General features: G+C 42.0%; 3 protein-coding genes across 6 annotated transcripts in view; 1 reads left to right on the forward strand and 2 right to left on the reverse strand.

The window, feature by feature from the left end:
• RBM47 (RNA binding motif protein 47) overlaps positions 1 to 16299 on the forward strand; it is a 58372-nt gene extending 42073 nt beyond the window's left edge. For 3 of the 4 annotated variants that reach the window (XM_070948644.1, XM_070948648.1, XM_070948645.1), the window contains exons 3-5: positions 10219 to 10425; positions 14615 to 14817; positions 15663 to 16299. In XM_070948644.1, coding sequence (XP_070804745.1) covers positions 10219 to 10425; positions 14615 to 14817; positions 15663 to 15911 — 659 coding nt within the window. In that variant the 3' untranslated portion in view covers positions 15912 to 16299. The remainder of the gene's footprint in view (positions 1 to 10218; positions 10426 to 14614; positions 14818 to 15662) is intronic. The other variant, XM_070948649.1, reaches the window with a different exon arrangement.
• A 20384-nt stretch (positions 16300 to 36683) lies between these two features.
• CHRNA9 (cholinergic receptor nicotinic alpha 9 subunit) lies at positions 36684 to 47694 on the reverse strand. Its single transcript, XM_070948931.1, has 7 exons — positions 47433 to 47694; positions 44501 to 45311; positions 42413 to 42462; positions 40934 to 41079; positions 39017 to 39171; positions 37716 to 38248; positions 36684 to 37243 (listed from the first exon to the last, which is right to left on the reverse strand). The coding sequence occupies exons 1-7, from the start codon at positions 47692 to 47694 to the stop codon at positions 36684 to 36686; spliced, it is 2517 nt and encodes an 838-aa protein (XP_070805032.1).
• Positions 47695 to 57546: 9852 nt separating this feature from the next.
• RHOH (ras homolog family member H) lies at positions 57547 to 58425 on the reverse strand. The gene has a single exon (XM_070948651.1). It carries the CDS (start codon positions 58423 to 58425, stop codon positions 57850 to 57852), a length of 576 nt encoding a protein of 191 aa, XP_070804752.1. The 3' UTR covers positions 57547 to 57849.
• Between the last annotated feature and the right edge of the window lie 13664 nt (positions 58426 to 72089).

A 72089-nucleotide genomic window follows, 5' to 3' on the forward strand; every position in this document is an offset into this window, starting at 1 on the left:
GACAAGCCAAGTCAAGGGGGGGAAGACAGATTCACTTAACAACCGGGTTACCAACTTAACAACTTCAGGGATTCACTGACCAACTGTGGCATGAAAGATCTTACCAATGGGACAAAACTCACTTAACAACCGTCTCACTTAACAGCAGAAATTTGGGGCTCAGTTGTGGTCAATGTCAAGGACTACTCCATTCCATTGGTCTTCCTCTAAGTTTCCAGTGGCCCAAAGATCATGCTTCATTTTTCTTGGTTTTGTGTTTGCGTTTCTGTTTTGCATTTGCAGAATGAGAAGGCAGGCAAAAGAGGAATCACATTGTGGGGCAGGCTTAATTAAAAATATATATATATATATTGAAAAAACCCACATTCCTGCCACGCTTCCATCGAAGCCCCCCCCAAATTCAGCGCAACTTTATCTTGCAAATTAAATTTCTCAAGCTTTCTCTTTTCCAACGGTGATGAGGTCAAAGTGGTTGGGATTTTTAAATTTTTGAAGAAGTTGGGTGGTGGGAGGGAAACTGTGATTGCAACACAGCTTGGCCCAGGAATGCAGATTTTTTTAAAATATATATATATTATTTTTTAAAGTTGTGCGGTTCTTCCTCCTTGCACGGCACTTTGGGTAAATGTGCATGTCAGATGTAAATGCCTTATTCTCTAATGTGTAAATAATGTATATATGGAACATCAGGGGTTAACTTATTCTTTGGACTTTAATGTATTCATAATTTACCACTCCCATTCCTGGCTCCACCCCTTGTATATATAAGGAGCCATCCTCCCCATTTTCCTTGCTTCTATCTTGAATATTCAGCGAATATAGAATGCCTATTATGATTAAAGAGAAATATATTTAAATCTCTAACTTCTATTATCTTTATTGAGTCTGATCCTGAAAATATTGCAACAAGCTGGTAGCAGAGGATGGTTAATTGACTCAATAAGTAATTAAAAATGTCCAAGAAAGATAGGCCCAACACCAGGGCCTACAGCAAAGAAATAGAAACTGATCAAGAGACAATCAACGAATCCACTAATGCGATTTCGAGAGAATCCGAAGAATACACCACTGAAGAAGAAGAACTGATGAGTGAAAATAACGACCAGGAAGAAATCGAGATAGAAAATAACGAACTCAGGTCAGAGATATTAAAGATACTAAAAAGCCAAAAGAATGATGAAAGCCTCATCGCGGACCTCCAGGAGATGCTGAGAAACAGCGGAGCAGCGAGAGAGAAAAACGTCATTAAAGAAAAACCCAAAGATCAAAAAACTGTGAGTGAAATGACTACTGAGAAAATAGTTGTAAAAAAGAAAAGATGTGACATCGCGCGAAATTTTGAATGGCAGCCATCTTGGTTTCAACGAACTTCAAAAGAGAGTGAAGCAGAGCCAATCAAAACGCTCAGTTCAAAATTTCTGGCGCGAAAAACGCTATCAGACGAAGAAAGTGAAAAAGAAGTCTCAAACTCTTCAGATGAACCAAAATCAGAAAGTGAAGACGATTTAACAAAGTCTCAAGTAAAGTCAGCAATGAAAACGCTTTTTGCTGCTTTTGGGCCAAGATTGAAAATTTCCAAGACATCAACAAAGAAGCAAGAAATCAAACCGACAACTCAAGACCTGCACGCTCCCATCCTGACTTCGAAAACGACGACACCCGAGCCCAGAGAGCCATGCCGATTCCGTCCTACACCGCAGACAGAATCGAGTGCCAGCGCACACAAGAGAAAGAGAAGAACCGTCGCCATCACCAAAGCCCCAAAAACCGAGCCAGAGACCGACTCATCTGAAGAGGAGCGGATCGAGAGAGCTGAAATGGAGAGAACCTTCCACAACGGCGCCAAAGAAGAAATGAGCAACGCGCATGTGCAAAACTACGTAGACGGCCCCGAAAGACTTGAACTGGCCAGAGAACCGCGCAGACTCGTTACAAGCATCCCAATGCCGTTCTGTAATTTCCTGCACTTGAGAGACCACGGACTGCCTCAGGTTGTAAGTAATGGACAAAATAATGTGGGGAATTTACCCAGTGACTTCCCAAAACTTAGAGTTGATGGCATTAATTTACAAGAGTGGTACCAACAGCTTCAGGTTATTTTTATGAAAGAAAATTTACTATTCTTTATAACTAGTCCTCCAAGAAGACCTTGGACTTTAAAAATAGATTGTTTACATCATAGAGCATTTTTCATAATAATTTCTAGCGTGTCTCCTGCAATGTATCATAGCATCAAACCAAACCTAACTGTATCAGAAATAATTCAATGCATGTTTAATCTATTTCACAGCGATAGCGTAGCCACAACCACAAGAATGTCTAAGGATTTCTTTTCTTCTAGAGTGAAACCAGGGGTTTCTATAAGTGAGCATTTGATAAATCTAAACAAAATAAGAGCTGAGCTGCAATTGAGGGGGGAAGTGATTTCAGATCAAACAATGAAAAGTGTTATTATCAATTCACTTGATCCATCATGGGATAGCTTTATGTCACACTTAGATACCATTAATTTGGGATATTTATCAATAGAAAGTCTATCTAACAAATTGATAGCAGAAGACAATTCAAGAAAAAATCGTTTCAGTAACCAAACAGAACACAAATCTTTTAGGAAAGTAGTCTTTCAAGATAAATATAATGAGGCCTTTAGATGCCACAATTGTGGATCCAGGGAACACAGTAGAAGAGATTGTCACAAAGTCCCAAGGGAGAGACATAGGCCAGAATATAGGAGCAAATACAATTACAGACAATCTTCCACAGATAGACACAAATATAGAAGTCCACCAAATTACAGAGAAAGTAGAGGGGGTAGAGAAAATTCAAAAGAGAGAAAATCTGGGTCACTAAATGGGCTAAATAAACAAGACAGCACCAGAACACAACAAGATGAGAACAATAATTGGCTTATTGATTCTGGTGCAACAAATCACACCACTAACAACAAAAGTATATTATCTTCATTTACAGAAGATAAGTTTGTGATAAAGGTAGCTAATCAAGAAAAGGTCCAAGTATTAGGCAGAGGAAATGTGACCTTGCCTGGTTTAGGGAAAATAGAGGGGGTATTATTAATCCCAGAAATACCTCACAACATACTGAGTGCTATAAAACTAAGCAGAGAATCTGACATCAATATAGTTTTCTCAAAGGGGAAAGCAACTATAGAAAAGAACAAAACAAATGTAGGCACTGTGATGATAAAAGGGGGTCTACCCTATCTGATAACCAAAGAAAGATGGTTACATAACATTGATTCAAATATGGAAGATTGTATTGAAGCAGATGATGAAAATGTCAGTAACAGTGACAATGATGAATGTAAAATAACTCATGATAACAAAAATACACACAATGAGAAGAAACCAAAAATAGGTAAACCAATTCATGATGAGTGTGCTCACATCTTACATAGGAAGTTAGGACATGCAAGCTTTCCTGTAGTACAAAAAATGACTGAACACGCAGAAGGTGTCAAAATAAAAAATTGTGAAAATTATTTGGAATGCTCAGTATGTAAATCCACCAAACTAAAAACCAGTCCCAGACCAAAAAAATCTAACAGATCAACCAACAATATTTTTGATTTGGTACATATGGACTTAGTTGGTCCATTAACTCCATCAATTACCTATAGAAAACGTTACTTCCTAACAATAGTGGATGATTACAGTCGCTATGGTTTTGTTTACACATTAAAGCACAAGGATGAAACCTTTCAGAAATTTAAGGAATTCTACAAACGCATAGAAACACAACATAATATTAGAATAAAACAAATTATGACTGATAGGGGATGTGAATTCATGTCTAAAGAATTCTCCCAATGGTTAAAGGATAGAGGGATGCTACATTTCACGTCCAATCCATTTTCTGCATTTCAAAATGGGATTGCAGAGAGAAAGAATTCCACACTACAAACCATGATTAGATGCACATTAGAGGATGCTGGTTTAGGCAAACAATTTTGGTCAGAAGCCTTACATTATTCAAATTACACTCAAAATAGGACATGGTCCAGTATTGTGAATAAGACACCATATGAGGTGATGTACAATAGAAAACCCAAATTAGCACACATGCACATATTTGGAGTTACTGCAGACGTACACATACCTAAACAATTGAGGAGAAAGGGAGAAAACGTATCCAGGAGATTAAGATTCATGGGATACGAAACTGGAACCAAAGGGTACAGATTCATTGATAATAATAACAAATTTATAGTATCCAGAACAGCTGTGTTCCATGAGCAGGCCAATTGGTCTAAATTGCACCTTAATGAAATATTTCCTAATAAAAGCAAAGATAATATATCTTGCGAGGAAGGAACAACAGAAAATCAAAGTATTAACAAAAGTAAGAACAAAACCAAAACTTGGACAAATAGTCAGCATAAAATAAAGACAGACACATTAACAAAAAAGGAAGCTAGATATTTGCATGACAACCATAGCAAACCTGAAAGAAATATTAGAAACAATAGAAACCAAATACCAAATAAATACAAAGATTACATAATGCATATGGATAGAGAACAAATAACACCTAATACATATGAGGAAGTATTGAAACTTCCCCGTGAAGAAAGAGAAAAATGGGAACTAGCTATGGAAAAAGAGATGGAAAGTTTACAAGGATTAAATGTATTCACACCTGCGATCGCACCTAAGGATAAAACAATTATAGGTACCAGGTGGATTTATAAAATTAAGAATTTAGAAGGAGGTAATACCTTATACAAGGCCAGACTAGTTGCACAAGGTTATGCACAAAAATATCCAGAAGACTATACTGACACATATTCACCAACAGTGAGAACAGAGAGTGTCAAAACAGCTCTTGTAGTAGCATCTGCACTCAATCTGGACGTGTTTCAATATGACATACAGACTGCATACTTACACGCAAAATTAGATAAGGAAATATATGTAAGAGCACCACACAGTCAATACACTAATAAGAACGAAATTTGGTTATTAAATAAGAGTCTGTACGGATTGAAGCAATCTGGCAAAAGATGGTACGATTGTTTGGTAAAAGTACTTAAAACCATGGATTTCAACGCCACCACTGCTGATAACTGTTTCTTTGTAAAAAAGAGTAATGATCATATTGAATTTGTATTAATTTATGTGGATGATATTTTATATATTGGAAAGCATAAAGAGAGCAGGGAAATCTTTGTAAATAAGTTAAACGAACACTTCTCATTGAAATCACTAGGTAGAGTGAACAAATACCTTGGTGTACAAATTAACAAAACAAAAAGGGGATTCAAACTTACTCAGAAAGATAAAATCATTGAACTCCTAAACAAATGTAACTTAAATAATGCCAAAACATGTGACACACCTATGCAAACTGATTTTCTCAGAAACATTGATGAATCTTCCCCTGAGTTTAAAGACAACACATTTTACAGATCAGTTATAGGTTCACTCCTTTATATATCTAATTGGACTAGGCCAGATATTGCATTACCTCTCAATTTATTGTCAAGATATGTTAGCAGACCAACCTTGTATCATTGGGAAGCTGTCAAAAGAATTTTAAGATATCTGAAAAGTACATTAGATTTTTGTTTAATATTGGAACCCAATAATGACAAAGAACCAAAAATTACTTGTTATGCTGATGCAGATTGGGCTGGTGATACATCATGCAGAAAGAGTACCTCTGGTTATGTTTTTCTATTGAACGATTGTCCAGTTTACTGGTATACTGGTAAACAAGAACTGGTAGCCACTTCTACCACAGAAGCGGAATATGTTTGCTTGTCTAAAGCTGCAAATAACCTTGTATGGTTCAATGATTTGATCACAGATATTTGGAAGAAACCTACTTTACCATTTATTATGCATGAAGACAATAAAGCGGCCATTGAAATATCTAGATCCGATGCAATTGGACAAAGGTCCAGGCATATTGATATAAAATTTAAGCACGTGAGACAACTATCTCAAGACGGATTCATCAAAGCAATACATTGTGATACTTCTGAACAATTAGCTGACATATTAACAAAACCCTTACCTTCTAAACAACACAAATATTTAACTTCTAAATTATATGTATTATATTGTCCTGAATCTGAATGTAACTGGTGTTGTATAACGAACCGGCATTTAGAGGGGGATTTGTCAGATGTAAATGCCTTATTCTCTAATGTGTAAATAATGTATATATGGAACATCAGGGGTTAACTTATTCTTTGGACTTTAATGTATTCATAATTTACCACTCCCATTCCTGGCTCCACCCCTTGTATATATAAGGAGCCATCCTCCCCATTTTCCTTGCTTCTATCTTGAATATTCAGCGAATATAGAATGCCTATTATGATTAAAGAGAAATATATTTAAATCTCTAACTTCTATTATCTTTATTGAGTCTGATCCTGAAAATATTGCAACAGTGCATTTAGGAAAACCGCAAGATGACATTTAGAGAAAGAGAAAGAAGAAGGGAAGGGAAGAGAAGAGAAAAAGAAAGCAGGCGTCTATGAATTTCCTGTTTGCAAATGTTTTTTCCCCTTTCCTGAGGTCAGAAAAGACGTCGGGAGGCGAACAAAAACAGGTTGTGCACCTTTTCGATTGCGGCTGTTGCTAGGTGAGGACGCACAACTCGATAGCACCGGGAAGTTACATTTGCTGTCTCGTAGCAATAAAAAGAACCTGAGCTGAGAAATAACGTACAAAATAGGATGTAAGTCTCAAATCCCTTGCAGGGTGAAAGGAGCAGAGATTCCATTCTCCTCCCTGCCCTTTTATTCATAATATTAAGATGCACTCGTAATTTTGTTCAGGTTTTTTTCTTTTGCTGAAAAGAGGGTGGGGAGAAAACACCTTAATTTTTGATTGATGAGTTTTGAGAATCGGGAAGAGTAGACTATAGAAAGGCAGCTAAGATGGAACCCGTAAGAGAGAATAAAATATAAGTGTGACGACTGTCAACAAGATTGGAAATCACTTCTCTATATCGTTTTTGTTTTTGTTTTTGTTTTTTTTTGTTCTTTTTCTTCTTGGTCTCTTTTTTTTTCTTTCCCCTGTCCTTTCTTTTCTGTCTTTTCTGTCTGATCTTTTTTATTACTCTGTTTTCAGTTTTCCTTCCATCTGGATTTTCCTTGCCTTGCAAAACACTTCTTTGGTAAAAAAAAAAATAATGAAGAGAGAGGGAGGGAGGGAGAGAGAGGGAGAGGGTGGAAGAGAGAGAGAGAGGGAAAGGGAGAGAGAGGGAGGGGGAGAGGGAGAGAGAGGGTGGAAGAGAGGGAGGGAGAGAGAGGGAAAGGAAGAGGGAGGGAGGGGGGAGGGAGGGGGAGAGAGGGTGGAAGAGAAGGGGAGGGAGATGGTGGAAGAGAGGAAGAGAGGGGAGGGGGAGACAGAGGATGAAAGGGGAGAGGGAGGGAGAAGTGGAGAGAGAGGGGGAGGAGGAGAGAGGGAGTGAGGGAGAGAGAGAGGGTGGAAGAGAGAGGGAAAGGGAGAGAGGGAAAGGGAGAGAGGGAGGGGGACAGGGAAAGAGGGTGGGAAAGGAAGAGGGGGAGAGGGAGGGAGAAGTGGAGAGGGGGAGAGAGGGAGAGAGGGTGGAAGAGAGGAGGAGAGAGGGAGAAGTGTAGAGGGGGAAAGGAGAGAGAGGGTGGAAGAGAGGGGGAGAGAGTAAGGGAGGGAGGGAGACGGGAGAGGGAGGGAGAGGGAGAGAGGGAAGGGGAGAGGGGGACAGAGGATGGAAGAGAGGGGGAGAGGGAGGGAGAAGTAGAGGGGGAGAGAGAGGGAGTGAGTTAGAGAGAGAGGGTGGAAGAGAGGGGGAGAGGGAGGGAGAGAGAGGGAGGGGAAAGGGAGGGAGAGAGAGAGACGGAGAGAGGGAAGGGGAGAGGGGGAGAGAGAGAGTGGAAGAGGGGGAGAGGGAGGGAGAAGTGGAGAGAGAAGTGGAGGGGGAGAGAGAGGGAGTGAAGGAGAGAGAGAAACTGTTTTCTGTTTGATAACAGCAAAAAGAAAGCACCAAATATTATGTTTTTCCCCCCATGCCAATGACCTTACTAACATAATTTTTTTAAAAAAAAAACAATTGAGTTTTGCTGCTGTTTGTAAATTGGATGTTTCAATAGGTCTGCAAGCTTTTGTGTAAGTCTAGCATTGCTTTCATTTCTGTATCTTTAAAACAAAAACAAAAACAAGCTAGATTGTAAGAGAGGGACTAAAGGAAAAACGGAACTAAGATTGATGGCATAATGCCATACAAGTATCTCCAAGCAGTGGAAGGTGAATGGGGGGCCTGGGGAGATAAGACCACCTAAGAAACGATCCGGGGGGGGTGGTAGAGGACAGGAAGGCCTGGAGGAACGTTGTCCATGGGGTCGCGATGGGTCGGACATGACTTTGCGACTAACAACAACAGCAACAAAGGAACGATCAAATAAAAGACTTTATAATCTGTAACTGGAGCAAGAAATGCAGAAGAGACCCTCTCTAGTTTCTTAGGAGGTAAAGGAGGGGGAGAGAATTATATAGGTAGTCCTCAACGTACGACTACAATCGAATCCAAAATTTCTGTTGTTAAGTGAGACATTGGTTCAGTGAGTTTTGCCCTGTTTTTACAACCTTTCTTGCCTACGTTTGTTTAAGGGAATCACTGCAGTTGATAAGTTAAGTAACCCGGTTGTTAAGTGAATCTTGCTTTCCCCCATTGCTGCTCAGAAGGTCGCAGAAAGAGATCCCAAGACCTTGGGACACACGGTCACCGTCGTACATCTGAGCCGGTTGCCATGCATCTGAATTTTGATCACGTCACGAAGGTGCTGCAAATGCTCGTAACGATGAAGTCCTTTTCTTTCGTTGCCGATGTAACTTTGAACCGTCACTAAATGAACTATTGTAAGAGGAGGACCACCTGTACTTGCAGATTTGCAAGATAGATGTCACCTTACAACAGGAAGACCAGGCAACAACGAGGATGGCCAGATGGGCTAATTCTACTTTATCGTAAAAGCTGTGGTGATATAATCTTGCAAATCTGAAAATACAATTCTCCCGCCGTCGCCCTTTGCAGCCTGAGCAGTTAGGGGAAGGTCCCTTTTGAGCTTTGGCGGTGGACTATGCCTTCCCTTATCTGGCTGTTTCTAGGCGTTTCTTCTCTTGACTCCGTCTCTCGAGGTCTTTCCCACATCCCTTTATATGAGAGGGCTCAAAACACCCGCCTGTATAGATCAGACTTCTTTTGAACATAGCATGTTTTCCAGTGGTGGGATTCAAATAATATAACAACCCTAATCTCTGCGCTAATGACCGGCTGGGTGGGCGTTGCCAAGGTGGGTGTGGCCATGGGGTGTGACAGGCAGCACTCGGCCTCCTGCACCCCCCCTTTGCAAGCAAAAATAGGCCACGGGGGGAAACTCTGCCAGGGGCAGAGCCAGCCAGCAATTTACCTACCGGCTCACCCAAACCAGCCCGAACTGGCTGATAATCTCCCTTCCGCTCCCAAGTTTGTCTTCTTTCTGAACTTTCTAGATCAGTGTTTCTAGACCTCAGCAACATTCGGATGTGTGGACTCCAACTCCCCAACAAAGTTGCCGAGGTTGGACCTGTGCCTTCCTGAACATCTCCCAGTTGAGTCGTCAGCTTTACTCAAATCAAGTTCCAGAGGTTTCTTTAAACGGGGCAACTTTCAAACTTTGCGGACTTCAACTCCCAGAATATTGGAATAACTAGACAAGGCTTTAAGATCCAGATCTTCCCTGTTTTCCCCAAAATAAGACATCCCCTGATAATAAGCCCAATCGGGCTTTTGAGCGCATGGCAATAAGGCCAAGCGCTTATTTCAGGCTTCAAAAAAATATAAGACAGGGTCTTATTTTCGGGGAAACATGGTATATAAGTAACATTATATCACAGGGAGTGCCCAATCATGCTGGTTGGGGAATTCTGAGAGTTGAAGTCCACAAGTCTTAAAAGTTGCCAAGTTTGGAGAGCCCTGTTCTAGAGCAAGGGAACTAGAAAAAAACGGTTCATAAATCACATGAGGTTGTGGCCGAGTGTGACGATGCTACAAGCAAACAAGGCCAAATCTGGAAGTTGTGCTTTGTAATTAAGAGCTTGCAACGTCTTTTCTTTTTTTCCCTTTCTAGTCTTACATTTTAGTAGCCTTTGGGTGAACACTGTGGCTGGTTCCGAGTGTAACTTACCTGTTTGGCATTTTTATTTTTTATTTTTTTTAACTTACAAGCAGGCAGCGTTAGAGGCAGAGGACGGGGTGCAGCAGGTAACCGAGTGCCTGGCCCGAGAGGATCCTACCTGGGGGGTTATTCTGCAGGCCGCGGCATCTATAGCAGATACCACGAAGGGAAAGGAAAACAGCAAGAAAAAGGCTACGAGATGGTCCCCAATCTGGAATTGTCGGCCGTCAATCCCGTAGCAATTAAACCTGGAACAGGTGAGTTGATAGGTAACCTTTATTGTCACTTTTTACTGTGGGATATATACCATGTTTCCCCGAAAATAAGACCTCCCCGGATAATAAGCCCTCCGGTGATGGGTTTCAAAATTTTTTATTACCGGTTCTGTGGGTGTGGCTTGGTGGGTGTGGCTTGGTGGGCATAGCAGGGAAAGATACGGTAAAATCTCCATTCCCACCCCACTCCAGGGGAAGGATACTGCAAAATCTCCATTCCCTCTCCAATCCAGGGGACGGTTCCTGCAAAATCCCCATTTCCTCCCAATCAGCTGGGACTTGGGAGGCAGAGAAGAGATGGGGGCAGGGCCAGTCAAAATGTTTACTACCGGTTCTCCGAACTACTCAGAATTGCCACTACCGGTTCTCCAGAACTGGTCAGAACCTGCTGAAACCCACCTCTGGTGTATATATATATATATCGCATACATATAAATACATATATATATGTTAACCAATGTCCATCTTGAATACATATTGGAAAGAGGAAACTTGAGTGTTCACAAGTTTGATGCTATATGCAACAAAACTGTGGCATAATTTGGATGTTCTGCTTCAGATACCACCTCCCAGAAATGAACAAGGAAAATAGGTCATGAAAGGGACGTGTAGCGTCCAAAACAACCCTACGGTCTTTGCTCAAGCATCGCTTATATGCCATGTCCTGAATAGAAGGGAGTGAACTGCCAATAATCTTTTCTGCCGTCCTCACCACTCTCTGCACCTTCCTGTCTGAAGCAGTAAGGCTTCCAATCCCGACTGTAATGCAATATAATAGGATGCTCTCTGTAGAAAGTGGTGAGGACAGGAGAAGGAACAGTGGTGGCTTGTCCCTGGTTTGGACCGGTTCGCAAGAACCGGTAGTAAAACCGGCGGGAGGCCCCACCGACCGCCCCAGATGTCATCATCAGCGATCTGCACGTGATCCCGTTGCGAACTGGTAGAAAAGGTAAGTAGAACCCATCCCTGGGAAGGAAGATGTACTTTTCTCATGCGAGGCAGAAGATGCAGGCGTTGCTGTGCCCGCTTCACCAGTGTCTCGCTGTGGAGCGACCAAGTCAACCTACTCGTTAGCGGCACACCCAGAAACTTTATGCTGCTTGATGAAGTATGAAATATGATTCTTATGGTGAGAAGAAGATGATGGGAAAGGATTTGAAGAAAGTTGGTGGTCCTTCTTCTGGTTGGAGGGGTACATGCCTGTCAAGCACGAACAACCAGACCCCACATGCACAGTTTAAGCTAAATACTTTATTATGTTCTGCCTGTAATACAGGAATCTTCCCAGTCTGACAGCTACTCATGGGAATAATTAGATAAGGCTCCAAGATCCAGTAACTATTTAATACAGGGGTGTCCAACCATGCTGGCTGGGGAAGCCTGGGAGTTGAAGTTGCTAATGTCAGCGTCTCAGCGCTGACATAGAAAAGGGAGGATGAAGCCTGAACTTTTGCCTGCTAAATCCCTTTGAAGATTCGGTCTCCTTGGAGATGAGGAGTGGGGGAACATTCCTGTGAACTGACGGGAAAAGGAATCAGGAGAGTGACTTGGAAGATAGCCAATGAGAAGCAGAGAATTGGGGATCGGAAAGGGAGGGATTGGGGGGGGCAAAGGTCAGTATTGACCGTGAAGAGCCAGGATCCGGTTGCTGTACTCGAATAAAGAGAAAATTTCCTTAAAGATTGGCGGTTTGGAAGTTCATTTATTTTGAGATAGCATCGAAGGCTGACAGCTAAGTTTGGACCTGCATAGTTTAATATTTTGAAGGTCGGTCACATCTTATTTCTGAAATCCATTTTGAGTCGTTTCAAAAATCGGACAAGTCATCATGGCTTCCTTCGACTTTCTAATTAGCTGTCTCCCCTCAAGTGCCAGATGCCTATCATATTTTCTGTGCGATGGTAAATTTTGCTGAGCTCCTTTCCTCTTTCTGGCTGGCAACCACGGAGGAGTGGAGAGATTTCCTTGTGGTTTGGACTCCCAATATTGCAGAAGTGAGGCCCTAAGGGCTGCACAATATCCTTCTATGAAAAAAAGTTTAACATGCTGTCATGCAGAGGTGAAGTCTACTTACCTTCCTTACTGGTTCGAAAGCAATTTTAGACCCTTTGCACATGCGCAAAACCAGGAAGGAACGACGTCCGGGTGGGTGGGCGGAGCTTCGTACTACCGCCGCTACCTATTCACCCGTGACATGATAGCAGTCGTCCAATATTTGAAAGGCTGCCCCAAAGAAGAGGGGGTCCACAGCACCAGAAGGCAGGACAAAAAGCAATGGATGGAAACTAAGCAAGGAGAGAAGCAACCCAGAACTAAGGAGAAATTTCCTGACAGTTGGAACAATTAACCAGTGGAACAACTTCCAAACAATGGAAGGAGTTTTGGAGGAGATTATGCTGGAAATCAGCCAAACAAAATATGCTGGAAATCAGCCAAACAATGGAAGGAGTTTTGGAGGAGATTATGCTAGAAACTAGTCAAATACAATATGCTGGAAATCAGCCAATAATGTTGGGAGATCGGGAGGAGATAATATTGGGAATAATCTCAAAAGAGTTGATAATTTGGAGAAGAATAAGCAATATGTTTTTGTGATAAAACTGTGTAATATGTGGGATATTAAATTGGAAAGTTTTAAGATATTTTGATTTGATAAAAAGGGTCAAATAATTAAGATGTTGATAAAATTGGGTTTTATAAATTTTAACAAAATGGAGTTGTATTGAAATTGAACTTGATAATTTTGGTGATAAAATTGTAAGGTATATAATTAGAATAAGAGACTAGAATATTGTTAATAACTATTTGGATATTGACGAGATATAGATACAGAGATAATGAGCTAAAATTTAATTCGAAGTTAAAACTGTATTGATATATTAGATTTGTTTAGATGAAAGTGTTAGAATTCTATGTTTAAATTTTTTTTTCTCTGTTTTAAATTTTTAAAAGATGTAATGGAAAAGTGGAACAGAGCGTGTTAAAGAATGTAAGCATGTTAACCATCTATGACCGGATTGAAACTCTGTTCTTGAAAGTTATATTTTATGTTTATGTTTGGGAAAAAATAAAAAATATTTACAAAAAAACAACAACAACAGTGGAACAACTTCCCTCCAGAAGTTGTGGGTGCTCTAACATGGAGAAGAAATTAGACAGCCATTTATCTAATGTGGTATTGGGCAGGTGTCCCCAATCCCAGGTCTGTGGACTGGCCACAGGCCACGGCGTGCCAGAAACCAGACCATGCAAACAAGGATAACCCCATCCACAGGATACAATCAGCGCACAAACTCATGCCCCCCTCCGCTCCATGGAAAAAACCTCTCTCCATGGAACCGGTCAAAAAGTTGGGGGGCTGCTGGTGTTGGGTCTCGAACAGTGCTCGAATCAAGGTCCCTTCCAACTCTGTTGTTCTCTTCTGCTCTTTTCCGAGTGCACCTAGTCAGAGGTGGCTTCGAAAATTTAAGCAACGGGTTCACTCCCCGGTTGCTGGGTGGGCGTGGCCAGGGTGGGCGTGGCCTAGTCAGCCTCCTGCACCATGTGGGGGAAGGTGTTTTCGCCTTTTCCAGACTCTGGAGGCTTTCCTCAAGCGTCTGAGGGGGGCAAAAACTGCCTCCCCTGAGCTCTGGAGGCGCTCTGGAGGCCCTCTGGAGGCTGGAAACGGGCCTGTTTTCGGACTTCTAGAATTTCAGGGAGACCCATTTTTCCCCTTCCCCGAGCCTCCGCACACGCCCTGCACTTACCTCACGTCCAAAATGGGCCACATGGAGACTCTTGGGAGGGGCGGGGTGGGGTGGGAGGGGCTAGCCAGGGTTTCTCCAAACCGGCCATAACGTTAGCTACGGGTTGTCCCGAACCCGGGCGAACCCGTAGCAGCCCCCCTCTGCACCTAGTAGATTATTTCTTACTTTCACCAAAGAGAGGACCCAGAATGATTGTCGCATTGCATCGACTGCAAAAGGACCTTGATTTGGTCGCTAAAGCTTGATTACAATGCATTGTGAGATGCCCTGAGTCTTCAGAGAGGGGCGGCATACAAATTGAATAAATAAATAAATAAATAAATAAATAAATAAATAAATAAATAAATAAATAAACCTTCCAAGCTATCGATTAAAAGCTGAAATGTTAACGCCAGGCCTAACTTGGCTTCTTCGATCTGTTGCAGTGGCAATTCCAACGCTTGGAACCCAATATTCCATGTTCCAAGCCACACCGGCCACCAAGGTGATTGACGATGGGAAGATCCATGCAATGGAACATATCATCAGTCCTATCAGCGTCCAGCAGGACCCAGCAAGCGCGGCGGCGGCCGCCGCAGTGGCAGCAGGCGCTGTCCTACCTGCAGTTTCCACCCCGCCTCCTTTCCAGGTATGATTTTTTTTCCCAAGACTTTCAAGCAGGTGTAGAAACATCAACCTTTTCTATTCCTGCGAGTAAGATAACACCGGCTCGTATTAAGAGAAGAGCACCTCTTGGCTTGCAAGTACAGGTAGTCCTCGACTTACAACCGCCGTGGAGCCCAACCTTTATGTCGCTAAGTGAGAAATGTGTGAGTTTTGCCTCATTTTGCGACTTTTCCTGCCACCTTTGTGAAGTGAATCGCTGCCGTTATTAAATTAGTCACACGGTGGTGAAGGGAATCTGGCTTCCCCGTTGATTTTGCTGGTCAGAAGGTCGGTAAAAAGGGGATCACGCGACCCGGGGACACTACGACTGTCGTAAGTACAAGCCCGTTTGCCAAACGGCCGAATTTTGATCACGTGACCATGCGGATGCTGCAACGGTGTTCAAGTGTGAAAACCGGCCACGAGTCACTTTTTTCAGTACCGTTGTAACTTCGGATGGTCACTAAATGAATCATTGTAAGACCAGGTCTACCGGTAGTAGGCAGATATTTGAATCTAGAAACTACCATTGGCGCCTTCACCGTTTTGTTATGGCGGCCATCTTGGTTTTCTGACATCATTTTCTTTTAACAACACCATAATCCCTTGCGGGGTGGAGTCTGGGCAACTGAATGGAGCTGAGTGTTTACTGGCCAGATGCCCTTCCTGTCACCGATGCGGAGTTTTGTTCAGCAGATATATTCTCATTGTCCCCAGAGAGAGAAATATCTGCTTCTACCTAGGATCGAACTTTGGTTTTCTGACAGGGGAAATCTAGTTCCTTTACAGATGGTGACAGGATTAACTCTTGAACGCTCTCTCCGGCAGGGCCGTCCGATAACTCCGGTGTACGCCATGGCGCCTAGTATGCAGAGAATTCCAGCCGCGGGAATCTACGGCGCGAGCTACGTTCCATTCGCGGCTCCTGCGACTGCCACCACAATTGCCACACTACAGAAGAACGCCGCCGCCGCCGCAGCCGCCGCAGCTTATGGGGGATACGCGGGGTACATCCCCCAAGCATTTCCAGCTGCCGCTTTTCAAATCCCCATCCATGATGTCTATCAAACCTACTGAGACTTGCTGGCTGGGAGGGTGGGGTGGGCACAGCAGGTGGAAGGAGCTGAAGGAACATTTTACTATTTATGAAGAAAACCTGAAACCTACTGTAGAATTCTATGCTTGGATGTCAGTAAACTGAGGATAAAAACCTGGAAGTGAAGTTGTTCACCGACACAGCATCATGCTTGAAATCTTTTTATACGGATGAAGTTTTTACTAACTTTGTAGGCCTTTTGTGCTTTGTTTTGTTTTTAAGAAAGGAAGAGAAAAAAAAACCCGTAATGCTGTGCTTCCCTACAGGTTTATATTCCGTTGTAGATTTTTTTTTTCTTTCTTTCTTTCTTTCTTTCCTTCTTCTTTTTTTTTTTTAAGCCGTTTTATTTTCGCTGCGTTTGTGTTATGAAGGTTATTTTTTAGTTAAGTCTTGCACTCCAGAATGGCCTATTTTGTAAGGCCTTGAATAATATATCAAGTAAATATTAAAAAAACAAACAAAAAAAAACAGGTAGGGGGAAAATTTTTAAAACAATATATTTTGAAGACTATATTCGATATTTAAACCGTAATGCAAAAGATTTTTTTTAAAAGAGATATATAGGTAGATAGATAGATAGATAGATATACTTACAAATGTGTGTTTTATTTAAGAAGTGAAACTGGAAAGTGCAATTTGAAAATGATTGAGACCTCTGCATTATCAGATTTCTGTGTAATCTAGAACCACAAGTGTCCTTGTAGAGACCTCGCATTAAATACCAGATCCTGCTAAAACGATACTTAACGTTAAGGATAATTTTTATTTTGCATTCTCTAGAGAGTCATGTTCATTTTTTATTTTATTTTATTTTTTTCATTTTCACCCTCAGTGCATAAATCATTGGTGTCTTAGGAAAAAAATATATCATTTTTCCTTCATTTATTTCAAAGGTCGAAAAAAAAAAACCCACAATATGTGAACTTCGATCGTTGCAATCAAAGCAAACTAGCTGTAGGTTTCATTTTTGTTTTTCAACATGGTTACTTAACAATGGAAATAATAGACATTTGGTCCTGTCCTATCCTGAAGCTCAGGGATTATTCAAGCCTAGAATCATGGCTTATTTAGCCATTCCCTTTCGTGAGGATCTTGGTTGAATTAAAAAACAAAAAAAGTCCTGGAACTTTTCATCCATGTGAAAACAGCAATCGTTTTATCCAGCTTCTGTAGCTTAGTGAAACTTGGCAATTTTAAGATAAGTGGACTTCAACTCCCAGAATGCCCCGGCCAGCATTCTCTAGCTCTTCTGACTCTTCATTTCCTTCCTAGCTTAAAAACCGATGTACGAATGAAAGGGCTCGCCGAAAAAAATAGAATAGAACCGTCAGTTCCTAAATGTGTATTTAAGTCCGCATTTCCAGGTCAAATAGGCCTTAAAGGAGACGCATCAACAGTAGCTTCTATTGGCCATCCCAAAGGTGCTTTTTCAAAAGGCAACTGGACTTTTCTTCGTTTTCCTTGAAGACATTTTGCTTCTCATCCAAGAAGCTTCTTCCGTTCAGAATGGAAGAAGCTTCTTGGATGAGGAGCCAACATCTTCATGAAAACAAAAAAAAAACAACCATCTTTGACCTGGATGACTGAGAATCCCCACAGACATTCTAAACTATAGTTTTGAGCAAGCTAGGGTCAGCCTTAATAAAGTAATGGTAGTTTGTTTAACTCGGCTTTGATTGATTCTGCTTCCACCATTTTCCAAATATCCTGAAGCTGCAGAGGCCATTTTTCCATAGGTATTTTGGAGCGTCTCTGTATGCTTTTCAGGGACATTCGGGGTTAGGTTAAAAAAAAAAAATCTAGATCAGGATAAACAAAGCCATTGGTGAGATTCAGCCGGTTCGGGCAAATTCAGACTGAAATTGCTGGTTGACTCCACCCTGCCCGGCTCCTTCCAGGAATCCCCACGTGCCCCATTTTGGCTCCCAGGTAAGTGCAGTGAGGCCTCCTAGGCCCAAAATGGGGCACACGGGGAGGGCAGCACCCCCCTCCCCGTGGCCCATTTTTGCTCCCGGGGGTGTGCAGGAGGCCGAGTGCTGCCTGTCACACCCCCTGTCCACACCCACCATGGCCGCACCCACCATGGCCACGCCCACCCAGCTGCTCATTACGGCAGAGAACCGGCTGTTAAATTGTTTGAATCCCACCACTGAAAGCTCTCATTTTTACACTACCTTGTAATGTGGTTTAATCCCCTTCGTGTTCCCTAAAGCCGTGATGGCGAACCTATGGCACGCGTGCCACAGGTGGCACATGGACCCATATCGGTGGGCACGTGAGCTCAGCTCTGACGCACATGTGCGGGCTGGGCAGCTGATTTTCGGGCCTTGTGGACCCACCAGAAGTAGGGAAACGGGCCATTTCCAGCCTCTGAAGGCCTCCGGGAGGATGGGAAAGGCTGTTTTTGCCCTCCCCAGGCTCCTAGGGAGGCTCTGGAGCCTGGGGAGAGCAAAAAACGGGCCTAACAGGCACACCGTGCCATCGCATGCCCAAAACAGGGGGAGCACCGAGCGGGTACATATAATTATGGGTGTGGGCACACACACGTGACCCCCCCCATACTCCCCCTGCTTTTGGCACGCGATGGCAAAAAAGTTAGCCATCACTGCCCTAAAGCCTTTTCTTTGTAATGGGTGTATGTGTGTACACAATCGTGTCCCAATGGTTGGGGAATTTAAAAGGGCCGTGGGAGGAGATTCCACTGGACTTTAAGCAGAAGGCGCTTCCCAAGAAGTGTGCCCCCCACCCCCCAAAACCTTGTTGCACCCGGGAGGGCTTGGGTTGAAAGCCGAGTATGTAAATGCCATTCATTGTGTGACCGGCTGTTTTTAAGTGGAACCTTCTAGAATCCCAACTCAGGCGTGTGGACTGTGTGTTACAGGTAGACCTTGAGTTATGACCATAACAGAACCTGCCCATTACGGGATGGTCCTATGGCAAGTCAGTCACACGATGGACCTCGTTTTTGCAACCTTTTTTGTGCACTGTTGTTAAGCAAACTCTGCAATTGTTAAGCGAACCCACGGTTCCACGTTTTTGCCGGGAACTGGAAGCAAAAAGCTGGGTTTGGGGGAAACTGACATAGAACGTAGTCATGTGACTGTGGGATGCCCCAAATGGCTGAAAAACGGTGCATTCAGGTGACCTCTGGGGGCGTGGCCATTGGAACTTCGCACCTGGGTTGTAAATAACACACACACCCCGGGCCAGATAGGTTCGTAGGACCTACCCGTCATAATTCAAGGACTACCTGCAATTCCTGTGGCGAAGTTTGGATACGATTTGTGACTGCTATTTCGGTGGACAAATTCCGGCGCCTTTAAAGATAATCCTTCACAAACCCAGAATATTAACATTTGCCAGGAGGGCCTTCCCGCAATCAATTTTTTTTAAAAAAAAACAAAACCTGCAAAATATATTATGAAAGTGACCAACAGTTTTCCTTTACTATTTTTTAAAAAAAGAAAAGAAAACCTTGAAAATATCTCCTGTGCCTTGAACGATTGCTTTTACCTCAAAGGACTACTTGCTCGTATTGGATTTTTGTATTTCCCGAAAGAGTTAATGTGCCTTGTAAATCTCTCGGCTCAAATATTTCCTTATTTCTGCATATCACCAGCTGCCTACCTTCACACAGAGCACCGCCAGTGGTGGAAATTTCAAATAATTTTCACCCGAAATAGTTTGAGGCGAATTAAAAAAATAAGGTGACAGCTTTTCTTTCTGCCATTAAAAGCTTGGGAGGGTAGTGTATATCAAAATAAATCTTTTGATATATATAAAAAAAACATAGGTGGGCCCTGATTTAATTGAGGAATGGAGTAATGCTAACCAATGCCCAAACATATGAAAGATAAAGCTGTGATTTCCAGTGTTTATCCTGGTTTTATTTTTGATCTCTGGCTTGCAAAAAAGAAAGAGAGATGGTGGCAGATTATTATTATTATTATTATTTTAAGTAACGCCAAGGAAAAATGGGTGTGCCAATTACCCAAATACCCTTAAAACAACCAGCCAAAATGCAGCTTTTAGTGTATTTTATGTCGATATCCATCTTTTCTGCAACAAACACTGGATCTCAAGCAAACACAGGGCAGTTTTTTTTAAAAAAAAAATGCACTTCCCCATAGGGACTCAGAACTGCGGCTGAGATGCCAGCCAAAAGACAGGGGGGGTCGATCAAACATTGATTAGCCCCCAATCTGAGACCGAATTTTACAACAATTTCTGAACCATTTCATTGATACACTACTGAAATAGGTTATGACTTGAAATGTGAAGTTTTCTTTTTCTTAGGTTAAGAACAAATGAGAGAATATATATATATATATATATTCATCTTATTTTCTAATGTGGAATTAGAGTATTTTACTGTATTTCTGTTCTTTTGTATGTGTCGTTGAGCTTTCTTTTAAAAAAATACTTTCTTAGGCTGTAGTTAAAATAAAAACATTCCTTTAAAAAAAAAAGAGAGAGATTTTTGTCTTCCCTTCTAGATATTCGTTTTACCACTGTTCAAGTAAATTAAAATGGTTTCAGCAGGGTTTATTTATTTATTTATTTGCTTTTCATTCCCACCTTTATAACGTTCGTAAGTAACTCAAGGCAGCAAAAAAAATAGACGGTACTCCATTCTTCTCCGATTTTCCCTATAGCAACAACTCTGTGAGGTGGATTGGACTGAGAGAGAGACTGGTTGGCTCAGACTCATTCAGTTGGCTTTCATGTCTAAGGCGGGACTAGAACTCCCCATCTCCTGGTGACTGGCCCAAAGTCACCTTGTTGGCTTTCATGCCTGAGGCAGTACTAGAACCCACCCTCTCCTGGTGATTGGCCCAAAGTCACCCAGTCGGTTTTCATGTCTAAGGCGGGACTAGAATTCACCATCCCTGGTGCTTGGCCCAAAGTCACCTAGTCAGCTTTCATGCCTGAGGTGGGACTAGAACTCACTCTCTCCTGGTGATTGGCCCAAAGTCACCCAGTCGACTTTCATGTCTAAGGCGGGACTAGAATTCATTGTCTCCTGGTGATTGGCCCAAACTCACCCTGTCGACTTTCATGTCTGAGGCGGGACTAGAACTCACCCTCTCCTGGTGATTGGCCCAAAGTCACACAGCTGGCTTTCATGCCTAAAACAGGACTAGAATTCACCACCTCCTGGTGATTGGCCCAAAGTCACCCAGTCGGCTTTCATGCCTGAGCTGGGACTAGAACTCCCAATCTCCTGGTGACTGGCCCAAAGTCACCTAGTCAGCTTTCATGCCTGAGGTGGGACTAGAACTCACCCTCTCCTGGTGCTTGGCCCAAAGTCACCTTCTCGGATTTTATGTCTAAGGCAGGACTAGAACTCACCCTCTCCTGGTGCTTGGCCCAAAGTCACCCAGTCCTATGATTGTATTTCTATTGTTTGAGGGGGGGAAAAATAAATCCCCTGGGATGAAACCAGATTCATGGTTGAACCAATCCTGGTTTGTGCTTTTGACATGACAGATCGCTGTGAGACTGTTGGCTTATTTTCTCTAAGGTTAAAAGACCAACGCAAGCCACAGCCTGGGACATTAAAAAAGTTCTTCAGAAGTTTCAGCCTTGAAACTTCTACTTCTTGGTCTGTTTTGAGCCTGCTCGCTCTTCCTTTTACAGCTGAGATTGCAAAAAAAAGGAATCTGAGCTTATTTCACTGGAATCAGTGTTTGTTTTTTTGTTTTTACTTAAATTCGCCTCCCAAGAAAAGCAAACTTCCTTGTTCCTCAGCCATGTCCTCGTAGCTAGTACACAATGCCCAGAGAAATAAGGAAATTTACAGTCTTTGGCACCGGGTCCATCTTAAACTAGTTTTTCAACATTTTGCAATAAGGGCTGGCCATGTGATAAGCGAGAAAGGAAGATTTAACAATCACCCTTGGCCAGCAAAGCGAGGAAGGTGTGTTTAAGAAGATCGTTGGGGCTTTAAAAAAAGAAGAAAGAAAAGAAAAAATTATAAAATATGGTAATCTGATTACAAAAGCAGAGAGAGCTGTTATTCCACCGGAAATGGCTGCAGGCAGGGAGAAGGACAAACGAAGTCAAGATGGCGTCTGCAGGATCAAACTTCCACTTCGTGTTATGTGCGCCGCTGATTTCAAGAAAAGAGCAGGGTGACAAACCCAAATTTCAGACAAATAGAACTGGAAACAAAAAGGACAGTAGGAATTGGGTATTGTCTAGTAGTCAGAGCTGGGTTTCACGTTCTGTCACGACTGATAGGCCCAGCACCGGAAATGTGCGTGCATACATGCGACATCAAACAACACGGGAATTCGCTTGCGCGTGACATCCACACATGCTTGCGGCATCAAAAACCACAGCGATATAGGATGGGATTGCACCCGTGCGGGTGTGTGGGGTTGGGCAGCTGGCTGGAGAATTCTGGGAGTTGAAGTCCACAAGTCTTAAAGATGGCAAGGTTGAAGACCTCTGCCCTATGCCATTCCAGACAAAAGGTCATCCAATCTCTTCTAAAACCTCCAGGGATGGAGCACTCATCAATTTCTGGAGATATGTCGTTCCGCTGATTAATTGTTTTCACTGCCAGGAAATTTCTTCTTAGCTCTAGGTTGCTTCTCTCCTTGATAAGTTTCCATTTGTTGCTTCTTGACCTGTCTTCAGGAGCTTTGGAGAGTAGATTGACCTTCCCACTCTCCCTTCTGGCACCCCCTTAGATATTGGAACACTGTTATATTATCCAGTGTTGCTAAGTTAACGCCGGCTTTGAGATTCGCTTAACAATTGTGGCGAGAGAGGTCGTAAAACGGGGCAAACCCTCCGTATAACAAAGATCTCGCTTAGCCACAAAAATACGAGGCTCAATTGTGGTCGTAAGGCGAGGAACTGACTATCTAGCTGAGCTGAAGTGTGAATTTCAGGCAATCTTTTCGGTAAGGCCTTTTGCATAATAGTGGCCTTCAGGCCGGCTTCATGGAAGCTTAAGATGAAAAGAGGAATAGCAGGAGGATGAGATTCATGTAGCTTAACAATGGAGCGTATTGTTGGTCTCGGTTTCCTGGCGGGAGGACATTTGTACACAGTGTAGCTTCTCGATAACACAAGAACATCCCACTCAGCGAAATATTTTGGAAGTGCCAGAAGAGCAATGCAATAACCGAGCATGGAAGGCTTCGGTAAGGAGTTTGTTGATGCAAAATGGGCACAGCCAGCTGACGAGGAAACAGCCTTGTGTACGGATACTCTTGAAGGAAAGGAATTAGCAAGAGAATTTATTTTTTTATTTTTGTGGAGTAGTGGAGACAGGGGTGAAATCCAGCAGGTTCTGACAGGTTCTGGAGAACCGGTAGCGGAAATTTTGAGTTAGTTCGGAGAACCGGCAAATGCCACCTCTGGCTGGCCCCGGAGTGGGGTGGGAATGGAGATTTTGCAATATCTTTCTTCCAGGAGTGGGAAGGAATGGGGATTTTGCAGTCTCCTTCAGGGGTGGGTTCTACTTACTTTTACTACCGGTTCACATCTCGTGCGCGTGCTCTTCTGCACACATGCAGATCACCTATGATGACGTCCAGGTCAATGGGAGCAGCTTCCCGCCGGTTTTATTACAAGATGGACAGAACAAGGGCTAAGATGTCCCCATAGGGTGCCCATGGATCTGTTGTGGTTCCGTTACCTGAGCCTGTGTCATCGGCAGGAAAGGACACCGAGAGTGAAGGAGAGGAGTTGGCAAGGCCTCCCTCTCCAGGACCCTCCTCTCTGGCAATGCCTTCGGTGTCCGCCGAAGGGCAAGCATGTCCACGCAGCCACAGATGGACAGTGATGAGGGTAATGAGTCTTGGCTGGATCCACGCCAGCGTCGCAGAGATAAGCGCGTGCGCAACAGAAGAAAAGGCGTGCCCGAGATTAGGCTGAGTCACTTGACCACACCCCACAGGATATAAAAGGGAGCGTGGTGGCCAGTCAAACCTTGTGACGAACAAAGCTGAAAGCTTCCACGCCATTCTGCATTGCCGGACTTTTGCTATAGACTTTGCTGGATTATCTCTGGACTTGATTGACTCCGTAATTATTGAGCTGTTTCTTTTGATGTACCAGAAGTGGGGAGAAGTTATCTCTTCCCTTTGTAAATAATAAACTCTTGGCAGGCAGCCACTAGGTTGTTGCCAAGTTCCGCTAACATAAGGAAAAGGATTTTGCCGGCTGGTTTGGTCTTTAACTCTTGAACGTCTGTTGGTGTGTGTGCGTGTGGTTGGGGACAGAACAGGATCTTCAAAAGCAATGGAGATTTAATACCTTCCCAAGGCCTGGTTTACCATGTGCCAAAGGTCGATCACAAAGTAGAACTTTAACCGAAGGAAACCAGAATAAGTTATCTTGAGGAGGACAAAGTCTAAAGCCTCGTCAACCTTGCTTGCTGGAGGACTTTAACATTTGAGGGTGTAACCCAATATAAAGACAGAGAGAAAAAGACAGGGGGGAAGTGGTTATTTAAAATGGTCAACTTATGTTCCAAAGCGCCATAAGGCAGGACAGGAAGCCATGGATGGAAACTAACCGAGGAGAGAAGCAACCTGGAACTAAGGAGAATGGTGAGAACAATCCACCAAAGGTACAGCTTGCCTTCAGAAGTTGCTCCATCACTGGAGGTTTTTAAGGAGAGACTGGACAGTCACCTGTCTGAAATTGTATGGGGTCTCCTGCTTGAGCAGAGGGTTCGACTAGAAGACCTCCAAGGTCCCTTCCAGCTCTATTCTGATTGATTGATTGAAATAAGAGGGAAGATTTAAGACCAACGCACGACTGGTGCGGTGGCCTAGACAATCAGGAGGCTGTGAGTTCGATCCTCGGTAGAGGCAAATATTTCTCTCTCTGGGCACAATGAGAATATATCTGCTGCGAACTCCGCATTGGTGACAGGAAGGGCATCCGGCCAGTAAACACTCAGCTCCATTCAGTTGCCCAGATCCTACCCCGCAAGGGATTATGAGGTCATTAAACAACGAAAAAATAATAATTAAGTCCAACACACATAACAGGGGCTACAATCTTTGACCTATCCTGGTCACTGAAGTCGAAGTATGGCTGACCTTAGTCGCCTTCACAGTTTCAGGAAAAACCAAGGATGGGAGAATAGAATAGAATAGAATAGAATAGAATAGAATAGAATAGAATAGAATAGAATAGAATAGAATAGAATAGAATAGAATAGAATAGAATAGAATAGAATGAAGAATTAGAGTGGAATGGAATGGAATGGAATGGAATGGAATGGAATGGAACGGAACGGAACGGAACGGAACGGAACGGAGTGGAATGGAATGGAATGGAATAGAATAAAATAAAATAGTAGAATGTAGAGAATAGAATAGAAGAGTAGAGTAGAGTAGAGTAGAGTAGAGTAGAGTAGAGTAGAGTGGAGTAGAGTGGAGTGGAGTGGAGTGGAATGGAATGGAATGGAATGGAAAGGAGTGGAGTGGAGTGGAGTGGAGTGGAGTGGAGTGGAGTGGAATGGAATGGAATGGAATGGAATAGAATAGAATAGAATAGAATAGAATAGAATAGAATAGAATAGAATAGAATAGAATTCTTTATTGGCCAAATGTGATTGGACGCACAAGGAATTTGTCTTGGTGCACATGCTCTCAGTATACATAAAAGAAAAGATACGTTCGTCAAGAATCATAAGGTACAACACTTAATGATAGTCATAGGGAACGTCAATATAAATTGTAAGGATACCAGCAACAAGGTTACAGTCATACAGTCATAAGTGGGAGGAGATGGGTAATAGGAACGATAAGAAGATTAATAGTAATAGTAATGCAGACTTAGTGAATAGTTTGACAGTGTTGAGGGAATTAGTTGTTTAGCAGAGTGATGGCATTTGGGAAAAACTGTTCTTGTGTCTAGTTGTTCTGGTGTGCAGTGCTCTATAACGTCGTTTTGAGGGTAGGAGTTGAAACAGTTTACGTCCAGGATGCGAGGGGTCTGTAGATATTTTCCCAGCCCCCTTTTTGACTCGTGCAGTATACAGGTCCTCAATGGAAGGCAGGTTGGTAATAATAGTTTTTTCTGCCGTTCTAATTATCCCCTGAAGTCTGTCTCTGGTGTTCTCAACCTTGTGTTCTCAAAGAACTCTAGCACGAATGTTAAGTGGAATTCTCCAGATTCAGTGCTCCCCCATAAAACAGCCGCTACCAGGAGAAAATCAGAATAGCTTTGTCGGTCCAGAACAAAAGCGGACAGAACCCAAAATAGGATAACACTTTTATTAGACACACGTCCCCGTCCCGCAAAAAAAGAGCACGTGCTTTTAAGAAGGTTGACATAAAAAAAAAAAAATAAGGCAGGTAAAAGAGAAGCAAAGGGGAAAGCATCAGAAAGGTTTTAAATCAGGCTTCCGAAAAGTGCCAGCTGAAGGGAATGAGGCCACATGGACGGATGGTGCCACCTTCTGCCGTTGCAAAGGTTTGCATTTTGTAGAATGATTCGGGAGGAAGGCTGATGTTTGGTGTCCCGTCAACGTGGGCACCTTAGACCAGTGTTTCTCAACCTTGCCAACTTCAAGATGTGTGGACTTCAACTCCCAGAATTCCCCAGAGAGAACAGAACAGAATGTTAGCTATGCTGGTTAGAAATTTTGGGAGCTATCTGGATGGTGCAAGCATGGACAAGTTGCAATGCACATTTTTTTTCTATACTGATCAATAGGATAGGATAGGATAGGATAGGATAGGATAGGATAGGACAGGACAGGACAGGACAGGACAGGACAGGACAGGATAGGATAGGATAGGATAGGATAAGATAGGATAGGATAGGATAGGATAATAGTAGAGTAATAATAATAATAATAATAATAATAATAATAATAATAATAATAATAATAATAATATTTGGATTTGAGTACAGCAAAAACCACTGGGAACATCAGGTTGAGAAAGTTTTAGAGAATGAGAAACTCAAGATCTTGTGGGACTTTAGGATTCAGACTGACAGGCACTTGGTCCACAACACACCTGACATAACAATAGTTGAAAAGAAAAAAGTATGGTTCATTGACATTGCAATACCTGGTGATGCACGGATTGAAGATAAGCAGCAAGAAAAAATCACAAAGTACCGGGACTTGCAAATTGAAGTTGAGCGACTGTGGAAAAAGAAATCGTTTGTTGTCCCGATTGTAATTGGAGCCCTTGGAGCAATACCCAAAGGGCTACCCCGCTGTTTAGAAATTCTAAATTTGCCGGACTTGAACATTTTGACTCTACAAAAAACCACCTTACTCGGAACAGCTTACATCCTCCGACGATACCTTAACAGTTCCTAGGTCCTTGGTTAGGACTCGAGCTGCTGAGCTATTAACCAGCCTCAAAGGCTGTGAATCTCACTAAAGATTAACCAATAATAATAATAATAATTTTATTTATATACCACCCATTCTCCCGAAGGACTCAGGGCGGTGTACAGCCAGAATTAAAATACAAATATACAGATATACAATATCATAGTTAAAATTAATTAAAATCATTAAATAGTTTTGGCCGAATTTTAAAACCCAAAATTAAAACCCAATTTAAAATCATTCAATTTGACAGCCCCGCCTGTCGGAACAGTAGAGTCTTGAGGGCACAGCGAGAGTAGAGTAGAGTAGAGTAGAGTAGAGTAGAGAAGAGAAGAGAAGAGAGGATAATAGGATAGGATAGGATAGGATAGGATAGGATAGGATAGGATAGGATAGGATAGGATAGGATAGGATAGGATAGGATAGGATCTGGAAGGGACCTTGGAGGTCTTCTAGTCCAACCCCCTGCTTAGGCAGGAAACTCTACACCACTTCAGACAAATGGTTATCTAATCTCTTCTTAAACACTTCCAGTGTTGGAGCATTCACAACTTCTGGAGGCAAGTAGTTCCGCTGATTAATTGTTCTCACTGTCTTCATTCTTGCCAATGCCATGGCGATGAACAGATCATTAAGAAGGTATTGGGCTGTGCAGAAATGGACAGACTTACATTGAAGATCAGACAGAAAGAAGATACAGAATACTATCAAAACACGGAATTTATTTGATCTTCTTTCTTTTCTTTTCTGTTTGGTTTTTCTTTCTTCTTCTACATGTTCTACTTTTTTCTTTTTGGTCTGCATTAGTTTTTATCTTTTTAATTATATTTTTAATAAAATGCTTGACTAATCAATCAGCCCAGTTTTAATAATGGAGGAATACTAATTACATCTTCCATGTAGATATGATTAGCAAAGTTCTGATATGCAGGTTTTAAATAATAATTAAGATGAAAAGGGGAATCAGGAAGCTACATTTCTCAGTGGAAGAGAGGTGGGGGGGAAGGGGGGGGAAGGGGGTAAAAATAAGGAATACCATTTGTATTGTTAAGCAAACAAAATAACCCAGACAACACGATGTAAATAAATGTAATCGTAGAAAATTAATAAAACTTTATTTCTTTATTTTTTTAAAAAAAACAGTTTTTCTGAACATGGTCAATCATGCCACCATCTGGGAGCAGTGGTGTTATCAAAATGCAAAAGGTTTAATTAATAAGTAACTGCAACGTAACCCATATTTTTAGCGCCGTAAACTCCATTGCCTTAGTAAGAATGAAGAATATTTTGCTGTTTTTCTGCTCTTTTTGAGATAAAGAGCGCTGGCCTAGCAGCTGAACCATTTTCCCTTATATCAACAGGTATATAAGATTATATTATAAAAGATATAATTTCAATCCGTTTACCTAATCTATCATGCTTGGTAGTCAACGCAGGAAAGATTCTGAAAGAAACCGGCTCCTATTTTATTTGTTCCTATTTCTATACCGTCCTTCTCCAAATAGGACTCAGTAATTACTGAGCCAGTAATGCTGGTAGAATCATGGTTTTTATAGGGAAGACAACCAACTTAGTGTAGCATAAGGTGCTGTCCTAGAACCCAGGCGACAGTAAGTTCTAGTTCCACCTTAGGCACAAAAGGCAGCTCGGTGACTTTGAGCCAATCAGCAGGAGACGGTGAGCTCTAGTCCCTCCTTATTCATGAAATCCAACTGGGTGATTTTGAGCCAATCACTAGGAGATCCCGAGTTCTAGTTCCATGTTAGGAATGAAAACTGGTTGAGTAACTTTAAGCCAATCACCAGGAGTCTGTGAGTTCTAGTCCTGTCTTAGGCACAAAAGCTGGCTGGGTGACTTTGGGCCAGTCAGCAGGAGATGGTGAGTTCTAGTCCCGCCTTAGGCATGAAAGCCGATTGGGGTGACTTTGGGCCAATCACCAGGAGACTTTGAGTTCTAGTCCTGTTTTAGGCATGAAAGCCAGCTGGGTGACTTTGGGCCAATCACCAGGAGACTGTGAGTTCTAGTTCCACCTCAGGCATGAAAGCTGACTGGGTGACTTTGGGCCAATCACCAGGAGACTGTGAGTTCTAGTTCCACCTCAGGCATGAAAGCTGACTGGGTGACTTTGGACCAATCACCAGGAGGTGGTGAATTCTAGTCCTGTTTTAGGCATGAAAACCAGCTGGGTGACTTTGGGCCAATCACTAGGAGACTGTGAGTTCTAGTCCTGCTTTTAAGAAAGTTATAAATGGATTAGGAGATCATTGGAATTTGGAAAATTTGTACTGCTGATGTAGGATTTGGGGGAAAAAAACCAAGCATATAATTAAATAACATACCATGGGAAACAACTGAAAAAGAACTAAATCCATAATGTATGATGAACTGAGGTTCTCTGAATGTTGAGAATGAACACTAGAGGGGACTAAAGGATTACTAGGCAGAATTTAAAAAAAATATGGTAAGTGAATCTTTCAACTAAGGTTTTAAAATGATCAACGGTGGTACAATTTTTGAGCTGCTTCAAAAGCGGTTTGAAAAGTGGACACCAAGATTAACCCTAGACTAGACCAACTAAGCTATTGCTTAGCGCATTGTAAGCCGCCCTGAGTCTCCGGAGAAGGGCGGCATATAAATCAAAAATAAAAAAAAAAAATCAAGCTGTAAACAACTCCCTTATCAAGGAATTATCAACTCAGGCAAACAAATAATAAACAGCAGTCTAATCAAGGAAGCACTAAGGACTTCGTAGAAGTGCAGATTGTTTTGCAGGAAAGCAAATTCAATATTTTAGAAGACATTTGTTGAGATAAAGTGCAGGTAGTCCTCAACTTATGACCACAATTGAACCCAACGTTTATGTTGCTAAGTGTGAGTTAGGGTTTTAGAGTTAAGAGTCAGAGTTTTGATTAAGTGAGTTTTGCCCCATTGTGTGACTTCTTTTCTTGCCACTTTTTTTTTTTAAATTTGATTTATATGCCGCCCTTCTCCGGAGACTCAGGACGGCTTACAATGCGCTAAGCAATAGCCTTCATCCTTTTGTATATTTATACAAAGTCAGCTTATTGCCCCCACAAACCGGGTCCTCAATTTACCTACCTTAAAAAGGATGGAAGGCTGAGTCAACCTTGAGCCTGGCGAGATTCGAACCTGCAGTAATTGCAGGCAGCTGGTCTTAATAACAGGGTGCTTTAGACCACTGTACTACCAAGGCTCTTGTTAACCGAATCACTGCAGCTGTTAAATTAGTAACACGGTTGTTAAGTGAATCTTGGTTCCACCCCATTGATTTCGCTTGTCAGAAGGTCGCAGAAGGGGATTGCGTGACCCAGGGATGCTACGGCCATCATAAATGTCAATGAGTCAGTATTAAAAATCCAAATGTAAATCATGTGACTAGTGGGGGTTTCAAATTTTTTTACTACCGGTGGGCGTGGCTTGGTGGACGTGGCTTGGTGGGCGTGGCACGGGAAGAATAAGAATAAGAATAAGAATAATTTTATTTCTATACCGCCCTTCTCCCGAAGGACTCAGGGCGGTGTACAGCCTATTAAAAGCACAAAACAAACATCAATTAAAATAATTTAAAATTATTAAATAATTCGGCTCAATTTAAAATCCCCAATTTAAAATTATTATGTTGATAGCCCGGCCTGGCGGAACAACAGGGTCTTGAGTGCACAGCGAAATACCCGGAGGTCAGAGATCTTAGGTCAGAGGTCAGAGATCTTACGCACTTCCGGGGGCAGTTCATTCCACAGGGCTCCCACAGAGAAGGCCCTCCCCCTGGGTAGGGGGATACCATAAAATCTCCATTCCCTCCCCACTCCAGGGGAAGGTTACTGGTTCTGTGGGCGTGGCTTGGTGGGTGTGGCTTGGTGGGTGTGGCAGGGGAAGGATACTGTAAAATCTCCATTCCCACCTCACTCCAGGGGAAGGTTACTGCAAAATCCCCACTTCCTCCCGATCAGCTGGGACTCGGGAGGCAGAGAATAGATGGGGGTGGAGGCCAGTTAGAATTTTTATTACCGGTTCTCCGAACTACTCCAAATTTCCGCTACCGGTTCTCCAGAACTGGTCAGAACCTGCTGAAACCCACCTCTGTACGTGGCCCTGGGGATGCTGCCACAGTCATAACTGTGAAAAATGGTCATAAGTTCCATTTTTCAAACGGTCCCTATAAAGCCTTAGTAAGACCACACCTAGAGTACTGCATCCAGTGTTGGTCACCACATTACAAAAAAGATGTTGAGAAGAGCAACTAAGATGATTAAAGGCCTGGAGACTAAAACATATGAAGAACGGTTGCAGGATTTGGGTTTGGCCAGTCTAGAGAAAAGAAGGACCAAGGGGGATGTCAGCACTTCAAGCTGCATTTTCTCTAGTGCTGACATAAGAAGGAGAAGTGGAGGCGTCTGGAAAGGGACATTTGACTTTTCACCTACTTATTTTCCCTGGAGATAATATCCCCTAGGAGATGGGATGGGAGGGGGGAAATTCCTTTGAGCTGGAGCAGTAGATTAGGGGTAGAGTGACTTGGAAGATGGCCAATGAGTGCAGAGGAATGGGGAATGGAAAGGGAGGGTTTTGGGTCTGGAAGTCAGAGTTGGCTGCGATGGAGTCGGAGTTATAATGTCGTGCTTAATAAATGGGAGTTTTTCTTCAAAGACTTTGTTTGAAATGCAATTTATTTGAGACGACCTCAAAACCTAACAGGGGACATAATAGCAGTACTCCAGTGTTTGAGGGGCTGCCACAAAGAGGAGGGGGTTAATTAATTTTCCAAAGCACCTGAAGGCAGGACAAAGAACAATGGATGGTAACTAATCCAGGAGAGAAATTTCCTGACAGTGAGGACAATTAATCAGTGGAACGACTTGCCTCCAGAAGTTGTAGATGCTCCAATTTGAAGCCTTAAAAGCTGGTCTCAAATGGTATTGGGCTTCCTGCCTGAGCAGGGGGTTGGACTAGAAGACCTCCAAGGACCCTTCAAACTCTGTTATTCTGATTTTTTTCCCCCAAAATGATTTTAAACTGCCGGGAAATACGATATGTAAGGGTTTTAACTTAGTCAAATATTTCCCGACAGCACAAAAATTACTTTCCGATCATGGAAACGGTTACAAATCTTTGGACTTCCTCCTCAGTCTTTTTTAGATCCATGGACTGAAATATTTGTTTGCTAAATATTTCCTTTCTTGTGAGGCAGGTCTTGGACAGCTCGTGTCGGTGGGGTGGGGTGTGTGGAGAAGATGATGCGGTGAATCACGACACCCTAGTTTGAATGTCTTCTCGGCCAAGGATTTAGCCGAATGCTTCGTTCGTCTTTTCTTTTAAAGTACAGAATAACTGAGTTAGAAAGGACTTTGGAAGTCTACTCCAGCCCCTTCTTTTAGCAGGAGACAGAATACAATTATTCTGGACAAATGGCTGTCCAATCTCTTCTTTTAAACCACCAGTGATGGAGCACCCACGACTTCTGAAAGGAAGTTATTCCACTGATTTGTTTTCACTGCCAGGAAATTTGTTCTTAGTTCTAGGTTAGATGTCTCCTTGATAAGTTCCCATCGCTTAGTTATTCTCCTGCCTTCTGGTGCTTTGGAGAATAGGTTGACCCCTGGCAGCTTCAGCTGGTTCGGACGGGTTCGGATGCTAATTTTATATCTGGAGCTAAGTTTACATCTGATGCTAATTTAATATCTGGTTCGCCGAACCGGTAGTTGCTAATTTTATATCTGGTTCGCCGAACCGGTAGTTGCTAATTTTATATCTGGTTCGCCGAACTGGTAGTTGCTAATTTTATATCTGGTTCGCCGAACCGGACTGCCTGGCCCCTCCCACCCTGCCTCTCCCCTCCCAGGAGTCTCAACGCAGCCCATTTTGGATGCTGGGTAAGTGCAGGGCCCGTACTGAGGCTCTGGGAGGGTGAAAAACAGGCCTCTTCCAGGAAGTTCTGGAAGTCCGAAAACGGGCCCGTTTCCGGCCTCTGGAGGGCCTCCGGAGGGCCTCCGGAGCCCAGAGGAGGCCGTTTTCGCCCTCCTGGAGGCTCGATATAAGCCTCTGGAGCCTGGGGAGGGCGAAAATGCCCCATTGCTACGGTGCAGGAGGCCGAGTAGGCCACGCTCACTATTGCCAGCAACCAGGCAGAGAAGCGGTTGCTAAAATTTTTGAATCCCACCCCTGGGGAGCCCTCAAATATTGGTACACTGCTATCATGTCCCCGTCCTCCCCCCCCCAGTTCTTATTTTCTTTAAACTAGATCAGGAGTAAGCAACCTGCAGCTCTGGAGCCGCAATGTAGCTCTTTCACCCCTCTGCTGTGGCTCCCTGTCACTCAAAATATGTGTCACAACCACCAATGTGCGACACCCACCAGCACGCGATTTATTGAGCTTTTCAGATGCAAGAAAAGAAAAGTTTCAGAAGAAAACAGAACGTTTAATTCAACTACATATGCTTAGTTTTGTGGCCGCTCAAGAAATAGTCAGGCACGGGAAGAGTTTTGTGGCTCCCGGTGTTTTCTTTTCTGTGGGAAACGGGTCCAAATGGCTCTGTGAGTGTTTAAGGTTGCAGACTCCTAAACTAGACATACTCAATTCCTGCAGCCCTTTTTCATATGTTTCAGCCTTCAGTTCCCTAATCATCTTTGTTGCTCTTCTCTGCACTCTTTCCAGAGTCCCCGCATCTTTTTTGTATCGTGGTGACTCAGCTATTGCTGAGCACATTGTAAGCCGCCCTGAGTCTTCGGAGAAGGGCGGCATATAAATCAAATTAAAAAAAAAAATCCCTTGTGGGATGGAGTCTGGACAATTGAATGGAGCTGAGTGTTTACTGGCCGGATGCCCTTCCTTGTCGCCAATGAGGAGTTTTGTTCGGCATATATATCCTCATTATGCCCAGAGAGAGAAATATCCGCCTCTACCTAGGTTCGAACTCACAGCCTCCTGATTGTGAAGCGAGAGCTCCACCTCTAGGCCACTGCATTACACATCTAGGTAAAAGAAATATATATTTTTTCCATTTTGGCCCTGTAATCTTGATGCACTCGGTATGGAATTGAATCTGTTTCAGTGCTATATAGAAATAGATGGGACCAATTTATCCCCAAGTGACTTGAAGGATGTGATCTCATGCATGCGATCCTGCGTGACACTGGCAATCTTTCTGCTTTTTTTCTTTTTCTTTCTTTCTTCAAACCCTTTCACTACGAATCGGTCAGATCTTTGTGATTTGATTGATGTGGCTGCACGCGCTTGTGTAACCGATGAGTTTGCCCTCTGCCTGACCCTTTCCTGCATGTTCTTGTACCTTTAGCAAACCTCCAAGTGGCCTCAATGAGGCCGCTAAAAGAACGCAAATGACCAGCTGTTTGCAAGGAGTGTAAATCCTTCCATTCCCCGCCATTCAGTCAGAGCTGAAGAAGCTTCTTGGATGAGAAGCGAAACTTCTTCAAAAGAAAAAACAAGAAAGTCCAGTTGCCTTTTAAAAAAGCACCTCTGGGAGTCCTCACAGTTATTGTTCTTGTGCCAGGAAGTTCAAAGCCAGAGAGGGCATAAAACCCGGGGACTCACTGCATCTTGCCCCCTTTTCTGTTCAGGAACTCAAACCATGTGATCCTGTCCACCATTAAACCATCTTTCCAAGCAGTCTCCATGTTTCCAGTGTATTTTTCCCCACTTGGAGCTGAACCCAGAAGGATATTTCTTCCTACACATGAAACAGATGTGAAACAAACATCTTTAAAGACAAAAAAAAAAAATACCCCAAGGAACTCCAGTTGCCCCTTGAAAGAACATCCTTGGGAATCACCCATCTTAAAATTGCTTTGATTGAGAAACATGGATGTATTGTAAACGATCATGCAAACAAATCTCTGGAATTTTAACGGCAGGTCCTTTGTGTAGAATAATTTCAAGACGCGAGCGGACCAGGGCGCTCATACATAATAGAAGGATACAGCTAAAGGTACAAGAACATGCAGGAAAGGGTCAGGCAGAGGGCAAACTCATCGGTTACACAAGCGCGTGCAGCCACATCAATCAAATCACAAAGATCTGACCGATTCGTAGTGAAAGGGTTTGAAGAAAGTGTCTTCTTTGTCCTTAATCTTTAGTGTTAAGCTATCCATTACCGGACAATCTAATATTTTTTTAATTATATTTTCATCTGTAGGAGTTTCCTCATTTTTCCAGTGTTATGCAAATACAATTCACGCTGTTGCTGTCAAAACATGTAATATTAAATATACATTCCCTTTATCATATTTTTCTGGCAATATACCTAATCAAAAGATTTCTGGCTTTAAAATCTATGTGTTGCTTTATCATTTTCTCTAACCATGTATGTATTTTCGTCCAATTTTTGTTTTGCCTTTGGACATGTCTACCACATATGATAATACGAGATCGGTATCTGTTTACTAAATACTTATACCCTGTTTCCCCCCAAAATAAGACCTCTCCTGATAATAAGCCCAATCAGGCTTTTGAGTGCATGGCAATAAGGCCAAGTGCTTATTTCAGGATTCAAAAAAATATAAGACAGGCTCTTATTTTTGGGGAAACACGGTCGATACAGATGATAGATAAATAGTAAGATGGATAGATAGATAGATAGATAGATAGATAGATAGATAGATAGATAGAAAGACGGATAGATAGATGATAGATAGATAGACAGACAGATAGATACAGATAGAGATAAATAGATAGAGATAGATTAGATATAGATAAATAGTAAGACGGATAGATAGATGATAGATAGATAGATAGATAGATAGATAGATAGATAGATAGATAGACGGATAAATAGATAGATAGATAAACAGATAGATACAGATAGAGATAAATAGAGAGAGATAGATTAGATATAGATAAATAGTAAGACGGATAGATAGATGATAGATAAATAGTAAGACAGATAGATAGATAGATAGATAGATAGATAGATAGATAGATAGATAGATAGATAGTAAGACGGATAGATAGATAGATAGATAGATAGATAGATAGATAGATAGATAAACAGATAGATACAGATAGAGATAAATAGAGAGAGATAGATTAGATATAGATAAATAGTAAGACGGATAGATAGATGATAGATAAATAGTAAGACAGATAGATAGATAGATAGATAGATAGATAGATAGATAGATAGATAGATAGATAGATATAGAGATAAATAGATAGAGATAGATACCCTGTTTCTCCCATGGCAATAAGGCCAAGCTCTTACTTCAGGGTTCAAAAAAAATATAAGACAGGGTCTTATTTTCAGGGAAACACGGTAACATTTTTTTTCAAATGAATCATTTTAGTAATTCAAATTGGTAAGGCGAATTATTTTTTTAAAAAAGAAAAATTAAAAACCATGATCTCCGGAAACACGTATCAAAATTGCAGCCCTGTTGCTGTCTTTCTTTTCCCTTAAAAAGCTTTCCCGATAACCAAAACACTCATGAAGAAGACCATCACGAAAAAGATCCACATGAAAAAACGGTCCATCACTTTTGCGACTTTTTTCCATTCCATGCCTTTGGCGTGGTTGGCTTTGTGGCGCCTCACGCAATTGGCGATATATTCAATATTTTTGACCAACGCCCAGTAACATGAGCAGCAGGCAACCGCGTCCCGTATCCCGAGTCCATTTGCCTCGTTCTCTCCATCCATTGGCTTCTTGAGGGGGTCCTGGTCCCTGATGCCCCCCTTAGGAAGGGCCTTCCTTCTCTCTTCACATCCATCTTGCTCTGTTGGACTTGTGCATGCTGGTTGTGACGCCGAGTCCTGCTCTCCCTCACACTGCAAGCTGGTGCAGTTTTCACCCACATCGTACACAAAAAATATCTTGGACATATAATCCAGAATGATCACTCTTGCCCACTGTGGGACGGGCTTGGCTCCCGAGCCACAATAATGAATATTCATTATAATGATGGTCAACGCCGTCGATGCAGTGATCATTGTCATGGTGGCAATGTAATATTTCCCTAGGATATAAAAATTAGAGCCACAAAAAAAGAACAAGTGAAATATGGGTCGTCCCCCACATAGGACCACAATTGAGCCCCAAATTTCTGTCACTACGTGAGATATTCGTTAAGCGAGGTTTGCCCCGTCTTACGACTTTTCTCGCCATCTTTGTTAAGCGAATTGCCGCCGTTGTTCAATTAGGAACACGGTTGTTAAGCAAATCTGGTTTTCCCCGTTGAGTCTGTTTGCTTGCCAGAAGGTCGCATGCACAGTGGTTAAAAAACACATTACTTCCTGGTTAAAACCAGGAAGTAATGATACCCGGGCAGGTGGGTGGAGCATCACTCCGCCATCACTACCGGTTCTCCAAACCACCAGCCACGATCGTTACCGTATCGCCCGATCTGGTCCCAATTGGGAGCATTTCACCCCCGAGACAGGGTCTTATTTTCGGGGAAACATAGTATATAAATAGATGCAAATACCTACCTATCAAAGGTACGTTGTCCGAAGGTGGCATGCTTTCCGCAACCATGAGCTGGAAGACAGTTAGAGAAAGCAGCACCGTAACTCCGAGGGATACTTTCTCTCCAGAGTCCGCAGGAAGGTAGAATCCCAGTGGAGCCAGGAATGATATCAGGAGACAAGGAAGCAGCAGGTTAAAAATATAGAAAGAGGACTTCCTTTTCAAGATGAGAGTGAAGGTAACATCTGGATAAGGCTCAGAGCAACAACCATAAGTAATCACGTTCTTAACCGCTGGCATGCCGTGGATCTCCCACTCCACGTCTTCTATGAGGTCCGAGAGGTCACCTGAGTCTAACATGGTGAAGATGTCCACTTGATTCCCGTTGTAAGTCCAAGAGCCGAAGGTCAGATTGCACTGCTGGCTATCGAAGGGAAAGTAGGATACGTCCACCACGCAGGAGCTTTTCGTGATGGCTGGCGAGTCCCAAGTGATCTTCCCGTCGTATCTCAAGACAATATTGGTGTTCACCGGTTCAGAAAAGTCATCATCAGCCCTAAAACAAAAAGGCAGAAGGACACACAGCAACAAATGCTGATGTTATCAAGAGTGGAATTATCTTGGCTATGAGGGTTGCCTCTCAAGGGGTCTAGCACAACTCGCCGCGGGACAATTCAACGTTGTATTAAGCATTTCATTCACTTACTTTTTATTATTGGGGACCACATTTTGGTCGAAATTATTGTTAACTCATGTGTTTCTGGATTGAGGAGTGGTGCGGTAGCCTAGAGGTGGAGCTCTCGCCTCACAATCAGGAGGCTGTGAGTTCGATCCTAGGTAGAGGCAGATATTTCTTTCTCTGGGCACAATGAGAATACAGTATATCTGCTGAACAAAACTCCGCATTGGCAACAGGTACGGCATCCGGCCATTAAAACATTCTCCTAGTTACATTCAGTTGCCCAGACTCCACCCCGCAAGGGATTATGGGATCGTTAAAAGAAGATGATGATGATAATGATGATTTTTGGATTGATTTTATTTTATTTTTATTGGCCACCGTTCCATTCATATTAATTCAAATTGAATGAGCAAGGGAGAATCCAGTCAAAAATACTTCAACTGTCTTCGATCGTTTGCAGGGACTGGCTTTTTGCAAATTCTTTTCGCTTCTCAGGAGGGTCTCTGAGCTTCTTGCACCAAAATTAATTACCGAGTTCTTGTGGGGGGGGGTAAGCTTTGAAAAGATAACTCTCACACGAGGTGGGGAATCGCTCCTTTCATTTCTGCAAACTGCTGAGCAAATAATCCAGACAAGACTTACTTGTTGTAGAGTACAATGTCTGGTCTCCATACCAGATTGCTGGGGATCCGGATGGAGTCTAATCCATCGTATCTGTCTTTGTCCCACTTCAGATAGGCATCGTGCCATGTCTGGCGGATCCAGAGGTAGACTGTCAAAATTTGGTTTCTCTCATCCTAGAAGATAATGACAGCCTTAACTTGGGAACATTGGAAGGTGTCTTTCTGACCTGCCAGTACTTAAGATAAAGATAAAGGTTCTCCTCGCACATATGTGCTAGTCGTTCCCAACTCTAGGGGGCAGTGCTCCTCTCCGTTTCAAAGCCAAAGAGCCAGCGCTGTCCAAAGACTTCTCCGTGGTCATGTGGCCGGCATGACTCAACACCAAAGGCACACGGAACGCTGTTCCCTTCCCACCAAAGGTGGTCCCTATTTTTCTACTTGCATTTTTTACCTGCTTTCAAACTGCTAGGTTGGCAGAAGCTGGGACAAGTCACGGGAGCTCACCCCGTTACGCGGCAGTAGGGATTCGAACCGCTGAACTGCCGACCTTTCGATCGACAAGCTCAGCATCTTAGCCACTCAGCTACCGCATCTCTAAATAAAAACAATCCATGTCTCCCTTGGCTTATTAATAGGTATAATTTATTAGACATCAAATGTATTGCAGACCAAACAATGTCTGATACCAGTTTAGACTGCTGGTTCATCTATTTTAAGTATTATCTATGGTCAATCCATCATTCCAGATTTCCTGATGATTTCTATCCCTTCAAATTCTCTCTTATAGAGTGGTCAATGCCTGGAATGCACTACCGGACTCTGTGGTCTCATCCCCAAACCCCCAAAACTTTAACCTTAGACTGTCTACTGTTGACCTCACCCCATTCCTAAGAGGTCTGTAAGGGGCGTGTATAAGCGCACCAGCGTGCCTTCCGTCCCTGTCTTAATGTTCCCTTTATAGTATTCATTTTATATATTCAATTCATGTTTATAACTATATATATTATTTAATACGTACTTGAAAAATAAATAAATAAAATAAATATGAAGAACGGTTGCAGGAACTGGGAATGTCTAGTTTAATGAAAAGAAGGACTAGGGGAGACATGATAGCAGTGTTCCAGCATCTCAGGGGCTGCCACAAAGAAGAAGGAGTCAAGCTATTCTCCAAAGCACCTGAAGGCAGGACAAGAAGCAACGGATGGAAACTCATCAAGGAGAGAAGCAACTAAGGAGAAATTTCCTGACAGTGAAAACAATTAATCAGTGGAACAACTTGCCTCCAGAAGTTGTGAGTGGAAGGTTTTAAGAGATTGGACAACCATTGGTCTGAAATGGTATATAGCCGTGATGGCAAAACTATGGCACGCGTGCCACAGGTGGCACATGGAGCCATATCAGTGGGCACGCGAGTTCAGCTCCAGCATGCATGCGCGTGCCAGCCAGCTGATTTTCGGGCCTTCTGGGTCCACCGGAAGTCGGGAAGCACGCTGTTTCCGGCCTTCGGAGGGCCTCTGAGGGGGTGGGGAAGGCCTCTAGGAGCCTGGGGAGGGTGAAAACAGCCTTCCCCAACCTCCCAGAGGCCCTCCGGTGGCCAAAAATGGCCCATTTGCCGACTTTCCGTGGGACCGGAAGGCCCGTTTTTTGCTCTTCAGAGCCTTCCTAGGAGCCTGGGGAGGGCGAAAAATGGGCCTACTCGGCCCACCATCGCATGCCAAAAGCGGGGGTCACATATGGGTGTGGGCACGTGCACGAACCCCCTACTACCCCCGCTTTTGGCACATGATGGCAAAAAGGTTAGCCATCACTGGTATATAGGTTTTCTGCCTGAGCAGAGGGTTGGACTAAAAGACCTCCAAAGTCCCTTCCAACTCTGTTATTCTGTATATAAACTGTCCAACGTTTATTATTCTGCCTACATTATTTCGATGCTTACCATATCTTTAATTTGGGAAAGCGTGATCTGAAGGGTAACATTCAGCACCATATCTGTATCTTCAACAGGCCGGAGAGCATTGGAGTAGCCTTCAAACAGCTCATTAAACAGCATCTGAGCATATTTTCCTTGGGCTGCGTCAATGTCTGGGGGGGAACCAAATTTAAAATTGTTCAGAATAGACGTTTGAAAAAAAGACATGTGCAAACAGTTGTTGCGTTCGGGGGGAATCGACCGGCAACAAGAGGGAAAGATTCAGGTAATCCTCAATTTACGACCGTACTTCCCGCATCTCCGTGCTCACGGGATCCAAATTCAGACGTTCAGCAATTGGCTCGTATTTATGACCGTTGCAGCATGGGGTCATGTGATCTGCTTTTGTGACCTTCTTACAAAGAAAGTCAATGGGGGAAGTTTAACAGCTGCTCCAATTCACTTAACAATGGGTGGCAATGAAATGCATTTAACTTAACAACTGCACCAATTTTTCTTAACGGCAAGAAAGCTCGTGAAATTGGAGCAGAACTCACTTAAGAAGTGTTTCACTTAGCAACATAAAATGTTGGGCTCCAATTGGGGTCGTAACTGTACGATCCCAATTGGTGACTACCTGTTCCTTCTGGAAGCTGCGATTCCCACTGAGCTATAAAAGCAGGGGTGAAATCCAGCAGGTTCTGACAGGTTCGGGAGAACTGGTAGCGGAAATTTTGAGTAGTTCGGAGAACCGGCAAATACCACCTCTGGCTGGCCCCAGAGTGGGGTGGGAATGGGGATTTTGCAATATCCTTCCCCCAGGAGTGGAGAGGGAATGGAGATTTTGCAATATCCTTTCCCCCAGGAGTGGGGAGGGAAGGAGTATTTTGCAATATCCTTCCCCCAGGAGTGGGGAGGGTAATGGGGATTTTGCAATATCCTTCCCCCAGGAGTGGGGAGGGAATGGGGATTTTGCAATATCTTTCCTCCAGGAGTGGGGAGGGAATGGGGATTTTGCAATATCCTTCCCCCAGGAGTGGGGAGGATAATGGGGATTTTGCAATATCCTTCCCCCAGGAGTGGGGAGGGAATGGGGATTTTGCAATATCCTTCCCCCAGGAGTGGGGAGGGAATGGGGATTTTGCAATATCCTTCCCCCAGGAGTGGGGAGGGAATGGGGATTTTGCAATATCTTTCCTCCAGGAGTGGGGAGGGAATGGGGATTTTGCAATATCCTTCCCCCAGGAGTGGGGAGGATAATGGGGATTTTGCAATATCCTTCCCCCAGGAGTGGGGAGGGAATGGGGATTTTGCAATATCCTTCCCCCAGGAGTGGGGAGGGAATGGGGATTTTGCAATATCCTTCCCCTGCCATGCCCACCTAGCCATGCCCACCAAGCCAGTAGGGAAAAATTTTGAATTTCACTCCCTGCTATAAAAGAAATGATAGCACTGCAGGGAATCAATTTGTTGCTATAACTTTTCTCCCTGACATTTCCTACTTACCTTGAAGCCTTCCTGCCGAGAAAACCACGAGCGAGAAAATGCTAATCACCCTCATTGCAGAGACAGACAAATTACAAACGCTTTACCCATGAAAAAGATTCATTATTCCGCCTTGCAAACCCTTGGACAGGCAACCGCAGCCCGTTTCCCAGGTTGTTTGTAAACCAGATTGGTCGGTCTTCCCCGTAGAATTGCTTTTTTTGGTCTTGCGACCTTGCTCCCTCGTGCCAGGTAACTTGAGAATTAGCTACCAAAGGAACAAAGAGAAGGGGTACCGGGATGAAACCAGCCGACGACATGGAGTTCAAGCTGAGCGCTCACATTTCTTCTAGGTTCCTAGAATTACATGCGTGCACTCTCCCGTGGAAGCAGTCCACAAAGTTGCTATATACCTCTTCACAGTGCTTTACACCTTTCTCTAAGCGGTTTAGAGTCGGCCTCTTGCCCCCAGCAATCTGGGTCCTCATTTTACCCACCTCAGAAGGATGGAAGGCTGAGTCAACACCTTGAGCGGGTGAGAATCAAACTGCAGGCAGGCAGCAGACGTAGCCTGCATTACTGTCTATGGAGATTCTCAGACATCCAAGTCATGGTTGTCCCAAAGGTGCTTTTCAAGAGGCAACTGGACTTTGTTTTTTCTTTGAAGATGTTTCACTTCTCCTCCAAGAAGCTTCTTCACAGCTTGCAGACAGCTGGACATTTGTATTTTTACCAGGTCATTAAGGTCACCTGGAGTTTTTATGTGTCAAGGTCACCTGAGTGATGCAAATGGGTGTGGAACCTTCTTGGAACTGTTGAAAGGACTGACCTGTAGATTGGAGATAGATGATGTTGTATATTGGATATCTCTAATCTACAACACAGTCCTTTCAACAGTTCCAAGATGGTTCCACACCCATTTACACCACTCAGGTGACCCTGGTAACACATAAATCTCCAGGTGACCTTAATCTCCAGCTGTCTGCAAGCTGAAGAAGCTTCTTGGGGAAGAGAAACATCAAAGAAAAAAAACAGGAAGTCCAGTTGCCTCTTGGAAAAAAGCACCACTTGAGTATCTCCATAAATCTTAGTAGCTGCCAAACTGAATCTATGTGTAAGAATATAGTTTTCCTGTGCTATCCATGTCCGTCTTCCATTTCAGTTTCAAGGCATGGAGATGAATGAACCACAGAGAATCCAAAGGGAGATGATGAGAAAAGTTTAATTTTATATATTGAGCAATAAACCGAGATAGCGACAAGAGTGAAAAGCTTTAGAAAATAAATTCTCGATGCCATTGAAGTTTTATATACTTTATTCAGCGTTACAAAATCCATTTGTAGCAAAGAAGAAAATAGTTCACACATTCATTAGGCAACATTAAAATGCAGATTCTGCAAGGACAATATCCTAAATACGTTTGGGTTCTATCTATAGTTAATACATCATATAAAATACAATAAGCTAGTCGTTTCCCTTCTCAAGTTAAGGAACCAAAAGGACATTATTCCTTCTGCCGAGAGGAATACAGTAGTGCTTTCTTGGGCAATGTAAGAGCATTATGAAAATACTGCACCTGAGCTCAGTAAATGCATACATCCCACCCACCCCCCACCCCCCATTCCTTAGCTAGTCTTCATGGTTACATGGCTTTTCCCTAGGAAATTTTTAAAAAGTTATGCGGCAGCCACAGCAAAGGGGTGAATTTCAGCACAGCGTCCAAAATTTCAGACCCAAAGTCCGGCTCTATTGTTTCAATATGAAATAGAGAGTTATGACTGTTGCAAAAAAAAACAGTCTCCCTAGAAAACATCCATTTATGAAACAATTGATTCCAAGATACCATCCCCCCCCCCACCTTGGAATGTTGCAATTATTAATCAAAGAATTAAGCACAGTCCGTAGTAAGACTGACTTTGTAGGAAAGCCAAAGCATCAGTATAATTTTGGCTTTTTTAAAAAAGGCTTTTTGAAGTTGGCCATTAACTCCTGGGTCTTCCAGGAAGTGGCCTGCATGGCCATCGGGCCAAATGGAGAATCACCCTCTCTGGGAAGCGACAGCGCACTGCAGTCGTGAGAGAGCCCAGCCAAAAAGAATGTATGCGGTACCGTTGCGCGGGGAGATCGAGTCTTCTTAGAGCACCGTGGAACACTTCCAAGAATCGCCGTTTGCACAGTAGATGCCAGTCGCTATATAAGAAGAGAGGCCCTTCGCCGCGAGGTCTCACCGCCAAATAATTTTTGAGTGCCAGAACGGGACAAAGCGACGGTTGCTCGGTGGATCTTAACCAGTACGTGATGCGCCCTGCGCCCATCTCAGGAGCCGCTATATTAAGGCCGACGCGGTCTTCCTCCATTTCGATATCGTCCAAGCAAAGCAGTTCCGGATGGAAAGTTGTACAGGTCTTAGCCACTATTTCTTTAGGCCGCAGGGCTGCGTGGAAAGACAGTAAAAACACCGCTCGAAACATAAGGCATTCGTAGAAACAGACGCAGACTCTTTCGAGGGCTCCCAGCAACGACTCCAGGGTATCCATGCTCAGCGGGATCGGAGGTTCTCGCTGCCACTGCATGCAGACGATCATGTGGGAGGTGAACAAGTCCTGAAGCGGATCCTGGAAATTGAAAGTCTGGGATAGGTAGGAAAGGCCAGACAGGTAGGTCAGTATTTGGGCTGCGGCGACACCCTCCGAATCCAGAGACAGCAGGAAGCCTCTGAACTGGTGTCCTGGGATGGGCCAAGCCGAGGGGAACCGGACGGTTGCTCGATAGGCAATGAAAAGCATCAAGCCCCAGTTGTACGCTTTCCAAATCGTGGGGTGCCCTGACCGCTCGAGGAGGCGCAAGGCCTGTATAGACCACTGGCCTACAGGATGGGGTGCAAAGCCATCGGGGGCTTGGTCTCCAGTACCCCATTCCCCTGGAAAGAAGCAAAAAAAGAAAGAATCAGCAACTATTCACAAGTAGCAACATTTTTTAAAAAAAAGCCTAGAAACAGAGGGATTTGCAATGTTGGCTCTAACAAGCTGGTCCACAAACACTTTATAATAGTTTTAAATGGGAGTAAGGCACTTTGGCAGCCATGCCCACAATCGCTCCTTACCTATTGCTAGCCTAGGAATTTTTTTTTGTCTAAATAAAGTAATACAATAGCCCATGCTTTACAGCCCTCTCTAAGCTGTTTACAATCAGCCTCTTGCCCCCAACAATCTGGGTCCTCATTTTACCCACCTTGGAAGGATGGAAGGCGGAGTCAAGCTATTAAAAGAAATATTTCCTGCATCCCCTAAAATTAGAACTCAACTCTCCCCTCCATTGCACCTCAGTTGCAAAACCATTTTTTTTTATTTTGTCAAGCATATATAAGATTACATATAAAAGTATAAACATGATTGTGAGTACAAGCTGGTGGGTTTATGCACGCCCCTTACAGACCTCTTAGGAATGGGGTGGGGTCAGCAGTAGACAGTCTTAGGTTAAAATTTTGGGGATGAAACCACAAAGGCAGGTAGTGCATTCTAGGCATTCACCACTCTGTTGCTGAAGTCGCATTTTCTGCAATCAAGCTTGGAGCTGTTCACTTTAAGTTTGTATCTATTGTGTAATTGTGTGTTGTTGTGGTTGAAGCTAATGGGCCATTAACGGGCCATTTCCAAATAACATTTCCATACAATGCAGCACAGTAAGCTTTAAAGCAGGGGTCTCCAACCTTGGCAACTTTAAGCCTGGCAGTTGGGAGTTGAAGTCTGCCAGGCTTAAAGTTTGCAAGGTTGGAGACCCCTGCTTTAAAGCTTACTGCGATGGGGAAAAAGGGGGGGAAAAACAGCAGGGAAAGTCCATGCGGTAGGAACAATGCTCCTCAACAAGCAATCGTTGGGTCATGTTCCTCTCAAAGCAGCCAAGACCCACTAATAGCTTTTAAATTGCTTTAAGTTAATTTATATGCCGCCTTGTAAGCGAGAGGGGGCAGCGTATAAATTTAATAAGTATAATTTATCTCCCTTTTGGTCGCCCAACTCCAGAGGGAGATCTGAAAGCCCATAGAGGCATTGCTGGAGGGAGGGGGGAATCTTAGGCAGGAGGAAGAATTGCACTTCCCAATGGGACTTTTTCCCACCGAATTGCGAATGATCTCCTGGGTCGGCAGCCGAACAAATAAATAGAATTCTTTATTGGCCAAGTGTGTGATTGGACACACAAGGAATTTGTATTTGGGGCATAAACTCTCAGCGTACATAAAAGATACATTAGTCAAAAATCATAAGGTACAACACTTAATGATAGTCATAGGGTACAAAAGAGGAGCGAGAAATTATATATATATATATATATATATATATATATATATATATATATATATATATATATATATATATTTGTCTTAAGTTTTCGCGGGTGGGCATATGCAAAAAATTAAAATCTTGGGTGTTTGCCCACCTCATTGTAAATAAGTTGGTTAAAATATTTAAAATCCTGGTTAAAATCCCAGCTTAAAATCTTCTAAAAATCCTTACAGAGCACAATTTAAGCTGGGATTTTAACCAGGATTTTAAATATTTTAACCAACTTATTTACAATGAGGTGGGCAAACACCCAAGATTTTAATTTATATATACCTATATATATATATTCCATATATATGGAAAAATAATTTAAAAAGAGGGTTTTAATTGCGACAAATTGCGTTATCTTCACATATATACACACACACCACCACCAGATCACAAACAGCACATTCAGACAACCAAAAGGATCCCCGCGATCTTCTGGCGGCGTGAGAAAGCGCGGACAGCAGAAAAGCCACGTGCGTATTCCTCCAGCCCTCGGTGCGCAAGCGCAGAAGAGGGGAGGGAGAAAAAAACAGGCAAACCGCTTCGCGCATGCGTCCGCTTTAAAAAAAAAACACTCATCGTTCGCTCTCAGCACGCATGCTCGTAACTTTAAAAAAAAAAAACCGAGGGAAAATGGTCCCTTCCCCTCGGCACGCGCCGCTTTCTGCGCATGCCCAAAAGAGAACCGAACCGTTTTTCCCGCAACTTACCGGCGTCGGGGAGACCTCTCGTTTCCTCAGCGTGAGGTAAATCCTCAGCTTCTTCTAAGCCGCCTTCCGACGTCTCCGCGAAGGAAGTAAAGGCTCGGTCAAGCGAGTCGACGGACGAAGCCTCGTCCGGCGTGCCGGGAGGAGCGGAGAGCGCTTCCCGCAGGAATCCGAAGGCCGGCTCCCCGGCGAGGAGCAGCAATATGTCCCAGAAGCAGCAATTGAGGTCTTCGGGCCTGGAAACGAAGGGGCTGAAGCGGTTCATTTTCAGACCGGGCGACTCCGAACCGAGCAGCAATCTCGACTCCGACTGAGGTGATTTGCGAGGCGCGAGTGCGGCCTTTTTATAGGCAAAGAGGGAGGGAGGGCTCCCCTGGGAGCAGCCAATGAGCGACCGGGCGAATCCTTTGCGCGTTGTGATTGGCTCCTCTTTTAAATGGACATGCCACGTGGTTTGGGTCGGCTTAGAGGCGCGAAATTCAAAACAGTTCAAGGCTAATTTGCGGCTTCTTTAGATAAGAGGCTGACCTCCGGCCATCTAATTAAAGATTAGGAATGCTGATAGCACAACTGTTGAAATAAGCTCTGCTTGGTAGGATTGCACGGAGAGCTCTTGCTTAAAGAGTCCCAGCTGACTAAATGGTTAAAAGCAAGCAGACAAATGTTATTTAAAACATTTTTTAATGTTTTTTTAAAAGTATCACCAAAGGCCCTTGTGGGGAAAAAAATGGAGCCCAAGTTAACTTGGTTATAGGCCTCTAAAGGTATTTTCTCCTCCAAATTTTGCTTGGGTGAGAAATTGGAGAATTCATTTGTAGTTCATTCTTCAGAGCTTGAAGAAGCTTCTTGGATGAGGAGCAAAATGTCTTCAAAGAAAAACCAGAAAGTCCAGTTGCCTCCTGAAAAAGCACCTTTGAGACAACCATGACCTGGATGACTGAGAATCTCCATGGTCATTTAGGTATGTCTACAGAGCTGAAGAACCTTCTCGGATGAGAAGAGGAACATCTTCAAAGAAAAACCAGAAAGTCTTGAAAAAGCACCTTTGGGATGAACTGGACCAATGTTTAATTATATTATCTGAAGCTTTTTGGGGCTTCATTTTATATAGGGATTCTTGATCATCCAGGTCATGGTTGTCCTAAAGTTGATTCCCCCCATCTCCCCTAAAAAAAAAAATAGCAACTGGATTTTATTGAATTCAAAGTCCAGTTGGAAAAGGCATCTTTGGATTTAGGCTTCAATATTAGCTTTTTAATAAAGATGTTATTAGCATTTTAGCACCATAATCTAAGTTCAAGAAAACATTTTTTTTTTTTGTTCTGAGCTCAGGCCATTTGTATTTAGTATGTGAGAACTAATCTTTTCAGCAGCTGAACAATAAAGAGTGTATTCTGGAAGTCCTTGAATACACATGCAAGTGTTAAGAAAGATACAAAAGAAAAAATATACACTGGTAAGTTTTAAGAAAGATACAAAAGAAAATACACTGGCAACTTTTAAGATACAAATCCAGCTGGGGAAGAGTAATGTAACCCATAAATTTGCCACTTGTTAACACTTAATCAGTGTTTACTGTGTTTCAATTCTATGTGTAATCAATGATTTCTGTTTGATTATTGCTTTCTGATGTATCACATATACTGAATGTATCATTGGTTTCTGTACCCTCCCCTTTTAATAAACACTTTTTTGCTTTGGCTGAAGTACTTATATTTCAAGTATATTCAAGTATATTTGTATTGTTGGATAAGGACAAAAAAACCTACCACTTTTGCCAAAGGTAATAAGTATTGTTTTTCTCCCAAATTCAGGGAAATAAATTCCATTAGATTCCATGCAACTCTGGGTGCCTGAATTTCTAAGGAATAATTGGACTGGATGTTATTTGAAGCTAGCCCAATGTGATCAGTTAAGCATAGTTTATGATTCACTTTAGTTAAGGCTTAAGACTAAGAATGGACAAATCTTAGTTCTAGTGTTGTCTTTGGCACAGAAATCAGTTGCGTTATTTTGGGTCATTCATTCTCTTTTAGATCTGGAAAGAAGGCAAAATCCCTTCTGCCAAACATAATTGGATGGGTTTGTTAAACTAAATTAAAAAATCCACTTTCCTGGAAATTAAGAACTACACACATTTTTAGGATTCAGTGACAGAGTAACTTCTGAGTAAACACAAGTAGCAATCAGCTTCATAAAAAATATGAAACTGCCTGTTTTCCTCTAGAAAGCACTGTCCTGCTGCTGCTACTTTTCCTGACCATGCATTGTTTCAATTTGGAAGAATTGCTTGAAATAAATTGCCTGGTTCAATTAAATTTAAAATATATTGATAAGAAGAAAAGTGTTTGGTTTCTCTTCAAGACAGTTTGAGTGAAGTACTTTTTTTTTTTTTAATTTTCTTTGGAGTGGCAGGTGTTTCCGGTATAAAAAGAAAAACATCTTTGTGGTTACCCAGTTTCCTTTAGTCTGTGTGCCATCAAGTTCACCAATCAGCTTCTTTTGCACTAGATTGCAGCACCATGTTTCATTAAACATTTACCTACTTTTTTTTAAAAAAAATCCCTATTGTTTTATTTCTACCTGCCAGACTTTAAATTATTTGTCTTTTAACATGTTTTTTTTTTTAATTGTAAAGTAAAACCACTCAGATTTTATTTCCAAAAAACAGTATATTGGCAAAAAGGTATATTTTACATCCATTGTTAAACACGATCAGCTGGGCTATTAAAGAGAGAACTAAGATGTACAGTTGTCCTTGATTTACAACAGTTCATTTACTGACCATTCAAAGTTATCACTGTTTCACTAACTTTAACTGCAGTGATTCCTTTAACAACTGAGGCATGAAAGGTCCTGCAACGGGGCAAAATTCACTTAACAGTCGTTTTGCTTAGCAACAGAAATTTTGGACTCAATTGTGGTCATAAGTTGTGGACTACCTGTATTTAGATTTACCTATGATGCCTGAAAGTGCAAGCGTTTGTGTCCAACACAGGCAAGATAACTTTTTTTATATTGGGTTAATTCAAAAATAATAGTGTTCTTAGTTTGTGAAAAGAAAGCTCAGTCAAATATCAAACTTCATGTACTTAATGTTAATAATGAAATTCCATCCTGGTTATAGGAAAAAATAACTAATTCTCATAAAGTGAATACTTAGCCTACCACAGAAGAAAATGTTTTGGATTCTAAAATGAAATGTAAATATTTCTGTTTGACTAGACTAAAATAATAAAATAGGAAAACAATACCAGATCTATAAAAATATCACAGAATCAAGATCAAGTTGCCATATTCTCTGGAACTCTAGTTATTAAATGATAGGAGAATGTAGACCTAATATTAAAGGCTAAAGTTTTAAGGTAATTAGAAAGATGTCATTTTAACATAAATCTCTGGGAGCACAAGATGAAATTGAGTAGGAACCTTTTGACTAGGCCATGTGATAGGCTGTAATTAGGAAGAGAATTAAGAAACTAATGTTTGGGCCAAATAGACTTAGATTAACTTCTGCTAATTATTAAACTGTTAACATTGCCATTAAATGCTATAGCCTATTAATTTCTGCTTATTGTACAATAGAATAAAGTTCAGTCTTACTTAAATGATGGCAATTCAATTTACTGTACCCTTTAATAAAATGCTCACAAGTCAACTCTTTTCCCAGTTCTGGAGGCATAAGGTAGCTACATTCCCTTCATTTTTGTGGTGCATTGTATAAAAACAATTTGCATTTGCTTGGGGATGATTGAGGCAAGGGCACAGGCAGGAGAGAAGGATTAAGCTGTTTGCAATTTACAAATGGGTCATGAGGCTAATTCCATTGATAGATTAGGCTGATTTCTGTTGATAAGATTGCCTTATAACAGTGTAACTAGGTGTAAAGGCATGTGATTACAAATATCAATCATCATTATAAATTAGCATTGCATTAGCAAGGGGCTCTCTTCATGAAACTTAATATTTTCATTTCCTAAATGTGCTTTATCTGCAATCCCAATTCAGGATTCACTTGGGTGATTTTTTTTGTTAAATACATATGAACTAATAATAAGCATCAAACACAGCAGAACCTACCTACTTCTACGTAAACATGCGTGGGATTTTGCTATAGGTAGATGATGGTAAACCAGTTGTGCATTTTTCTTCATATGTCAGTGAGTAAACTTTGGCTTAAAAACATAGTTAATACTAACAGAAACAAAACAGCAAAAATATTAATGTAGCTTCCTCTTGTGTTTGTTATTTCTAGAATAGAAAAGCTATTAGCTGTGGCATCGACTGGATTTTTTTTGTATTTTGTATTTTTTTTAAAAGTAACTTTTCAAATGATAAATCATTTAAATTCTGTGAAGTAAGATGCAGTTTAAAATTACTTTGTGGTATTCCTGCAGAAGTCTTCATGTTGGATTATAATAAACATAAAATCTACCCTGAACAGAATGTTTACATCTGTTGTTATTGAGGCTCAAGAGAGTCATTTTTAAAAAATAAAGATTAATTACATCACATTCCTGTGTAGAAAATTTGTAAAACCAAGCTTATTGAAACTTTGTTTTAGGAACCAAGCCAATGCTTATTCATTGTGGAATGAAATGATTATATTCAGAACTTAATAAAAACCAATCATACCTTAAGACTTCTAAATTATTTTTGTTCAAAGCATTCATTATCTGAAATGGATTGGGAAATGAATAGAAAATAATTTCTGTTACTTTTGAAATTTGAAAATAAGCTTATAGTTCAATTATAAAATCAGACCTGCTTGCTTTGGAGTCTCTTGTCTTAGTAGTATCATTTATATAAATCAGCAGATAAATGTTCCTGAAACATCTTGCTGCTGTTGGATTTTTTATTTTTTTATTTTTTTTATTTTGTCCCTTTGAATTAATATTGGCTTCTGACAACTGCATGCACAAATAGCCATAGTTTGGTGGATTTTTTTTTTTTTTGCAAGATTTCAGAAGAGATTTGCCGTTGCCTGTTTCCCAGGGCTAAGAGAGAATGACTGGCCCAAGGACACCCCGCTGGTTTTGAACCTAAGACAGAACTAGAACATGCAGTCTCCCAGTTTCTAGCTGATGCCTTAAACACAGCGACAAGACCACCACTGTTGTTGAAGGCTATCCTGTCCTTTTACAGCATTATTGGAAGAGCATTTTTTGAACATTCAGGCTGCATCTGTTTTCTTTTAAACAATTTCAACAGAAAACAGTTCAGCTTGCTTTTGTACCATCATATTTCCCCTTAGTTTTGTCTTTGCAAGATAAACAATCCAAGCGTTTAATTGTTATCCATATGGCTTGCTTTATAAATCCCTTATCGTGCTGGTTTTTCCATGTTTTTTAGTACACATCTATGAAACAACACACTAGAGTATGAAAGTTTTCCTTTAATTTATGTATCTTGTATAGCACCGAGAGATCCTTTGTGCTCTCTGTGCTTGGCTGTTTTCTTGCTGACATTTTATTACCCAAACTAGGTAACATCATCAGCGCTAGTGAGGAGTGAGGCTTGCTGTCCATTTTTTTCCCTAGTGGCTTGCCCTGTCAGTGTGGATGGGAATGGTCTTGGAAATTCTTTGGTTGGACTGTTTACTGTTAGTTTGTTTGCCAGTTACTTTGATGTTCCCAGATGTTAACCTTGGAATTAATATGCTCAGCTGGATCTTGATTGCTGATGGAGAAGTGTTTTGGTCTTTTTATTCCCTTTTGGCTTACTAGCACGGATGGTTTCCTAAAAGGTGCTTTTCCAAACGGCAGCTAGACTTTCTTGGGTTTTTTCCCCTTGAAAACATTTTGGTTCTCATCCAAGGAGCTTCTTCAGTGCTCACTGAATGGTGGGGGATATGATAATGTTACGTAGTTTGTGTAATGAAATATCTGCAAGAAAACAACCAAAACAAAACAACCAAGCTCAGAGAACATCAAGGACATCACATTTCAACCCTGAGCTATAAATATTCTCCTTTATTGTACAGCGTTGTTTGATTTTCTTAGAAACGCAGTGAATAATTGCCAGCACGTGAAAGCTGTTCCCATTTTCAAATCTGATTAAGAATGGGCAATGTTGCAACTCCAGCTAATGTTAGCCTGATGTTTCTACCATCTTTTTCTCCTAGTTGTGATTGCTAAGAGCAGAGCATCCATACATTAGGCGACTGGGTTCACTTTTAATCATGTTAAATCATGTTTTATTTCACCATTGAATTGAATTGAATTGAATTGACCTTGCTGTAGCAAACAAACAGTAGTTGTCTAGATGCATACTATACAATTAGAGCAAAGGGAAAAATCCCTCTGAATGTGCTGAAATGTCCTTATAGTAGCTGTGTTTTCTGGGGATGACATAACTAGTGTGCCCGTGTGCATTCTGATGTACCTTTTCTCCTTTTGTATCCCTAGTACTGCACAGCCTTAATATTCATACCACCAAAACTAAAGAGATGATATTTTAACTTTGGGTACTGTCCTAGATAGTTCAGCAATATATTCCAGTAAGAAGTGAAGACTGGAATAATGCGGAGATACAGGGTAGCTCACTTGCTTCCTTAGAGACTGGCCTGGTACTTTTGATATTTGCTGTTCAATGAGTCAAGAGCCTTTCTGGCTCATTCTCGTGTGTTTTTATTTTTGTTTCCTTGCATAAGTTGCATCCCAACCTGCCAATAAGTAAATGACAGCTGTCAGGTTTCCAAACATAAAAACACAGGGCATGATTAATTACTTCACGGACTCCTTTTTTAAAAAAAATTGCATCGGCCATGTTCCTCTCTTCTTCATTATAGCTTTGATTGCAATCATGAGCATGTAAGAAGACATGTTCTTCTATGTTCTAAATAAATTGTACAGATTTCTGCAGACCGGTGGCTCTTTCCCCTACATTTGTTACAATCCTTAAAGAACCCTTTCTTAACAAATGAAAATTAGATGCTGCATACACCTTTTTACTACAAGAAGTTAACTAGTTTCAGTAAACCTGTAGTTTAGGAACATATGTGTGTTAAAACAGAGAATACACTATTTTAGTATTTATTTAGAAATGATCAATAGTTTAGTGGAAAAAACACTGTCCAACCTGCCTGCTGTTTGACCAATTAAAATGCATATGCTATTTTAGATGGCTTAAACTTCTACTTTTTATAGGAAATGACATAGGTTTTTGTTAGCACCTACATCAAATGGTTCCTAATTTAAGCACAGTCTTGACAGAAAGTTTTAAAGTGGGAAGTAGTTTCCATTCGGCCTACACAACCCGTGTCCCTTGAGAATGACAGCCAATTAACGAGCTCTTAAAAATTAAAAACAGATCAGCTTGTCAAGGTAATTGCCAGTTGTTGAACTGAAACCACAAAAACATAGTTCAAAATAAATTTTTGACAAGAGTTCTCAGGGTCTTAACAACTCCAATAGTTTCCTGCTTTCTACCTTTGTCATGCATGAAGCTAATTCAGATAAGTGAAAAACTATCAAAGCTCAAAGCTCCTTCCCTGGGAACATTTCCTTTCATGATAAGAAATGCTCATTAAGGTCCTCCTACCAAATTATCAAAGGCCCATAAGTGTGATAGTCCTCTGGTTTTGAAGAAGAAACCCAGAGGACTACCATATTTGATGCTCTCTGAGCTTGGTTGTTTTCTGGAAGATGTTTCATTATCAAATAGAAGAGAATATTTGTAGCTCAGAGTTGAACCTAGTTGGGACGTGAAATATCTGCAAGAAAACCACGAAGCTCAGAGAGCTCCAAGGACCCCGCAGCTTTCATTGCAAAATGGTAAGTACGCTTAGCTTCCCTCCTTGTATATCATATTTCACCAAGAAGCAGAGCTTTGCGTGCAATTCAGTACACACTTAATAATTGTTAATTCTGACAGAAGACAATATTTCACCGATGATGTTACCTAAATCAGGGGTCACCAACCTTTCAGACCTCAGGGACTACTAAATTCATAATTTTAAATCCCGCAGACCACTAATATGATCTGCCTAATGACTGGCTGAGTGGGCGTGGCTAGGGGGGGTCATGTGACTGGGTGGGCATGGCCAACTCGATGTCACTCGCATCGAGGGGTGCCTCGCTGGCCCGCCCGGGCTCCTTAGGCCCCCAAAAGGAAGCAGTTGTTGGAGCTAAGCAGCCACCAGGAGAAAGAGTTGGCAAAACAGCTCAGTTCAAATTGGATCTGACCAAGAAGGAGGCTCAGCAGAAGCATCTCACTGAGGACTAGGAGCATAGGCTTTTCAAGCAGAGGGAAGACCTGCGGGAGTGCAAAGCCAGGTACCGGCGCCTGGAGGCTCAGTGGGCTGAGATGGTCAGCCAGTTCCAGGCCATGATGCAGTCCCACTGGAACAAGGCCCTCCAGCTCTTTGTCACCAGTGGCTCTTCCCTCCAACCTTCGCCCAAAGGCCCACACCAGGAGGCCGAAGCAGACCCCAAGTCGGAATTTCTGCTCCCCTTCGACCCGCACAAAAAGACTCCAAAGGGGGAGATTTTCTTCAGCAACACAAACGTTCATGGCATGTATCCGGCCCAGGGGTCACAGTTTGAGGACCCCTGATTTAGTGCAATATAAAAAAAAATGCAAATAATTTTTCTGCGGACCACCAAAATTTTCTCACGGACCACCAGTTGGTGACCGCTGAGCTAAATGGCTATGGAGATTCTCCCAAAGGTGCTTTTTTCAAGAGGCAACTGGATTTTTTTCTCTTTCTTTGAAGAAAAGAAAAAACATCCAAGCAGCTTCTTCAGCTCTGACTGGATGGTGGGGAATGGAAGGGTTTAGAATCCTTGGAAGGAATATAGGAGAACAAACCCATCAGGACAAGAATCAGTGGTCCATCTGCATTTAAAAGACAAAGGCCACATTTTGGACAGAAAGGAGCACAGGTTTGAATGAATGGTCATCTATCCCTCCCCATCTTGACAGAGGGGGAGGGATATGACATCATCTATCCCCAGTCTATAATTCAGTTCTTTCAGCAGTTCCAAGAAGGCTGCAAGCCCATTTGCACTATTCAGCTGACCCCGAGGACATAGACAAACCTCCAAACGGCTTCAACAATTCTCTAAAAAGGATGCAAATGACCAGCTGTCTGCAAGAAGTATAAATCCTTCCATTCCCCACCATCCAGTCAGAGCGGAAGAAGCTTCTTGGATGAGAAGCAAAATGCCTTCGAAGAAAAACCAGAAAGTCCAGTTGCCTCTTGAAAATAACACCTTTGGGACGATGGTGTTGCCTGGTTTGGTAAAGAAACCTCTTTAAGAAAACCACCACAGTCAGAGAGCATCAAGGACCTCTCAGTATTAATTCTGTTGATTTGTGATTAAAAATGGGAGTAACAGTCACTGGATCTTCATCCACATCTTACTTAGGAACACCAGAGCTATTCAGAATCTCTGTCTTAACCCAGAGGATATAACTTAAACAGGTAGTCCTTGATTTACAACAGTTCATTTAGTGATCGTTCAAAGTTATGACGACGCTGGTAAAAGTGACTTTTGACCATTTTTCTCAGCATCCCCATGGTCACATGATCAAAATTCAGATGCTTGGCAAATGGTTCATATTTATGACAGTTGAAGTGTCCCGGGGTCATGTGATCCCCTTTTGTGAACTTCTGGCAAGCAATGGGAAAGCCAGATTCACTTAACTGTGTGACTAACTTAACCAATGCAATGATTCACTTAGCAACTCTGCCAAGGAAGGTCAAAAAATGGGACAAACTCGCTTAACAAACCTTTTACTTATCAGCCTAAGTGTTGGGCTCAATTGTGGTCGTAACAGGAGAACTACTTGTATCTTATTTTCACACTGGCAGCTTTTATTGAAAATAGAACCATCAGGACAATATCTCATTCTGGCAGGATGCTATAAAGTATAAATTAAACCAGGTTAAACTTAATTGGTAGGATCTCTTTTTTTCCTACCAGGAAATCTGATCTCTTGACATATAAAAAGTTAGAAAAGACTGATATCAGTAACAGAATGTTCAAAGTTGGTAGTAGACAGCAATCTCTACAATACATTAGAGGAAAAAGACATTTAATTGACCTTATTTATTTCACATATTCCTGACCTATTCAGCTCCAAGCTTCTATTAAGTCAGCCATATAAATTATCCATTCGTTATCTCAGGTGTTAGAAAGCAACCCCTTTTATAAATCCAACAGAACTTGTAGTAGTAAATAAACTAACATTTCCATTCTAATAAGAAACGAGGCTCTGGCTTGCTACTCATACTCTCCAATGTATGCCGCTGGAAATCCCATCGCAGCCTTGCTTCTCTTCGCTTTGAAAGTTCCAGATGCCAGCGTTGGAACAGCCCATCCTAATGCCCACAAAAGGAGAGGCTCGCGTTTACTCCGCTACGAAACCATTTGGCGAGGCGAAGGCAGAAAACGATGCCATATTTAGTCCGGTTTCAAAAAACTTTGCATTCGTTCACTGAAAAAATGTTCCTCCTTGAGCGTTTTTTGGCTTGATTCACCGCTGTCCGGACAGCACATTCAAACACTTTTTGAACTCCCCGATTGGCCAGGGAGGAGCACTCCACGTAACCCTTTGCCCGGATGTCCTTAGCCAGTTGCTTGCCGTGCACCAGGCTGATACAGCTTGCGCTGTGAGGACCCGCATCCCTTTGGTCGGTCTGGGTAGCCACCACCAAAATGGGGATTCGGGGCAAGTGGGTCCTGATCTCCGTCACCCACTTGTTCCTTAAACTGAGGAACGAGCTGTGATTGGCCACCGAATAGCACATCAGCACCACGTCGGCCTGTTGATAGGACAGAGGGCGGATGCTCTTGAAGGAATCGCTGCCAGCGGTATCCCAAAGGCCTAAGCTGATCTGGGTGCCATCCAGGTAGACGTCCACACCGGTATTTTCATAAACGGTCGGCCTGTAAGCATCCGGAAAAGTCTCCGAAATGAAGCGGAGCAGCAACGCTGTCTTCCCCACGGCAGCATCGCCTACCAGAACGCATTTGACCGAATCCAACATGGCCTCTTTCTCAAGGGGAGGTTCTAAACACTACTCCTAGGAATGCTTCTCAGGAAATAGAAGATAATAATAATAATAATTAAAAAAAAAATCACCTTGCTAAGGTGACCGGTGGCATTTCTCTCCCCAAAAAATCAAAACGTCCTGCCCCACGGTTCCACAATTCACCGAGTCAGAGAAGTTTCCTACAATGGAAAGAAAATACGGTTGGTATTTTGGTTGCAAATCATCATTTCCCCATTCCATCGGGTTTAATTTTTGCACACACTCACACACATCAAATTGCACACGTTTGTACAAATTAGAACAATATTGTTGTTGGTTAATACGTAACCCTCTTCCTTGAAGAAGTCCACCATGGTGTACGTTATATTTAACAGTAACAGAGTTGGAAGGGACCTTGGAGGTCATCTAGTCCAACCCCGTTCATGCAGGAGACCTATACTAGGGATTCAAATCGCCGAATTGCTGACCTTTCTGATCAACAAGCTCAGTGTCTTAGCCCCTAAGCCACCTAGTCAGGTATTTTAGCCACCTAGTCAGGTATTTTACCTAGTCAGATACCTACCTAGTTTACCTACCTAGCCAGGTATTTAGCTACCGGTAGATAATAAGTTAAAAGATCTGGTTTCCTTGACTTAACACAAATGCTAAATATTCAGAGGAATTAAAATGGAAACAGATAAGCCCAAACTAATTAACAACTAACAATCTGAAACCTAGAGCAATGCAAATCTAAGAGTTAAGGCTAAGAATGGGAAGGTTAGATTCCAAAGCACAATTAGCGATGGAAGCAGACTAGGTGCTCTCTCAATTCTACCTGCTTTGCAGAGTTGTATTTCCCCGAAGAATTACAAGTTATATGCTCTTTTGAATTCCTTTGAGGAAAAGCAGAGTCCAAATCTATCAAACTGGGATCCAATTACCAACCGAAATGATATGAATCTCTATTAAAAAAATTGAATGACAGGCTTCGGCGATTGACAACAGGACCATAGAGATACTTCTTGGTCAACCTGCGTGCAATAATTTTGATAGCGACATAGCGACCAGATCAATATCACCAAATACATTTGTGAGTGAGATCTGAAGATGACCTGTATCCAACATTATCTCCTATGTCGCATTATTTTTTTGCGGACTTGCAGAGAGAGAGAGAAAAAAAAAGCCAGATCTTTTATTTCAAAAGCTCAGCCATGCTTCTAATGAGGAAACAATAACATTCCTCTGCTAGCGATTAGGTCTAGCTGAGATCTGAGAAACTGCAACGAAAGCAGTTGACAGCAAAAGAGCAACGAACCTACCCGTTTTATTTTATTTTTCCATAGCTCCCCAGGGTCTGTACCTTGTAGCTAAAAAACGGGGCCTCGGGTTTTTAAGCAAGCCGCTTCCCTTCTCTTGCTTAAGGTGCCTTAAAATTCAGATAAAATCAAAGACGCCAACCAAACCACAGAGCAGATCAACTGTCAACTGAAGTAGAAACACGGCTTGTACCTCTCCGTACCACTCCATAAACGGTGCTTAGTTGTCCCCATGTTGTGTCTTTTGGTAAACTCTCCCCCCCCCCCAAATTCCTTAACTGAACCCGTCATAATCTACTGTATATTTCGTACAATCGATAAGCCTGAAACCCAGTTTATGTCTTTCCCAGTCAACTTGTTGCTAGGAATTTTGCTTTCCAATCTCAGGATTTTAAACCTGAGCATGTACATATTTGTAACTTTGAGTGTCACGCAGCATCAGCTGGATTTAGCATAACGTTATTCTGTTCACTTTGGAAGGAGGAAGTTGCATCTTACCTACGGTACAATTGCCTTATTTTGTGTTTTTTTTTTTTTTTTAATAAGGCCAAGCTGAGAAAAAGAAGCAAAAGTTTAAATTCATTTTGTTTTCTCCATTCGGCTAACGAAGTAAGGAGCTTCTTACCTGAAGAGCTCTCAGTCCCGGTACGATGCCGCTGAGATTTTTTCTTCTTCTTCTGTTGCTGCTATTCCTTTTGAGGACAGATTTTCAACCTCTCCTAGACAGCTTCCAATCTGTGGTTTTTCCCCTGACTTCTGCTTGATGGTATTTATGAGGTCATCTTTGCAACAGAAGGCATTTCCTGGTTCGTGAGAAATCCAGACAACACAAATGGTTCAGAATACTTAGAAAAAGCCTGAGCTATCCAGATATGCAAACGTTCCTTAAATCTCAAATTTGTGAATAGTTTGTATTTCGCCAGAGCTGAATCACACAATTGGTGGCGGTTGTTTTCGATCTCAGGTACTTAAAAATAAATAGCTTGGAGCCAATTGTTGGGGGCGGGGGGGCACTTCCCCATTTGTGGCTGATTTGTAATTTTTAAAGTAACAGAAAGAGAAAAATGTTCTTAAAAACTAAATTATAACATGTATATTTAATTAATCACTGAATTAAAAAGAAGGTGACCAGATGTTTGTCCTGGTTTGTCCTTCTTTTTTTCCTCTAATCTGACCTTTAAGAAGTGGCTCACAGAACTCAAGAGCCAAGTCTTTCTCATTGTCTGAAATAGTTAGAGTGGGTGTCCTTTTTTAAAAGCATCTTAGTTGTTTTAAAATGTGCAGAAATTATGTCAAATGCAGATAAAGAAAAAAAACAAAACTAAAAAAGGACAAAAGGACAAAAACTCCATCCATCCATCCATCCATCCATCCATCCATTCATCCATCTACAATCTTTTTCCTTTTTAGTTTTGAATTTTATATACACACACATACATAATTCAACCAAATATTATTCCTTTCATTTCCCAAACCACATGAATAAATATGTAAATTCAATCAAATTAGAACAGCGATAAGCAACTCTAGATCCAACGGGTAAGTGTCCCTATCATTATTTTATTTTTATCATTCTCCAATATTACCATTATTTCTTTATTAATTTGTACACCATCCATCTCGCAGTTTGGGCTTTTATTTATTGAATTTATATGCTCGCCATCTCACATTTCAAGGCAAACAAATATGCCTATGTGAAATTAATCTCATCTTAAATTCATAAAAGAAATACCTAATGCTCCTTAAGACTTGTTCGAATGGGGGCTTTCCAAATCTTATTCAAAAGTTCGCAGAAATGACCAATATTCACTTTAGCAATACTCTTAAGGTATCTCTAAAAAACACTGTAGATTTGGAATAATCCCAGATACTTTTCACTGCTATTACAGGAGTTACTATCTTGCAGAAGTTTATCTAATTCAGAAGTTGCATTGTGCTTAGAAGTTTTGACTAAATTATTGCCATTTCAAAGTTTTAGACAAACCAAATTCCTCAGACGATGAAAACTTGAATTTCAATAAGCTGATCCGAAGTATCAATGCCCTTATTAGCTTATGAAGGGATTTAATTGCAATTTTTGAATTGGAATTATTCTACAGGAATAATATACTGTAACTTAATTAACAAAGGTCAACATTTAAGAATGATTTACATCCAATAATGCCGGAATTACCAATGAATTTTGACTGAAAAAGAAACCAAACTCCTGCCAAAATTCCAAAGGCTCACGTTATAGATTTCCATTTGGACCCATAATGGTTGTTGAATTTGATCACTGGATTCCATAAGTAAATATAAATCAAAATACGTTCCTGCCAAGTTAAAACTCCCATCATCGTATGAAAGCCATAGTTTAGATAAAATCTGGAGGGTTCGTCCTTGCTGTAAAAATATAATAATTGATCACTTCCCAAAATAGTTCTGCGCTCTAGCCAGAGCTGACTGAAGATTAAGAAAGTGACAGCGATAAGGGTGAAATTGGATTATCAGAGACAGGCTTCAATTTCCTGGGAGAGGACATATTGCACTGAACAACATTAGGCAAAGAAGAACATTTGGGAGGAGAAACTAGAATCTCTGCGTTTGGCTTCTTATGCGGCTGGGAAGAAAAGATCAAAGAGAAACTGATGAATAAAACAAGAAAAGGAGGCTATTAATGAAGAAACTGAACAGCTACTCATCCAGAAACAGTTTCGGCCAATGCAGCTCTCAAAATCATCACCTGTTGCCATCTTCCATTAGTGGCTGCTGACTTTGTTAACTGTCAAACTACCCATTGTGTCTTACTCTGTATGTGAGTGTTAGTGTGACCAACTCTTGCTGGCTTATTAATATATCTCTGTTCATCTTCCTTGTCCACAGCTGTCTCTCCAAAGTGATGAGGCCCTACCCAGCCCCATCCAGTTTTGCTAATTAATATTTTTAACATAGCAGCCGGGCTTCAGGAAGCGTGAAGACAACATTCAGAGTTGCTGTTATTTAAGAAGAAGAAAATTGGTCTTTATACAGGTAGTCCTCGACTTACAACAGTTCATTTAGTGACCGTTCGAAGTTACAACGACACTGAAAAAAGTTACTCATGACCATTGTTTACACATTTACGACCGTGGTAGCATCTTCATAGTCTCGTGTATTTACATTCAGATGCTTGAAAACTGACTCACATTTATGACAGTCTCAGTGTCCCAGAGTCACGGAATCGCCTTTTGCGACCTTCTGAGGAGCAAAGTCAATGGGGAAGCCAGATTCACTTAACAACGGGGTTACTAATTTAACCACGGCAGTGATCTGCTTAACAAATGTGGCAGGAAAAGTTGTAAAATGAGGCAAAATTCACTTAATGAATTTCTCACTTAAGAACATGAATTTTGGTCTCAATTATGGTCATACGTTGAGGACTACAAGTATTGTCTTTCAGGTGATGATTAATATTTGAATGGTTCACCAAGCGTGGTGCTCCTAAAGTAAAATCTTTCAGAGGGTTGCTTTTCTATCCTGTAAGTCTCAGCAATGATTGAAATTTCACTTTTTAGTTGCTTCTTGAAGCGGCTACTCTATGCATTTCATATAAGCAAACAGAGGTCGTGTTTTGGCCATCCCCTTGTTAGATCCAGCCTTTCTAAGAACTTTTACTGTTTAGTTAAAGTGCCATTCCTTTGGCAGAAAACAATCTTGCCGTGAAATTAGCTGTATCCATTGCGTTGGAAGGGACCAACATAACACCATCCCTTCTTCCAACACTGTAGTGTTAGAAGAAGGGAAATAACACAGCTAAATTGTTGAATTTAAGGCCATTCTGACCCCTGGGTGGTAGATGAGCAAAACCCACAAGACAAGGGAGAAATTTTCTCCCAAGACATGATGGTGTTTGAATAGGTGTAGACGAGAGATATAATTTTGGACTGGTTGGATTTTACTGTAATCACTAAGATTTCTTGATTTCTGTTCCATTCAGACTAATTTTAACTCGAGCTATTTTTTTTTCCACGTGCAAAACCACCTTTCTCTTTCTCTCTCTGACAAACTAACCACTTTTCTGGGATTCCCAAAGCACTTCCAATAAGAACAATTGTGTCATGCTTTCTGCTGAGTGGAGGATATCAAATATATTCATTAGTCTTAATATGTCTCAATATCGTAGACACTCGGTTTGATAATAAACTATCATTGCTGCAGTAGCCCGAGATATATTGTGGCTTGAAACAAGGATACGCATACTGGCAAACCTTGAGTCTTGCCGCATGTGGGGCTCCTGAGCACAGACCACAAATGTAAGTTGGTGTATGGTCAAGCAGCCAGATGGATCATCTTATTTATATATTTGGAGTTATTTGCATGCCACTTCTTTTAAACCGGGCATAACACTGGGGCCTGGTGGCTCAGCAGACTGATAGCATTGATTAACACCAGCTGTCTGCAATTACTGTAAGTTCGAATCTCACCAGGCTCAAGGTTGACTCAGCCTTCCATCCTTTCTAAGGTAGGTAAATTGAGGACCCAGTTTGTGGGGGCAATAAGCTGACTTTGTATAAATATACAAAAGGATGAAGGCTATTGCTTAACGCATTGTAAGCCGCCCTGAGTCTCCGGAGAAGGGCGGCATATAAATCAAATTTTAAAAAAAACAAAAAACAAATACAGGTAGTCCTTGACTTAACAACAGTTCATTTAGTAACCATTCAAAGGTACAAAGGCGCTGAAAAAGGGACTTATGACCATTTCACAATGAACGACCTTTGCAGCATTGCCATGATCACGTGACCAAAATTCACGTGCTTGGCAACCGGTTCATACTTAACGATTATTTATTTAGAATGTTTATATTGCTGCCTATTTGCACATGGCGACTCAAGGCGGCTTACAAGGACATAAAAACACAATATTAAAAAAAAAAAAGAAAAATAACAAAAAAGAAAAATAATGAAATAATAACCCTCCATCCCAGCAACAGCACACATTCATACTAGCCAGTGGCAGAATCCATTTTTTTTTTACTACCGGTTCTGTGGGCATCGCTTGGTGGACGTGGCAGGGGAAGGATACTGCAAAATCCCCATTCCCTCCCCACTCCTGGGAGAAGGATATTGCAAAATCCCCATTTCCACCTCACTCCTGGGGGAAGCCAGAGGTGGTATTTGCCGGTTCTCTGAACTACTCAAAATTTCCGCTGTCGGTTCTCCAGAACCTGTCAGAACCTGCTGGATTTCACCCCTGATACTAGCCATTTAATGAGCTCCATCCCGCTATCTGTATTCTCTCCTATTTAAAACACGACAACCGCTCTTTTATGCTTCTAAATGGAATAGGAAATATTCTGATCATAGCAGGTGTAAATCCCTTGACAAAACCTGATCAAGACCTGTTAACATCTAAGAAAGCCTCTTGTGGCCCAATCCCTTTGTTCCTGAAGGTCATCAGAGGATATTTGATTAGACAAGACCTCACCTCCGCTGGCAACAGATACCTTTTACTCCTTTCCCCTCCATTTTGGTCTATTTGATTTTAACTGAATTTTCAATTGAGGGTCTCTATTGCTTCAATGTTTTACACATACAGTACTTACATTGAATGATTACAAGCCACCTAGAGTCACTTTTGGCATAAAAGCTTAACTAAATAAAAGTCCCAACTTCTATTGTTCTGTTATTGTTTTGTGGCAATTCAGAGTTGGATGCCTCCTCACGGGGTGGATTTGATTTAAATCACTAGTAAAAAGGCTTGATTTAAATCAACTCGATTTAAATCATAATTTTTAAAGAGCAACTGTCATCTCTGCTACTCCTTTGACCCACTGTTGACTCACCGATAGTCCCAGTGTTGCAGAATATACAGCCTCATGCTACATAATTAAGCTCCATTTCATGCTGAATAAACTAAATTATTTATGTATCTTAAATAGAAAACTATCTTACAATAGATTTTTACCCCAAAAGTTTTTATTAAATCATTGATTTTTATCCACCCTGCCTCCTCAGCTGCACTTAGGAAAACCTTTCCTACTGGGATAGGACTAACTTCTTTAAGTCTCTTTAAAGATTCTGGCAGTGATCTAATTCTGGAATTATTTTTAAAATCAAATTCAAAACGGGCCAGTTTGTTAGCCTTGCCATTCAAGTAAAGAATGGCAAGCACTTGGTAAATTTGTACTTAATCCTTCATAAGGCCAAGCCATCTAATTATCACCGAATCATCTTACTAAGTATAATAAACATTAAAACCAAAGCATCTTTATGTCAATCTGAAGGAATATCTAGCTCAAGGAAAGAGCTTAGCAGCGGAACAAACTGGCTTGAAGTTTTCAATTTTTGATCCAGCGTCATCCTTCAGCATTTGACAGAAAAATATTCTCGAGCGTTCTCGAATATTCTATTCTATTCAGAATGCAGTCTTTTCCTCTGTTGGGATAAGCACTTTTGATGGTGCTTATCATTTATAATGCTTCATAAGGATACCTTACACAAGTCAATTGGGCTCTCATACCTCAAATTCCCACTCCAAAAAACAGTTAAAATTAAGACACTCTCCTTCCTTTCTTCCTATTACTTTAATGTCTGCCCTCCCCCAAACACCATTTTCACCCTCTTCTGCTAACCCTCAGATTAATGTCTACCCTTCTTTATGATGAGAGCCAGCTTTTATTTCTTTAAACCAAATAAACCGCCATTGCTCTCTCCAAAATATTGAGGATTTGGAGATAAATGACTGCACTCAGTAAGTGTTCCTCTTTACTAAGAGCAAGATGAGTGGGTTTCAAATTAATGGTGTTCAAACTGAAGAGATCACGGTGAAAGGATTAGAGCATACACAGAGTATAACCTAATTCAGTTTATCTTAATTGCTGCTGAGAGATGCTCCATTGTAACCTAATGTGCCAACTGCAAAGATAAAGCCTCTAGGCAAATTGCCAAATTTAGCCTTGTTGAAGTAACTTCTTGTGAAATGCAAAATGTGAATTCTGCCTGTTTGCTATAACTTAAAATGTGTATTCTCAGTAACCTAATGTGAGATGATAGCATTCCCTGACAAGCTCTGGGTTATATGCCAGAAAAAGTATGATTTTCCTCCTTTCTAAGGGCCATTGTTTTCAAAGCGCTGAGAAAATCATGAGGTTTGCATGATATGAGATAATGTTTCTATAGCAATGACGATCTGTGCAAGCTGTGTGAACTATAAGAAGTTTGAGAAAAAATTTTTTTGCACACGCCTGCTTTTTCTCTCCCTGCCTGCTCTGTTTAGGGCGGGAGATTGGAGGTCGCCCAGTTTTGCTTCCTGCAGAAATAAAAGCTGATTATCAGTAGCCTCGTGTTCAGAGTTTCATTGGACATATCGGTTTCTGAGTTGAACTTAAAAACCTTACAAAGGTATTCACATATTTAAGTATTCTTCCCGGTCCTATACTTCCTGGACACCCCAAATTCAGGAACATTCACTAAAGAAAACTAAAAGACGGGGCTTTTTCTGCAGTGGCCCCCTGCTCTGTGGAATATCCTCTTCTCAGAGCTTAGAAATGTCCCCAATCCTGTTGGCTTTTCGCAAGGTGTTAAAAAGTTGGTTGTGTACCCAGGCCTGGGGCTGAGAATGTGTTAAGAAGCCTGTTCCTTGGCTTTACTGACGGTTGGTTGCTCTATTGATTTATATGTTAGATGTTTTTAACACTTTCAATTTTCTGGATCGGGACTTTCTGGATCGGGACTCCCTACACACAGTCACTCATGCCCTCGTCACCTCCCGCCTGGACTATTGTAATGCTCTCTACATGGGGCTCCCCTTGAGGAGCACCCAGAGGCTCCAACTGGCGCAGAGTGTGGCCACGCGGGTGGTTATGGGATCAACATGGCGCTCCCATGTGACACCTCTCCTGCGCGAGCTGCACTGGCTCCCGGTGGTCTTCCAGGTGCGCTTCAAGGTTTTGGTTACCACCTTTAGAGCGCTCCATGGCTTAGGACCTGGTTATTTACGGGACCGCCTTCTACCACAAACAGCTTCCCACCGGCCGGTACGCTCTCATAGAGAGGGGCTCCTCCGGGTGCCGTCAGCCAAGCAGTGTCGACTGGCAGCCCCCAGGGGGAGGGCCTTCTCTGTGGGGGCACCCACTATCTGGAACGAGTTCCCCCCCGGAGATACGGAGGATCCCGGATCTGCGCACTTTCCGCCGTGCTCTTAAGACCCTCCTATTCCAGCAAGCCGGCCTGGCCTAATTTTCTCCCCTTTCTTTTAAATTTTTAAACTGACATTTTAATTTGTTTTAAATTATTGGGATTTTTAATTGTCTTGGGCTAAATTATTTAATTTGGTTTTAAATTGTTTCTAACTTTTGTATTTCTGTATTTCATCCTGTGCCTGTTCACCGCCCTGAGTCCTTCGGGAGTAGGGCGGTATACAAATTTAATAAAACAAACAAACAAACAATTATTTTATAGTTCTAGAATCAGAGGGCAGCTATAGAAAATGAATGAATGAATGAATGAATGAATGAATGAATGAATGAATGAATGAACAAGTCCAGTGTTTAGAAAAGCAGGTCAATCTTTTGTATTGTACTTGGGAATGCAAGTCTCACTATGAACAGCGAGGCCTATTGTTAAGAAGGCAGGCAGTGGATTGCAACATTTACCACAATATGTCTGTGGAGATTCTCCACCATCCAGGTCCTGGTTGTCCCAAAGGTGCTTTTTTCAAGAGGCAACTGGACTTTCTTGGGTTTTCTTTGAAGAACGTTTCGCTTCTCATCCAAGAGAGCTGAATGAAGCAGCAGCTTGGATGAGAAGCGAAACATCTTCAAAGAGAAACCAGCAAGTCCAGTTTTGCCCTCTTGAAAAAAAGCACCTTTGGGACTTAACCAGAATAGTTCCCAATTCAATTAATAGACTGGGATCTCTCTTTGATAGGGATGTACACTTCTCAAAGACAAATCCCACCATACTTTATGCATCCATGCAGTTGATCTAACCCTCTCAGTACTTGTTAGACCGGCATACAGTCTCAACAGGAACACAGTTATTGGGGTGGTGATTTGCAGCCTGATTTCAATGGAGGTTGAAACACTGGGAGTAACATTTTTGGGCGCATCATTATTAATCAGACCTGTTTGGGCTCCGAAGCTGAGCAGCGTCAACTTGCTTCTTACGAGAAAGACTAACTGGAAATTCTAAGCCGGAAGCTAAACCGGTAAATTGGAAAAAGGAGGGGGAAGAGGGACAGTGGCAATCTATTTTTTTTTTTTATTACAGTGCCAAGAAACAATATAGGTAGTCCTCAATTTTCAACAGTTCACTTAGTGACCATTCGAAGTTACAACACCACCAAAAAAAATGACTTACGACCATTTTTCACACTTACGCCCGTTGCAGCATCCCCATGGTCACATGATTTACGTTCAGATGCTTGACAACCGACTCACATTTATGACGGTTGCAGTGTCCCTGAGTCATGTGATCCCTTTTTGCGACCTTCTGACAAGCAAAATCAATGATGATTAAGGGACGGGAGGCTAAAACCTATGAAGAATGGTTGCAGGAACTGGGTATGTCTAGTTTAATGAAAAGAAGGACTAGGGGAGACATGATAGCAGAGTCTTCCAATATCTCAGGGGCTGCCATAAAGAAGAGGGAGTCAAGCTATTCTCCAAAGCACCTGAAGGCAGGACAAGAAGCAACGGATGGAAACTCATCAAGGAGAGAAGCAACCTAGAACTAAGGAGAAATTTCCTGACAGTTAGAACAATTCATCAGTGGAACAACTTGCCTCCAGAATTGTAAATGCTCCAACACTGGAAGTTTTTAAGAAGAGATTGGACAACCATTTGTCTGAAGTGGTGTAGGGTTTCCTGCCTAAGCAGGAGGTTGGACTAGAAGACCTCCAAGGTCCCTTCCAACTCTATTCTATTCTATTCTAATGAGGAAGCCAGGTTCACTTAACAACTGCATTACTAATTTAACACCTGCAGTGATTCACTTAACAAATGTGACAAGAAAGGTCGTAAAGTGGATGCAAACAAATGCCTCACTTAGCAACATTCATTTTGGGCTCAATTGTGGTCGTAAGTTGAGGACTACCTCTATGGTTGAGTTACCTTTGAGGGTATCTTGACCTTAAATGGATAGCAAGTTTTGGTTGTGTGTGTGTTACTGATTTAAATCCATTTTTAAGTGTAAGGAGAAACTGTAGAGTACAATGCAACATATTCATACCCTGCCTTTCAGCGTTGGTTCACAAAGCAGCTCAGAAACATCAACGTTATAAGAATCTGAATGATTAAGAACTTGTTTCCTGGACAAACGTTTACCATTTGTGACCCAAATGCATTTTCACTGTGCATTAAAAAAACAAAACAAAAAAAAAAAAACCAGAAAGAAAATAGAGAAGAAAAAGCAAAATGGTGCACAATATCACTTCATTAATAATGGAACCAGAACTCCTTAATCTAAAAGCAACTTCAACCGACCGGTCGTAAACCTTGAATAAATAAATAAAAACCTGTTTTTTTTCAACACTGTAACTTTGAACGTTCATTGAACGAGGCAGTCTGTAAGCAAAGACTATCTCTACGGTGCAAAAAGATTCCTTGCCTGTTACTACAAGGCCACGAACACACATCACATACACAGTTGTTGTTTTTTTAAGTTCAACTCCCTCGGGGTGTTTTCCACCAGTTCTTGAGGCTCAGATTAATACAGGAGCAGTACTTCCGCAAAAGGAGGCTCAAGTCAATCTGAATCACTTCTCGGTTTTATCACTTCCACGAGAAGGAAATATTTACAGATTTCCTCTAGTTAAATTATACAATTATTTGATGTCTATGGAGATTCTCAGTCATCCAGGTCAGGGTTGTCCCAAAGGTGCTTTTTCAGGAGGCCACTGGACTTTCCGTTTTTCTTTGAAGACATTTTGCTTCTCATCCAAGAAGCTTCTTCAACTCTGACTTGGATGGTGGGGAATGGAAGGATTTATCTTCCTTGCAGACAGCTGGTCATTTGCATCCTTTTGGAGAGTCATTGAGGCCACCTGGAGGTTTGTCTGTGTCCTCAGGTTCACCTGAGTAGTACAAATGGGTGTGGAGCCTTCTTGGAACTACTGAAAGAAGGCTCCACACCCATTTGCACCACTCAGGTGACCAAGAGGACACAGACAAACCTCCAAGTGGCCTCAACGACTCTCTAAAACAGTGGATCTCAACCTTCCCGATGCCGCGACCCTTTAATACAGTTCCTCATGTTATGGTGACCCCCCAATCATAAAATTATTCCTAAGACCATTGAAAATATGTGTTTTCCGATGATCTTAGGTGACCCCTGTGAAAGGGTCGTTCGACCCCCAAAGGGGTCCCGAACCACTGCTCTAAAAGATTGCAAATGACCAGCTGTCTGCAAGGAATACAAATCCATTCCCTATCATCCAGTCAGAGCTGAAGGAAGCCTCTTGGAACGAGAAGCGAAACGTCTTCGAAGAAAAACCAGAAAGTCCAGTTGCCTCTTGAAAAAGCATCTTTGGAAGTTATTTCTATATCCCTTCGCATAAAATGTATGGAACCATCTAGGGTCCCCCTTCAAAACAACAATCAAAATGCTCAACGGATTCCTATAAAACGTACATTAAAAGAGACACTAATTAAATTATTTGTGTGTCCATCTTTACCGTTCATTCAGGGGAGACCAAGGAGTCCCCATCAAGCATTCCAAAGAACAGATGCCACCAGAGAGAAGGCCTCTCTGGAAATGGTTACAAGATGATGGGCCATGGTGTCCTGGCAACCCCAGTAAGAGCTCTCAGATGATCTGAGGGAATGAGCAGGTTTAAAGTAACTACTAGCCAGTCTACTAGGTCTTCTGCTCCCATGTTGCTCATGGCTTGATGTCCCAATGACTTTGCATCTCACTCAGCAGCAAATCGGAAACCATTGCAGTTTCTATCGTCTTCTTGAAGGGCCAGCTAATCCACTCAGCAATTTGGATATCGGATTCTCCGCTTTGTAGCTTCTGAATCAGAAATCCCCTGTAGAAAGTACACCTAGTCCTCAACTTACGACCATAACTGAGCCAAAAAATGTATGTTGTTAAGTGAGATTTGCCCCCATTTTATGCCCTTTTTTTGGGTGGGGAGCACATTTGTTAAGCGAACCACTTCAGCCGTTAAATTAGTCACACGGTTGTGACTAATTGAATCTCGTTCCCCCGTTGACTTTGCTTGTCAGGAGGTCGCCAAAGGGGGATCGCACGACTGCGGGACACTGCAACCGTCGTTAAGTGTGAACCAGTTGCCAAGCGCCTCAATTTTGATCGCGTGACCATGGGGATGCTACAATAGTCGTGTGTGTGAAAAATGGTCATAAGTCGCATTTATCGTTGCCGTTGTAACTTTGAATGG

The sequence above is a fragment of the Pituophis catenifer genome, unplaced genomic scaffold (genome assembly GCF_029215685.1).
Source record: "Pituophis catenifer annectens isolate HBS135680 unplaced genomic scaffold, rPitCat1.0.hap2 SCAF_8, whole genome shotgun sequence".
In the NCBI taxonomy this organism is placed as follows: Eukaryota; Metazoa; Chordata; class Lepidosauria; order Squamata; family Colubridae; genus Pituophis; species Pituophis catenifer.

Coding starts and splice junctions, on each gene's coding strand:
- CHRNA9 (XM_070948931.1), bottom strand. CDS start 47,694: ATGAACCGCTTCAGCCCCTTCGTTTCCAGGCCCGAAGACCTCAATTGC. Junction 42,463..44,500: donor CTCGATCTCCCCGCGCAACG/GTACCGCATACA, acceptor CTCTGCAATGAG/GGTGATTAGCATTTTCTCGC. Junction 37,244..37,715: donor GGACAACGTACCTTTGATAG/GTAGGTATTTGC, acceptor TTTATATCCTAG/GGAAATATTACATTGCCACC.
- RHOH (XM_070948651.1), bottom strand. CDS start 58,425: ATGTTGGATTCGGTCAAATGCGTTCTGGTAGGCGATGCTGCCGTGGGG.